General features: G+C 44.8%; 1 protein-coding gene across 1 annotated transcript; it reads right to left on the bottom strand.

Moving 5' to 3' along the window:
* Positions 1–1,126: 1,126 nt before the first annotated feature.
* Positions 1,127–37,688, bottom strand: CFAP53 (cilia and flagella associated protein 53). Its single transcript, XM_089681602.1, has 9 exons — positions 37,587–37,688; positions 27,886–27,983; positions 24,553–24,782; positions 21,321–21,494; positions 14,992–15,295; positions 10,441–10,659; positions 9,983–10,199; positions 6,097–6,199; positions 1,127–3,064 (listed from the first exon to the last, which is right to left on the bottom strand). Exons 2-9 carry the CDS (start codon positions 27,961–27,963, stop codon positions 2,824–2,826), a joined length of 1,566 nt encoding a protein of 521 aa, XP_089537728.1. The 5' UTR covers positions 27,964–27,983; positions 37,587–37,688; the 3' UTR covers positions 1,127–2,823.
* Positions 37,689–60,948: the final 23,260 nt, after the last annotated feature.

Raw genomic sequence — 60,948 nt, 5'->3', positions numbered from 1 at the left:
GTTCATCACCCATGGAGGCAAGTACAGCAGGGACTGGTGGGGTGTAGAGTGTTGATTCACCTTCTCATTTTTTCTGAAAAGGTAATCTTACACTTTAACCTCTTGGTGCCAGCCGAACGCAAATGTGCAGCCTCCTGGCGTCTGGGCCTAGACACTGAGCGGCCGTACATTTGTGTTGTATTAGAAAAAACGTATGTGCTGAGGGCACCCTGCACGCTCCCAGCACACACGTTCAGTACTCATGGAAAGGTCCCAATCTCCTCTTTTGATCAGGATCTTTTCCGATCATGTGACCGACGTGACAGCGAATCACGGCGGTCACGTGACCCTAAAACCCCGCCCCGGCTTTTGGAACCCTTAAAGGGCCGGGAGCTGCCGGCACCAAGGGGTTAAATCGGAGTTCCACTCACACTGTAAAAAAATAAAAGCAGCTACAAAAACTGTAGCTGCTGACTTTTAAAAAACAGCCACTTACCTGTCCCATGGTGTCCCCCCCGCAGCCCGTTTCACTGGCCGTCCTGTATTCCAGGAGGCCGGCATCTTCAGTGTGGGCACCCGGCTGTGATAGCTTGTGGCTTCACAGCTGGGTACCCACTGTGCATGCGCGAGTAGCGCTGCGCTTCATGAATGGTCCTGTAGTCTTCTGGGACCTGTCACCTGTCAAACAAAACTACAGGGAGGGAGGACACCTTCCACTTCCGATCGCCCAGACAATCGGACTGGAAGTGGTACCCATTCCCCCCGCTCCCCAAAGGTGTCAATCCTTAGTGGGGAGCGGGGGAGCAGTCCTTAAAGCGGAACTTCTCTTTTGGGTGGAGTTCCACTTTAAGCCCTGATAAAGCGGGGAATGTATTGGCCCTTGAAACTTTTTGACCGTTTTCAATGATCGTAAATAAAAAGCATCCATTTGGTTTGGCACTCTTTTCCGTTTCTCGATATGCTGAGCTGCTTGTGGGCACCCACCATGGGGAGCCTCGCTTTATACAAGTGGTCATGCCAGTTATGCGTCATAAAGTGCCTCTTGAATACATCTTTTTGGAATTTACTTAATAAATAGCAAGCATGGGAAATGTTTGGTGGGATAAAAAAACCTGTTTGTATTGTCAACAACAAGACTGCAATAAACTATAATTGAAGTTTTTATTTATGGCGTTTGATCCCAGACACACAATCCTATCCACAATGGTGTATGCGTTCCTTACATTATAAAGAGATCTCCTTTCACTCAGGGCAGGGCAGTGACACCACGGAAAACTTTCACCTTGTTCAATTAAGCTTTGACAATAAAACCTGGAAGCTGATTGGTTCCTATGCAGAGCTGCACCAGATTTTGCACTCTCCAGTTTTAGTAAATCTCCCCCATTGCGTCAATTCACTCAAAGCTCGACTCCAAGCAAAACTTTATTTTTATTCTCGAACAGCCTGCTCTAGCACTTTGCTAGTTACTAAAGACACAGACACAGCTTCATGCACAGCTCTTCTGTGACATCACAAGGACTGTGAGAACAGGAACTTGGATTTTGCAGGCATTAAAATATGACATCACTTCCCTGCTTTACAGTGTTTTGAATTTGGCGGAAAAGAAAAAAATGGAGAATTTTAAGTATAACTCCAGCCAAAACCTTTTGTTTTAGTTCTTGAAAGAATGGGAGCGGATACAACCTCTGTCAGCTTTAGGCTCCATGTACACTGCGGCTGATAAACGCACGTTTAGGAGCTGTTCAGCGTTTTTTTCAGCAGCCCCTGAACTCTCCCTAATGTTTCCTCTGTGTCCATGTACACATCTTCGTTTACAGTCGTTTACAGACAGTTGAGTTTACAGTCGTTTTTTTGAACGCACCAAACTGTATTATTATTATACAGGATTTATATAGCGCCAACAGTTTGCTCAGCGCTGTACAATATAACTTGCGTTCAGTAGATTTTATCAGCGTTTCAAACGCTTGTAAACGCGGCTAACCGCATTTATAAGCGTTTGTGTTTGAAATTTTTTTTTAACTCTTCCATTTCCAGATGCTGTCCGGAGCCTTTTTTCATCATGAAAAATGCATGCAAAGCGTTTTCCCGGTACTCAAATGGACCCGGTACACCATACTTTGAGGTTTCGCATGAAAGAAAATATGTTAGACACTGCTGCAATAATTTCTGCACAGAAATGAGCCGGAACATCCAAACACCACAAAAAAAACCCCCGCTAATCTCAACACATACTGCTCTCTCTGCTTCTGCTCTCTCTATTTCTCTCAAAAGGTCTGAAATAGTTAATTTTTTACTGTTTTTCAGTGCATTCTGGGCATTTGGGAAGGTCTCCTGAGCTTATCTTTAAAAAACGCTTCTAAACGCAAACATTCATAAACGCGGTATGCAAACACACCTAAACAGACGTTTTTTAACCTACGTTTTCCAGCAGTCAGTTTCCATCGTTCAGAAGTGTCCCGTGTACATGGAGCCTTACTGCTTTATATGTTGGGGAGATTTCTTCCCACTTCCTGTTTCAGTGACAAATGTCATTGGGGCAGGAAGTAAAAAATATCTTAATATGGACAGAGCAGCAAAAACACTTTTTTTTTTAGTAGTTTGGGGAAGGCTAGAACCTCTCTCAACTTTTAATAAAGTCTTTTCCCCCTTGGGAGACTTAACCCCACTACTTCTCCTGGTAACCATGCTATCACAGGACAGCAGTAGGGGTAAATCTCCCAAGTAAGTACACAGGGAGCAATAAAATTCTGACAAAGATACGAACAGTTCTCTACCCTATCCTAAAGGAAAAAAAAGCTGTGAGTGGAGTTGCACTTTAAATGCAGTATGATAGGGAGGGCGGGATTACTGGGGCAGCCAGTCTTTAGGGCTGGAGAGGCGTGTCCTTCTCAAGGGGTGGATGTGCTCCTGGCGGACGTACGGTCTGGACAGGATGTCTTGCAACTTCTGTTGGTATGATTTCTCCACCAGTAATCCAGATTCATACTCTCGACGCTCCTCCTCCTTTTCCGCCTCCCGCAACTGTTGCTGGTATGCCACCTGAGAGAGAAGCTGGTGCTGGTACTGCTGGGCTGTCTTCACCGTCCTATAGGTACAGTCATCAAAACAATATTACTTTAACCACTTCCAGTCCAGACACTTTCACCCCCTTCCTGTCCAGGGCAATTTCCAGCTTTCAGCGCTATCACACTTTGAATGACAATTGCGCGGTCATGCAACACTGTACCCATATGAATTTTTTAGCATTTGTTTTGAGACAGATAAAACTTTATTTTGGTGGTATTTATTCACCAATGGGATTTTAATTTGTTTGCTATATAAATGAAAAAGTCCAAAAATTTAAAATAAAAGTGTTTTTCTTTTGCAAATAAATAATATTTCTTCATAAATCTTGGTCAAAATGTATTCGTCTATCTTTTTAGTTAAAAAAAATAGTTTAAAACAAAAAATTTGAATTTTTCAAATTTTTTTTTCATTTTAATTTTATTTTTTATATTATTATTTATGCTTTTTTTTTTTTTTTACAAACTGTCACCCTAGCAGTACAGTGTCACCATAGTACTTGTGATTAAGATTGTTTTTTCTTTTTTTACACTGATTGCTCTTACACCCATAAAGGCTGTAAAAGCAATCATTTCTCCTCTCCGGCTGCATTCCTGCAGCCATTGAGAAATACTGTGTGAGCTGTGATTGGTCACAGCTTGTCACATGGTACAAGGCCAGGGGCGGACTGACAACTCATGGGGCCCCCGGGCAATAGGGGATCATGGGGCCCCTGTGTCCTCGCCCACACTCAAACAACACCCAAAAAAGCCTATGAAAAGGTACCAGGGGCATCTCATGGGGCCCCCTACTGACCCCGGGCCCTCGGGCAGTGCCCGAGTTCCCAAATGGTCAGTCCGCCCCTGTACAAGGCTGTTGTGAATTGCCTTGTACCATGTGATCTCTGTGATCATTCAAATTTCACTAGTAGTAAGTAATGATGTCAGGAAGTGAGATCTTGTTTACTACAATTCATGTGATCACTGATTGGCCAAACAGTGATCACATGAATCAGGACCTCACACAGAGGTCCCGTACAGCGATCTGTGTTCCGCTGTATCTGGTGGACACAGTGGCCACAGATTGCGGCGCTGCGCGCTCCCAGGAGTCGCGCACAGGCAATGGATGTGGGGGGGGGGGACATTTAGAAATGTCCTCCTGCATCGGCAGCACTCCCGTCCGTCCGTTTATAGACATGGTCCGGACGGGAAGAGGTTAAGCAAGATACATTGAGTTCCTGCTGCCAAAACTGACATGAATAATGATACCCATATAGGTTCCGCCTGTAGATTTTCACTTGTTTTTGAGGACACGCTCCTCCCAAGGGCAGAGTTCCTCCGAAGGGCAGAGCTCAAACCAATGTACTAAGGGGCATGGAGGACCTCAGCTATGAGGGATGGTTATCTTAACTGATTTTTTTCGTTCTTGAACAAAGGTGACTTGTGGAGGATCTGGTCACTGCTTTGCATTACGCTGTGTTTCTTTGGACTCCACAGGGTTGATTTACTAAAACCGGAGAGTGCAAAATCTGGTACAGCTGTGCATGGGAGCCAATCAGCTTCTAACTTCAGCTTGTTCAGTCAAACTTTGACAATAAAACCTGAAAGCTGATTGGTTTCTATGCAGAGCGGCACCAGATTTTGCACTCTCCAGTTTTAGTAAATCAACCCCAACGTTTCCTACTACGATGTGTTTAACCCCTTAACGCCAACGTAACACAACTATGCGGCCTCACAGAACTGGGCTTTTTTCCGTGGGTCCGTATATTTGCGTACCTGTCTTTCTGCTGGGGGCGAACCACACGGCGTGCTCTCAGCACAAAGACCGCGGTGTCACTGAGAGCTTCGGGTCCCATTGTAACGATCGGGACTCCCAATTCCGGGTCACGTGATCGCTGTGATAGGGTCACATAGGGTCCTCATAGGGTCACAGTGATCAGTCACTGTATAACCCGGCCCCCTTGTTTTTTTTTCTCTCTATGAACAGAGGAGAGCGATACATTGTATATTTCTAACTCTTAGCATAGAGGGAAAAAAATGCTTGTAAAAAAAAAAAGATAAATAAACATTAAAAAAAGAAAAGAAAAAATAAAGAAAAAATACCTAGATCAAGGTTTTATTTAGGTATTTTTGATCTAGGTTTGATCTAGTTCAGTACCAAGGTAAGTGTTTGGGTCAAGGTCAGGGTCACATGTCAAGGTCAAAAAGTCAGGGTCAAAGGTCAGCATTAAAAAAAAAATTGGTGTCAGTGTGTTTTAGGTAAAAAAAGACAAAAACAAAATGCACACGATTGTTTCTGGTCTGTACTCCGGGTACAAACAACAAATAACATACATATATGGTATCGCTGCGATTATCAAGAGCTGGAGAATTTATTTTGGGCTGTTCTTTGGTGGTAGGTTATGGTAGTAACAAGAAACACACAGCTAATTAAAAAAATTTTTTTTTTTTTTAAACTATTTTGGGTCAGATTTCCTTTGATAATAAAAAAAAAAATCAGGAGATATCCATTAACATTTACCACCAAATGAAAGCCCAATTTGTCCTGAAAAAAACGCGGTATAATCCACCTGGATGTAAAAAGTAGTTGTGATGATATGTGCGGTTTTACTAACACATATCAATGTTGCAAAATTGTGCTTAGGCATTTAGATTTGTTTTACCCTTAGGCATGAAGGGGTTAAGGAGGGGTAGTAAGATGTCCACGATGATGCAAGAATGGTCAAGCAACATTATAACTTGGAAGTTCTGAAAAGGTTACGAAAATCTGTTTAGAGGAAAAGATAAGAACTCTGACTTGACAAGTGGATTCACCACCACGACAATGCTCCTGCACATGATGCATTAAGTGCTCATGAATCCTTTACCCTTAGGCGTGAAGGGGTTAAACTGCAGGCAAAGTAGGACAAACACAGCCTATACTTGTCAAATGCTGCCTTTTGAATGCAAGCGTTTGAATGAAAAATGCTGCGATTGGCTAGGACATCTGTTGACATGACCCCTAAATAAATATACAAATATATCCACATCCATGCAATGATCTGCTTGAATTGGTTGGCAATGTTTGTGGCTCTACCTGGTATTCCTCTCCATCTCCAGCTGCCTGTGTTCTGCCACAGCTTTTTCCAAAAGTTCCTTATCCTGGGCCAGCTCTTCCTGTTCTCTGGCATTCCTTTCCACTAGAAAAACAAAAAGAGGAGAAGTGATGAGTGACCTGCACTGAGCTCCAGGAGCAGAACCAACGCTGGACTGTCATCAGCCAGAGAATGACCCAACCATCCCTGGGACTGAGGAAGGACTGGATCCCACAGCAGGCACTTCTGTCCCCTGAGGGCTCAGCTGTCACCACTCTTCATCTGCCCTGACACCCTTCGTGTGATTCCAGAGCAGGGGCGGACCATTTGGAAACTCGGCACTGCCCGAGGGCCCGGGGTCAGTAGGGGCCCCATGAGATGCCCCTGGTCCTTTTTTCATAGGCTTTTTTGAGTTTGGGCAAGGACACAGGGGCCCCATGATCCCCTATTGCCCGGGGGCCCCATGCGTTGTCAGTCCGCCCCTGTTCCAGATTGTTTACCTGAATGCATTCCCTGCACAGAGGTAACAAATGTCCGGGGCTGAGACTGCGAATCAACTCATCAATTATCATCGATCATAGAAATAGTTGTTAACTTTTTTCATAATCAATTAGTTGTCCTGAATACAGACTTCATTATTTGTTTACATATCAGAAAATACAGTGCAGCACACAGACAGCTCAGTACACCATCCATACATGTCAGTATACACAGTGCAGCACACAGACAGCTCAGTACACCATCCATACATGTCAGTATACACAGTGCAGCACACAGACAGCTCAGTACACCATCCATACATGTCAGTATACACAGTGCAGCACACAGACAGCTCAGTACACCATCCATACATGTCAGTATACACAGTGCAGCACACAGACAGCTCAGTACACCATCCATACATGTCTGTATACACAGTGCAGCACACAGACAGCTCAGTACACCATCCATACATGTCTGTATACACAGTGCAGCACACAGACAGCTCAGTACACCTTCCATACATGTCTGTATACACAGTGCAGCACACAGACAGCTCAGTACACCATCCACACATGTCTGTATACACAGTGCAGCACACAGACAGCTCAGTACACCATCCATACATGTCTGTATACACAGTGCAGCACACACGCAGCTCAGTACACCGTCCATACATGTCTGTATACACAGTGCAGCACACACGCAGCTCAGTACACCGTCCATACATGTCAGTATACACAGTGCAGCACACATGCAGCTCAGTACACCGTCCATACATGTCAGTATACACAGTGCAGCACACATGCAGCTCAGCACACCGTCCATACATGTCAGTATACACAGTGCAGCACACATGCAGCTCAGTACACCGTCCATACATGTCTGTATACACAGTGCAGCACACATGCAGCTCAGTACACCGTCCATACATGTCTATATACACAGTGCAGCACACAGACAGCTCAGTACACCGTCCATACATGTCAGTATACACAGTGCAGCACACATGCAGCTCAGTACACCGTCCATACATGACTGTATACACAGTGCAGCACACATGCAGCTCAGCACACTGTTCATACATGTCAGTATACACAGTGCAGCACACACGCAGCTCAGTACACCGTCCATACATGTCAGTATACACAGTGCAGCACACACGCAGCTCAGTACACCATCCATACATGTCTGTATACACAGTGCAGCACACACGCAGCTCAGTACACTGTCCATACATGTCTGTATACACAGTGCAGCACACAGACAGCTCAGTACACCGTCCATACATGTCTGTATACACAGTGCAGCACACACGCAGCTCAGTACATCATCCATACATGTCAGTATACACAGTGCAGCACACACACAGCTCAGTACACCGTCCATACAAGTCAGTAAGTGCCTGAGAGCTTGTGAATGTGAATGTGTGAGGAGCAATGCCTCATGGGACATATATCATTTTTTTTAACATTATATACATTAAGGTAAAACATTTTCTGTGCCCCCCACCCTCAGCCCCCCTCTATACTTACCCGATCCCGATCAAGCGCTGTACATGAGAGCAGCAGCACTGCTCTCTCTCTACCTCCTCACAAGACTCAGGGGCAGCAGTGGCAGCCATTGGCACCTGCCGATGACAACCACAGCCTGTGAGGAGGGGGCAGGGGACGGAGCCGAGAGGCACTGTGTGCATCAACAGAAGCACACAGTACGGCTAGGGATTGAGCCAGAGGCGCCAGCGGGGACCCCAGAAGTGGAGGATAGGGGCTGTTGTGCACAAAACCATTACACAGAGCAGGTAACAGGGGCATACCTACAGGGGTTGCAGGTGCCACAACTGTGACTTGGCCCCATGCTGCAGGGGGCCCTGTATGTCTGCAGGAGGGAGAGGTGGAGAAGCCGGCATTCAGTGGCTGCAGGAGGAATATGAAGAGATAGGTTTCTCTATATGCAGTCACCGCCGTTGCTCCTCCTATACAGCTTTTTTCCTGCTGTCCCCCTGAGCTCTCTGCCCCCCAGTGCTCTTTTCTGCTCCCCCCCCCCTTCCTGAGCTCTCTGCCCCCCAGTGCTCTTTTCTGCTCTCCCCTCCCTCCCTCCCTGAGCTCTCTGCCCCCCAGTGCTCTTTTCTGCTCTCCCCTCCCTGAGCTCTCTGCCCCCCAGTGCTCTTTTCTGCTCTCCCCTCCCTCCCTGAGCTCTCTGCCCTCCAGTGCTATTTTCTGCTCTCTCCCCTGAGCTCTCCGTCCCCAAGTGCTCTTTTCTGCTCTCCCCCCCCCCCTCCCTGAGCTCTCTGGCCCCCATGCTCTCTCCTGCCCCTCCCTCCCATGCTCTCTATCCCCCCCCCCCCCCCGAGCTCTCCGAACCCTGTGCTCTTTCCTGGAACCCGTCCCTCCCCATGTTCTTTCCTGCTCATACCCCCAAGCTCTCCAACCCCCTGAGCTCTCCGCCCCTCATGCCCTTTCCTGCTCCCCCCCCCCCCGTGCTATCCGGCCCTGTGCTCTTTTCTGCAAAATACGGGTAAAGACCAATGTGTGTGTGCTGGAGGAGGGATACGGGTAAAGACCAATGTGTGTGTGCTGGAGGAGGGATACGGGTAAAGACCAATGTGTGTGTGCTGGAGGAGGGATACGGGTAAAGCCCAATGTCTGTGTGCTGGAGGAGGGATACGGGTAAAGCCCAATGTCTGTGTGCTGGAGGAGGGATACGGGTAAAGACCAATGTGTGTGTGCTGGAGGAGGGATACGGGTAAAGACCAATGTGTGTGTGCTGGAGGAGGGATACGGGTAAAGACCAATGTCTGTGTGCTGGAGGAGGGATACGGGTAAAAACCAATGTCTGTGTGCTGGAGGAGGGATACGGGTAAAGACCAATGTGTGTGTGCTGGAGGAGGGATACGGGTAAAGACCAATGTCTGTGTGCTGGAGGAGGGATACGGGTAAAGACCAATGTCTGTGTGCTGGAGGAGGGATATGGATAAAGCCCAATGTCTGTGTGCTGGAGGAGGGATATGGATAAAGCCCAATGTCTGTGTGCTGGAGGAAGGATATGGATAAAGACCATTGTGTTGTGCTGGAGTGGAATTTCACTGGGGAAGTACCAATGTGTGTATACAAACGGAGGGTTACAGGGAAAAATCATCAATGTGTGTGTGAGGGGGATTTCACTGTGGGAAAAAACAGTCTGTGTGTTGGAGGTGTCATGTCACTGGAGAAGGACCAGGAAGAGGAAGAACATAGAAATGATATAGTACAGGATATATAAATTAGTCATAAAGTTATTGTCAAGTAAACCAAGACATACTGATATTGCTACATTTGGGCAACTTGGCTTTAATGACGTCCAATCGTGAAAAGGTTAAAAACAGGCAAGCACCTATAAAGACAGACTCTAATCAATGTATTTCCTTACACTTCTCTTGGATCTGGAGTCTTCGGGTGTCCATGACATCCTTCATCAGCCGATTCCTGGCCTCCTTCTCCAGCCGCAGCTGCTCTGCCCTCTTAGCCCAGGATTTCTCTAGCTCAGCCTCAATCAGCTTGTCCATCTCCCTCTCTTGTCTCTTCTCCTCCTCCAGCTGTTGGGCCAAGTACTGTCTGTAGATCTGCTGCTCTTTCTGCAGCTCCATCTAAATATGAAAAAAAAGTCACTTATTACAGTACTCTGGCAGGCAATGAGCAGGCAAAAAATATCAGGTAAGATTAAGCAGAAGGAAGTGTAGACATCTTCCTGGCTTTGCTGTCTGTGTAGTATAAATCACAGGACTGGCTAAACAGAATAAATGTTCAGATGAATCAGAAATGCATGCCTCACAGATTTTCAGATTTGGCCAGCGCTTCTTCAGTATAAGAGTGTAAAGCAATCCTCACCTTCCTCTGGCGCTTCTCTTCTGTATCATCATGAGTGTCTTGCATGATCTGCTCCATGATCTTCATGTCAAGCGCTAGCTCCTCCTGCTGGTCTCGAGCCAATCGCTTCATCTTCAGGCGGATGGAATGATCCAACATGTTCCTGACCTGAGACTGTTTTTGCTGCTTTTCCCGCAAAGCGCGTTCATCCTCCATCTTCATGAGCTTCCTCTGCTCCGCCTGTTACAGGGATATTAGTATAATTGTTAATGTATCTCTTACATTGCTGAGGGAGAACTCCACATAGCACATGTCCCCGGGTGGCCCCGCCCCTTACATATTTAAGATCTGTCAAGCCAGCTCAGAGGCAGAGGACTGGCAGTCATCGCTGGGAACTGAACCTTTTTTTTTTTTCTTGTTTCGGGTCGGCGGTGGACATCATGATTGACGTTGGATCTACTGCGGGGGACATCCTTTTAGTTTTTTCTTTTAATAAAGGACTTGTCAAAGACCGTGTCCTGTCTTTTTTCACATTACACTGTTTGTTTTTTGTGAATGAGTAGCGATACCATGTACCCTGCACTCATTCACATTGGGGGGGCCGGGAGCCCCCTTGTTAAAGGGGACTTCCAGATTCCGATAAGCCCCCTGTCCACAGACCCCCACAACCACCGGCCAGGGTTGTCGGGAAGAGGCCCTTGTCCCCATCAACATGGGGACAAGGTGCTTTGGGGGGGAGCCCCCCCTGCTCCAAAGCACCCCCCCCATTTTGAGGGCATGTGGCTTGGTATGGTTCAGGAGGAGAGGGGGCACTTGCTCGCCCCCCCTTTCCTGACCTGCCGGGCTGCATGCTCAGATAAGGATCTGGAATGGATTTGGGGGGACCCCACGCCATTTTTTTTAAATTTTGGTGTGGGAGTTCCTCTCAAAATTCATACCAGACCCGAAGTGCTTGGTATGGATGAGAGGGGGAACCCCACGCCGTTTGTGAAATTTTTTTTTTAATTGCCGGCAAATTCTTTTACATTCAGTTGTCAGTGGGGAACCCTGCTGACAGCTGAAACATTAACACATGGTTGTCACTACTAAAATACCGCATGACTTAATAAAATAACTCATGCTGTATTTTAGTAGCGTTTACTTATTTCTGACCTCAGGGACGGATTAATTGGTTTTCAATGCATCCTGTGGGAAACAGTGTTTTGGTTTACAAATTTTGCGCTATACGAAAAGTCTTGCAGAATGAATTAAATTCGTAAACAGAGGTATTACTGTACTTACCTATTTTCCATCTGCTCTGGTCTGGTCACATGATCTCTTATGTCAGCCAGTGGTGGCTGCATGGAAGAAGAGAGAGCTCAACAATGGCTGTAATTCCTGGGAACAGAGACATCACCCATAAGGTCTTAGGCCCGTCCGTTGCTGGACCTCCCTCTTCTCCCCTGCAGCCATCTCTGGCTGACACAGGGGAGCAGCATCACGTACTGGACTAGAATGACCTGAAAATAAGTACCGTATTTTTCGCCGTATAAGACGCACTTTTTCTTCCCCAAAACTGGAGGGGAAATGTCAGTGCGTCTTATAAGGCGAATATGGAGCGGCCGGTCCGGTATTTCCACCGCGGCCGTGTCAGAATACCGGGCCGGCCGCTCAGCTCTGCAGCGGGACCTTACCTGTCCCTCTATCCAGTGGCGTGCTGTCTTCCCGGCTTCTGTAGTGTGGGCACTGGGCATGACAGCCGGGTGCCCAGTGCGCATGCGCGAGAAGCGGTGCGCTTTGTGAATGGTAAGGCGGTACCTGGGACACATGACAGATCCCAGAAGCCGCCGGACCAATCACAAAGCGCAATGCGCACTGGGCACCCGGCTGTCATGCCGAGCGCCATTACAGAAGCCGGGAAGACAGCGCGCGGCTGGATCGAGGAACAGGTAAGATCAAAAACTCTGCGGAAGTAAGAGCGGGTACCTGTCAAATTCAGGTACCTGCTCCCCACCTCCCCAAAGGTCAGCAGTCATCTGTACTGTCCGCAGTCTCTGGTCATCCCTGTGCTGTCCGCAGTCTCTGGTCATCCCTGTGCTGTCCGCAGTCTCTGGTCATCCCTGTGCTGTCCGCAGTCTCTGGTCATCTCCTGTACTGTGTCCGCAGTCTCTGGTCATCCCTGTGCTGTCCGCAGTCTCTGGTCATCTCCTCTACTGTGTCTGCAGTCCATTAGTTCAGAATTTTTTTTTCCTGTTTTCTGCCTCTAAAACCTAGGTGCGTCTTATGGTCAGGTGCGTCTTATATGGCGAAAAATACGGTAAATATATGTATATCTCTCATATAAGTTAGTCAGCGTAGGTGTTAGGAAGGGGGAGGGAGCATTTCTAAGACTAATTGAGTTTAGTTAGTAGTCTACTTTAAATATTTTACCTATTAATTTTAAATCTATGGACTTTTTTTAACCACTTCAGCCCTCGCACCTGTACACCCCTTATGGCTGTGAACAATTTTTACATTTCCACTATAGGGCTGTTTATTCAGCAATAGATATGTCATTACTCAAGATAACCAAGTAATATTAATGGAAATAATGACTTGTAAAAAATGCATTTTTTTCTATTTTGACCAGTGTTAGGTTTTTTTTGTTTGTTTTTTTAAAGGGGTACTTTTACTATAAATAAAAAGTATAGATGTTATTTTATAAGTGGTCCCATTTAAAATGACACTAAAATGATGTTTCTGGTACACAGCCTAGCAACATTGTTTGCAAATGAAAAAAGGGCACTTTTTATTTTATATTTTTTAATTTTGCATATTTTATTATGCAACAAATGAAAAAAAACAAACAAAAGAATGAAAACTAAACAAGGTAAACACTTTATTAATGCCAAAAATTACAAGCTAAAAAAAATTATAGCTAAGAGGAGAAGGGAAGGAAGGGGTTAAACTAGACTGATTGAGTTTAACAAGGAATTAAATCAGAAAACATATTATTAAAAAAAAATTACTTCAAAGGTTTCTTAAACTGGTGTTATATGCAGATCAAAGGACATACCTTTCATCTACTGCATATAGGAATGAAATGGCAAATATGATGAAACAATACATTGATTGCATTTACTCAATGACACTTGCAGACTATCTGCCACTGTCATTTTACACAGGAGTGGCTGCATTGTAACAGCCACTATGAAATACTTAGCAATTCCTGCCTTTCATTTTGACAGCCAGTAGTTGCTGATAATAATGGCGGGGGGGAGCTGCAGTAGGGGGAGAGCTGCTGAAGGTAAGAGATAAAACTCTGTCCAAGTTTTTAGAGGCATGCCCCTTACACTTAAGGTCCTCAAATGGTTAAAAAATAGTATCACTTAAAGTGGTTCTAAAGCCTAATCATTTTTTTTACCTTAATGCACTTGTTTAGGTAGTAGTATCCCCCCCCCCCCTTATACTTACATGAGTCCTCACTTGATCCAGCGCTGTGCCTGTTTGTAGCAGCACTCTCCCTTCGACCTGCTCTGACATGCTTGGCCAAGGTCAATCAAAGCCTGTGATAAGGGAGTGGAGGGGGCAGGCCCTACTGTCTGTGTCTATAGACAGTAGGGCCTGCATGAGTGCCCCCATAAGAAGCGGCTTCCTATGGGGGACTTCGCCAGAGAGAAGGAGCCAGAAGTACCAGTGGGGACCCGAGAAGAGGAAGTCCAGGGCTGCTCTGTGCAATTCCATTACACAGAACAAGTAAGTATAAACCTAGTTTGTGATTAGAAAAAAGAAAATTGTATTTACAATCACTTTAAAGCCTAAGTATAGTATTACCAACAACTACATATCCTGCTTTGCAGCTAATATGCAGGAAAGAAAAACACATTAAAGTTCCACTCACCCTGTCAAAAAATAAAAGTCAGCAGCTACAAAAACTGTAGCTGCTGACTTTTAAAAAACAGCCACTTACCTGTCCCTCGGTGTGTCCCCTGCAGCCCGTTTCACCGGCCATCCTGTATTCTAGGAGGCCGGCATCTTCAGTGTGGGCACCTGGCTGTGACATCTTGTGGCTTCACAGCCGAGTACCCACTGCGCATGTGCAAGCAGCGCTGAGCTTCATGAATGGTCCTGTAGTCTTCTGGGACCTGTCACGTGTCCCAAAAGACTACAGGGAGGGAGGGAGAGAGGACACCTTCTGCTTCCAATTGCCTAGGCGATCGGACTGGAAGCGGGAGCGGGTACCTGTCAAATTCGGGTACCCGCCCCCCCGTCCCCCAAAGGTGCCAATCCTTAATGGGGAGCAGTCCTTAAAGCGAAACTTCCCCTTTTGGGTGGAGCTCTGCTTTAAGGGCTCATTAACACCAGCCTCCTTAGTGTGCACCACATTTTCACTGGGACCCCAAATCACTTACAGTGTTCCTAAAAATGGTGTAGGCCCAATGTTTGCCCATTGTGTTTGACAAACTGCTATGGTGCAAATGAGCCCTTATATTTCCCAAAATGTTTCTCCAACCACCCAGCCTACATTTGAAAATCCAGCGCAGTCTCCCTTTAAAACAAAACTCTCCTTCTAAATACACCTGACATCCCCTATCAGAATCTCTGTTTCCTTACCAGTAAGTGGGCCTCCTCCTCTTTGAGCCTTTTCTCCTCCATTTTCTGAGCGTCGGCGGCTGTTCTCTGGGCTTGGAGGACATCCAACATTTCCCGGTTCAGCTCCATTTGCTTTTGGGTTTTCTTCTCCTCGTTCTCCACTTTAGTCAATCGGTCTTTCTCCCAGAGCTCAGCAAACAGGTTCTCTTCTTCCTTCCTCTGCTTCTCCAACTCCTCTTTCAGTGCCAGCTGTGCCATCCTCTCTGTACACACCTCGTTCTGGTGTATCCGTGACCTCAGAGCCCGCAGCTCCTCACACTGCTCCCTGAAACATAGTTACAGTATATAGGAGCATAGTTTCAAAATCTAGTAGGGGCCGCAGTGTATTACTCTTTATTGTTTGATACATTTCCCATCCTTCATGAACCATACTCCCAGTTTGGTGCCCTGTCTCCAATGGGGGATTTTTTCTCACTTCCTGTCTCAAAGACACAACAGGAAATGAGTAGAAAACTCTCCAAAGTGAAATGACCTGAAAACTTCACCTCTATCCCAGAAGTGGCCACCCACCAGGTTACACATTCAGTCTTCTAATTACCACAGCACTCCCTCACCTTGTAGCTCAGTGACTCATTTCTTAGCCCAAATCATTCTATCTTCCATTGTAGTGGGCACGTAGGCTTCTTCCAATTATTTATTTTCATTTCCTCACTTCTTTCTTTTTTTGTCCTAAAGTTTCTACATACATTTTAACACCGAGCACAATACTATGTTTTAAATGTTATTGTGTACAGATTGGTGAATTATATTCATTGTGCACATATGAGTTATGAAGGTAAAATGCTGTGAGCAAAGAAAATTGTTTTTTTCAGGTTCATAGCAAATGTGGGATATTTAAAGGGTTATCTAACAACAACAAAAATGTAATATATTGCATCTTACTAGTCCTTAGATCAGTGGGGGTCAACTTTCTTGAGATGGGTGTCTCAAGTGTAGCCCTCAATCTCACCAAAGGGCCACATATAAAATTCAGTGAATTCTCAATGTGGACATGATGCAAGAGATGATCAAAGACTGCACACATGATTTAAGAGATGGTCAGAGCCTGCAGATATGACACAATAGATGGTCAGAGATTGTGGATACGATACAAGAGATGATCAGAGACTGTGGACATGATACAAGAGATGTTCGGAAATTGTGGATATGATACAAGAGATGGTCAGAGACTGCAGAAACGATACAAGAGATGGGCAGCGACTGCAGACATGATACAAGAGATGGTCAGAGACTGTGGACATGTTAAAATAGATGTTCAGAGATTCTGGATATGATGCAAGAGATGGTCAGAGATTGTGGACATGATACAAGAGAGGGTCAGAGACTGTGGACATGACACAATAGATGTTCAGAGATTGTGGATATGATGCAAGAGATGGTCAGAGATTGTGGACATGATACAAGAGATGGTCAGAGATTGTGGACATGATACAAGAGATGTCAGAGATTGTGGACATGATACAAGAGATGTCAGAGACTGTGGACATGATACAAGAGATGGTCAGAGACTGTGGACATGATAAAATAGATGTTCAGAGATTCTGGATATGATGCAAGAGATGGTCAGAGATTGTGGATATGATACAAGAGAGGGTCAGAGACTGTGGACATGACACAATAGATGTTCAGAGATTGCGGATATGATACAAGAGATGTCAGAGACTGTGGACATGATACAAGAGATGGTCAGAGACTGTGGACATGATAAAATAGATGTTCAGAGATTCTGGATATGATGCAAGAGATGGTCAGAGACTGCAGACATGATACAAGAGAGGGTCAGAGACTGTGGACATGATACAAGAGATGGTCAGAGACTGCAGACATGATACAAGAGATGGTCAGAGACTGTGGACATGACACAAGAGATGTTCAGAGATTGTGGATATGATGCAAGAGATGGTCAGAGATTGTGGACATGATACAAGAGATGTCAGAGACTGTGGACATGATACAAGAGATGGTCAGAGACTGTGGACATGATACAAGAGATGGTCAGAGACTGTGGACATGATACAAGAGATGGTCAGAGACTGTGGACATGATACAAGAGATGGTCAGAGACTGCGGACATGATACAAGAGATGGTCAGAGACTGTGGACATGATACAAGAGATGATCAGAGACTGCGGACATGATACAAGAGATGGTCAGAGACTGTGGACATGATACAAGAGATGGTCAGAGACTGTGGACATGATACAAGAGATGGTCAGAGACTGTGGACATGATACAAGAGATGGTCAGAGACTGCGGACATGATACAAGAGATGGTCAGAGACTGTGGACATGATACAAGAGATGGTCAGAGACTGTGGACATGATACAAGAGATGATCAGAGACTGCGGACATGATACAAGAGATGGTCAGAGACTGTGGACATGATACAAGAGATGGTCAGAGACTGTGGACATGATACAAGAGATGATCAGAGACTGCGGACATGATACAAGAGATGGTCAGAGACTGTGGACATGATACAAGAGATGGTCAGAGACTGTGGACATGATACAAGAGATGGTCAGAGACTGTGGATATAATACAAGACATAATAAATCTCTCCCACAGTGTTTTATGACAGTTCTCTAAACTATACTTTGACACATTTCAACAAACTAGATCCATGTTCGGATGTGAACATTTGTGTCAGTGCCTACTTTCTCTGAGGGTATGCTACAATGTTTAGGACCATCGCCAGTTTTAAAGTGTATAGGTAAGAAACAGTAAGGGCACTACATCAATGGTCACAAAGTACAGATTTCTTTTTTTGTTTAATTAAAGTGATTGTAACCCCTCACATATACCCAGTGAAGTGACTGGCCTCAGGTGATACACAGAGGTTAAACAAATCCTCCTACAAGTTGTACCTTTTCATCTGCAGTCTTCTCTACATCCACCCAAAGTCCTGAATTTCTAAAGGTTGTCTCTACTTTCAGAAAACAGGGGGTGGAGAGCTGAAATTATACACTCTGCAGTGCTCAGTGAGGAGAGCTCTGAGAGCTGATTGGAGGGAAGAAAAACACCCCCTTTAACCTCTTGCCGACCGCGCACAGCCGAATGACGGCTTCACCGCGGCCGGCCAGTTCTGGGTGGACGTCATATGACGTCCTCCCAGAACGCGCTCTCCTGCGCGCCCCAGGGGGCGCGCACCCGGCGATCTCCGTGATCACTGTGTCCTACGGACACAGCTGATCACGTGATGTGGTAAAAGGCCAATCACAGCGGCCTTTTACTACGTGATCAGCGGTGTCCAATGACACGCTGATCACAGGGAAATGCAAGTGCCGGTTCTCGGCTGCACTTTCCTCACGCTGTCAGATCGTGAGGAAAGTACTGCCGAGAACCGGCAGTTGTCAGAGCGGGGATCGGCACCGATCATCAGGGCACTGATGATCAGTGCCCTGATGATCGGTGCCCAGCAGTGACACCCGCAAGTTCCGCCCAGCAGTGCGCCCACTAGCTCCACCCACCCGTGCCCAGCAGTGCACCCACTTGTGCCCAGCAGTGCCACCCACCTGTGCCACTCTGCAGTGCCACCTACCTGTGCCCAGAAGTGCCACCTACATGTGCCCAGCAGTGCCACCCACCTGTGCCCACCAGTGCCACCCACCTGTGCCCACCCACCAGTGCTGCCCACCAGTGCCACCCACCAGTGCAGCCCAGCAGTGCTGCCAGTCAGTGCCACCAGTCAGTGCCCAGGGGTTGTGCCAGTCAGTGCCGCCAGTCAGTGCCCAGCAGTGATGCCAGTCAGTGCCATCTATCAATACCCATAATCAGTGTCACCTATCAGTGCCGCCTATCAGTGCCGCCTATCCGTGACCCCTAATTAGTGCTGTCTATCAGTGCTGCCTATCCGTGCCACCTCAGTACTGCCTATCAGTGCCCTTTAGTGCTGCCTATCAGTGCCCATCAGTGCCGCCTATCAGTGCCCATCAGTGCTGCCTCATCAACGCACATCAGTGAAGGAGAAAAAATACCTGTTTGAAAAATTTTATAAAAGAAACAAATAAACTTTTTTTTTTTTCAAATTTTTTGCACTTTTTTTATTTATAGCGCAAAAAGTAAAGCGCCCAGTGGCGATTAAATACCACCAACAGAAAGCTCTATTTGTGAGAAAAAAATGATCAAAATTTCATATGGGTACAATGTTGCATGACCGCGCAATTGTCAATCAAAGTGCGGCAGCGCTGAAAGCTGAAAATTGGCCTGGTAAGGAAGGGGGTATAAGTGCCTGGTAGGCAAGTGGTTAAACAGCACACAGCAACAGAGCTGAGGCTGCCAATGTCAGGTTCCTCCCCTGTCACCATTTTTCTCTTGGAGTCTGGAAAACTTGTCAGAAGTGATTCATGCTGATAGCAGAGGAACGAGGGAGCAGACAGAAATGACAATTATGCCTAGCACACACACTGAGAAAATCAGATGAAAAATACCACTTTTGAAGAGACCGTACGATAATCTGATCGTTAATACACAACTTTCAAGAGCCGATCATGACAGTTCATGCAATATTATTGAAAGGGACAAACACAAAAAAGTTTCGAGTACAATACCAGAACAAGCGATTTTCCTTTAATCAGTACAGTATTCATCCAAAAAAAATCAAGTGACAATGCATGCTCCGAAACGAGAGAATACATTACAATGCATTACATCACTTCCAAAGTTGTATTCTGTCATACTAAAATTTTCGTAACTTTAGTAACCTCTTCATTTTCGATATGAGACTAGCATGCAAAAAAAAAAAAAAAACAGATGACAATTCATCTGATATTCTCATCATGTGTATGAGGCTTTAGTGCTCTTAACTGAGACAAGTTCACACTATAGAGGGATATGCTTTGTTCATATTTCATGTCTGAGGTTTACAACCACTTTAACTATATAATGAAATAAGAGAACCACCATGTTTTGCGGGTTGCAAGGGTTCATCTTCTTCAGGCTGTAAAAAATTCAGAAAATGAACATCTGGAATGTGTGACTGTAGCCTGCAGGCTGCTGAATGTGCGCTGTAACAGACCTATTGCAAGTATCACAACCACCCAGTTTAGATCTCATTGTTTAGAATTTTTCAACCCTCAAAATGCGCTAGCTTTATTATATTATTGATTCAATCAAAAACATTTTGGACCTTAAGACCATTGGTGTAACGCCTTTATTACTTCTTACAAATGTATACTTGGCTCTCAGGACCCCCCTTTCCTGATGATGGTACATATGAAGTGAGTCAGTTTTATCAATCAGACACCGGATCAGAGGCGGACTGACAACTCATGGGGCCCCCGGGCAATAGGGGATCATGGGGCCCCTGTGTCCTTGCCCAAACTCAAAAAAGCCTATGAAAAAGGTACCAGGGGCATCTCATGGGGCCCCCTACTGACCCCGGGCCCTCGGGCAGTGCCCGAGTTTCCAAATGGTCAGTCCGCCCCTGCAACGGATATCAAAAATAGGAAATCCAGAGCCCATATGCATGTACACCTGTCAATTATAGTCACTGCATAATAGCACAGGCTTGAATCGGGGGAGATTTACTAAAACTGGAGCACTCAGAATCTGGAGCAGCTCTGCATGGTAGCCAATCAGCTTCTAACTTCAGCTCGTTCAGTTAAGCTTTGACAATTATTATTATTATACAGGATTTATATGGCGCCAAAAGTTTGCTCAGCGCTTTACAATATAACGGGAGACAATACAGTTCAATACAAGAGGGATAGGAGGGCCCTGATCCTTGGAGCTTACAGTCTAAGAGAGGCTAGTGGTACAAAAGGTAATAACTGTGGGGGATGGACTGGTAAAAGGAATAGAAGATTCCATTTTTAGCTGAAGGCAGGATAGGCTTCCCTGAAGAGATAGGTTTTCAGAGATCGACTAAAAGTGGGCAGAGTAGGCGACAGTCTAATATATTGGGATAGAGAGTTCCAGAGGATGGGGGAGGCTCTGGAGAAGTCCTGACAATAAAACATGGAAGCTAATTGGTTACTATGAAGAGCTGCACCAGATTTTGCACTCTCCGGTTTTAGTAAATCCCCTCCCCAATGAAGTATCCAGAACATCCCAAGCCACGAATGTGCATGTCACATGAACTGGCACTTCCATGCATGAATGCCACTGGGAGACATCAGCACACTACTGAAGGGATGATAAACACATTCTTATCACCTTCTATTTAGAATTTGCTCACCTACAACCACTCTTCCCATATTTTTCAAGCAGCCCTCTGACCAAAGTACTTCTACAAGTTATTGACTGCCAACTCATGCTGGGTCTCAATAGTGGCGTGTTCATGTTTTACCTGAACTGCTGGTCACGCTTTTCTACCACCAGTGCCAGCCTTTCCTTCTCCCGTCTTTCTCGGAGGCTCTTGGCTCTCTCCCTCATCTTGGCCTGTCTCTCCAGGGTGGTCTCCTCCATGGACTCCATCTCTTGGATGTACTTCAGCTCCTCTGTCTCCAGCAAGGCCTTCAGTCTGTCTCATAAAACAATAGTATGGGTCAAGCCTGTTTGTGAACCTGTATTCCTTGATGAAATGTTGAGGACCCATTTTCATTTTAAAGGGTAACTCCACTTTCGTTGGATAAAAAAAATAGCAAATGAAAAAAAATAATATAGCATATGCAATTGCAACTCAAGTCATATTATAATTGAATGCTATTAAAAATGACCTTTCCCTTTCATCCTGCAGCACTGTAATTTTCTGTAAAATGCAATGTAATATGGCAACCTGGAGGCATTCTGCACTCAGATGCTATACAGAACACCCCCTGAAAATGACATTACCTGCTTGTGAGATTAACTCGCTGATTTTCCCAGAAATCTGCACTAAGATGCAAGTCAGATTTTTGGGCATCCCCTGCAGCAAAAATGTAATTTTTGTGATGAGATGCTCCCAAATGTAAATCACATCTAAAAAGATGCAGACCCTGCTGATATCCTCATTAGAGGATATCTCATTAGGTACCTCATTACTACGGTAGCCGATTGATAATTATTAAACCAGTGCCATTAGATTCACTTTCCACATGGACATGAACGTGCAAACTCCAGGCAGGTGGTGCCATGGTTGGGATTCGAACCTGCCAGGAGGAAGTACTAAGCAATAGCCACTGTGCTGCCCACATAAGCTGTGATGTGAGGTGTACTGAACCGAAAGAAACAATTGAACTTAACACAGTCACTTGCAGCTTGTGATGATCTAGGTATGGAATCCTCCCACCTGATCTGTAGCCTCGGTAGCGTAACAGGTAGTCTCTCAGGAGGAGGGCCCGTGTTCTTTTTGTCCCTGTGTTAAGGAGCGATGCCGATGGTGACACCACAATCCGCCTGCCTGCAGGTGTGTCTCTCCTGCTTGTGAGTGATACCAGTGGTCTGCGATCCCTCTTCACTTCTCCGTCTGCAGCCTGGCCTGGATCTCCAGCGTCCCGCACAGCCTTCTCCACACACCCGTTCTCTGTCCCTCACCATCCATTTCCTTCCTCTAAGGTTCCTTGGCTTCTGAATATATATGCTCCTGCCCTTTTGCCAGCTCTTCTGGGAAATGTAGTCTGTTTACTCTTTGTCTGAGCACAAAGATCCTGCTACCAGCATACAAGATCAACAAGACTTTTCTTCAGCAGAGTCTGCATAGCTGAACCGCAGAACATTGCTATGTGGTGTTTACTCAACATCTTGCAACCAGTATTAATGTAGGGTGTTACACTAGGTTCACACTAGTGCGGGCTGTGCATCCTGTGCTTGTGGGCAAGGCAGCCCATTCAATTGAATGGCCTGCTGTGCCCCCTTTAAACGCAAAAAAAGGTGCATGCACCTTTTCCAAAACGCATCCGCAGGGAAACCTATTGGTCTTTTTGATCACAATCATGCTGCAGGCTGAGATGCTAGGGGGTGCCATTCGGAATAAATGGCAGCCCCGCATGTCAATCAACAGCAATGCGATTTGGCTGTGGGTGGTTGTGGGAACAAGTGTGATACCTGCACCCGCAACCAACCCGCAGCCTGCAGACCAGTGTGAATCAGGACTCAATCTGCGAGTGCATTTATCACTGCCCTCCCCCCAGTTTAAGAATGCTGCTGTCCACAGGTGTCTCTATTGCTCCTTCATCCAGAAGTGGGGAACCCTAATACAGGAGGTGTGCTATGGCTGGATCAGCAGGTGAAAACAGAGGGGAGGAATAAGCATTAAAAAAAGAAAACCAAAGCAGTCATCTAATGATTGGTAAGCTGAAAATAATACAGTTTTTGTTTAGGGTTTAATACTGCTTTAACAATGAAATGTAGTACATGCATTTATCACGCAGTAGGGGCTTGTTTACACTTGCATTTGGGGGGCAGTAAAATCCTGTGGTTGAACCACCTTTTTACTGCCCCTCAACCATGCTCCCTTTAGCTGGAGGGGAGTTACACATGCTGCAGCAGGAATTATGCGGCGGCCACTACCACCCGCCAAACGAGACCCATTCAAGTGAATGGGGTTGCTTTGTAATCTGTGAAATGATTCAAATTTCAAAGCCCCAACTACAAGATAATCAAATCATTATACATGCTGGTGCTGCATGAATAGACCGATATTAGACCCTTCTGTAATATTAGACCAAAGTGGCTATTTTGCGTCATACCAGTGGGAATACATGACAATCATTACATTTAGCTGACCTGGGCTTTCAATAAACAAGACAAATACAGTGTTGCCATTCACTTGACATTGCATAGTAAAGCGTATCTAAACCACAAAACCAAAACATAATATATTGCAATATATTGGTCCATAAAGCCCAACTTGAAAATGATCCCTTGCCGTGGGGTTGTGCCTACACTGCAGAGGGTAATTCCTTCTTTAGTCTAGGCCGGACAGTAAAAGAACTTTTACTTACCCTGTTCCCCCATGCTCCCGAGGTGGACTGTCCCTTGGTGTCATCACGTTCAAGGCAGTGCTATGGACCCTACATTGGTCCTGAGGACCTTAGACTGCTGGAGTAAAACGTACAAGACTCTGTGGGGACTGGTCTAGCAGCGAGGAGGAGCGAAAGATTGGGTGAGCAAATCTACTTTAAAAAGCCCCCCTAGACCTAAAGGAACAATTAACCCTTGCAGTGTGGGCACAGCTCCACTGCAAGGGATGATTTTCACATTTCCCAGTGTTAGTCTTTAAATTTGGTGGCTAAATTTGTTTTTCCTTTTTCAGGCTAAGAACATTTACAGCAAGCACAGAAAATATCTGTTGATCCTGTCAGAAATGCAGTGTCTTTGTTACTTCAACTGAGATGAAAAACAGCACAAACATTCTTCTTTTGTAAACTACAAATTCCATCAGTCCACCATATAATGGAGATAAACAAAGGAAGATATGAGTGTAGATATGAAGGGGATGTTTGTTATTTTCAGGATTACCAGGTGGAAATAAAGGGAAAAAAAGACTGAAAAAAAGAAAAATAATGGAGTCATCACACTCTGCTGGTAAGTTGCAATCGGCAATATATTACATTTTTGTTCTTGGGTTTAGATACGCTTCAATGACTAGTAATAATGACCTGTCTCTGCGTTCCTCAATCTGCATCTGGTACTCCTCCATTGTCTCATTCACCTTCCTCTGGACCGTGTTATGCAGTATCTTGTGATCGGTGAGCAGCTCCCATTTGCTCTTCAGATCTTTATAGTCATTCTCCTTAGTGAAAGCCAACATCTGATCACGCAGGTCATCCCGTTTCCTGCGCTCTAGTGTAATGTAGTCAAGTGGTCTGCTGGTTGGGAATTTGGCTTTCTGCATGGAAAGGGAAAGAAAAGTCCCTGAATCGTTTATATCCAGTTTCACATGTTAAATAGAAATGTTGCAAAACATAAAAAGGAGAAACTAGGCTCTGGCTACAATGGCAAATCTAGGCTATCTGATGTGGGGGTGCAGTTTAAAAAAGTCAGGATGCAAAATGTCAATTGTGTCACAGAGATGCATGGGACTAGTATTTCTTGCTCACTCGGCACACTTCTGTACCACAAGTCACAACCAGGAAGTAACGTCTGGCGGGTAGTGCAGAGGAGGTGCAGGAGTGAACAGGGAATGCTAGTATGTATTAGGCTATCTTTAGATTAGGATGATTAAGCAGAATCTCTGCATCCTTATATCAGGTGTCCCTGTCAGAGTCCCTTCTTATATCAGGAGCCCTCATCAGAGTTCTCCCTTACAGCAAGGTTCCTATAAGAGTTCCCCTTACATCAGGTGTTCCTATCAGAGTAACCCTTTACATCAACTGTCCTCATCAGAGTGTCCCCTTACATCAAATATCCCCATCAGAGTGTCCCCTTACATCAAATATCCCCATCAGAGTGTCCCCTTACATCAAATATCCCCATCAGAGTGACCCCTTACATCAAATGTCCCCATCAAAGTGCCCCCTTAGAGCATATGTCCGCATCAGAGTACCCCTTTACATCATAGTGCCCATGAGAGTACCCTTTTACATCAACTGTCCTCATCAGAGTGTCCCCTTACATCAAATGTCCCCATCAGAGTGCCCCCTTACATCATCTGTCCTCATCAGAGTGTCCCCTTACATCAAATATCCCCATCAGAGTGCCCCCTTACATCATCTGTCTTCATCAGAGTGCCCCCTTACATCAAATATCCCCATCAGAGTGCCCCCTTACATCATCTGTCCTCATCAGAGTGCCCCCTTACATCAAATGTCCCATTCAAAGTGCCCCCTTACATCATATGTCCACATCAGAGTGCCCTTTTACATCACAGTCCCCATGAGAGTACCCTTTTACATCAACTGTCCCCATTGGAGTGCTCCTTGACAGAATTGTTTTAATTCAGCCACACTGGAGGGCTTTCGAGCATGAATGGCCTGTTTAAGGTCATGCCACAACATCTCAATCAGATTTAAGTCCAGACTTTGACTAGGCCACTCCAAAACCTTTACTTAGTTTTTTTGGTTTTTTTTTGAGCCATTCAGAGGTGAACTTGCTGGTGTGTTTCATTGCCCCGCTGCATAACCCAAGTGCGCTTGAAATCCTTCAGGATTTTCTGGTAGAGGGCAGAATTCATAGTTCCCTCAATTATGGCAAGTCGCCCAGGTCCTCAAGCTGCAAAGCAACCCCAGACCATCACACTACCAGCACCATCTTTGACTGTTGGTATGATGCTTTTTTATGAAATGCTGTGTTAGTTTTACGCCAGATGTAACAGGACGAACGACTTCCAAAAAGTTCAAGTTTTGCCTCATCAGTCCACAGAACATTTGCCCAAAAGTCTTGGAGCTAATCAAGATGTTTTCTGTCAAATGTGAGATGATTCCTTGTGTTCTTTTCAGTCAGCAGTGGCTTTCACCTTGGAACTCTCCTATGAAGGCCATTTTTGCCCAGTCTCTTTCTTATTGTTGAATCATGAATACTGACCCTAGCTGAGGCAAGTGAGCCTGCAGTTCTGTAGATGTTGTTCTGAGTTCTTTTATAACCTCTTGGGTGAGTTGTTGTTGTGCTCTTGGAGTAATTTTGGTAGGTCGGCCACTTCTGGGAAGGTTCATCACTGTTCCAAGTTTTCTCTATTTGTGGATAATGGCTCTCACCGTGGTTTGCTGGAGTCTCAAAGCCTTAGAAATGGCTTTGTAACCCTTTCCAGACTGACACCTGTCATTTACTTTGTTTCTCATCTGTTCTTAAATTTTTGTGTTGCTTTTTGAAATCTTTTGGTGTGCTTCACTTTGTCAGACTGCTTCTATCTTGATTCACCAGGTCTGACAGTAATCAGGCCTGGGTGTGGCAAGTGAAATTTACTAAAAATGTGATTAATCGCAGTTCACTCATGATTTAGCAGGGGGGAGAGGCAATTACTTTTTCACATAGGGCCAGGCAAGTTTGGGCAGTTTTTCCCCTCAATACATTAAATCATCATTTAAAAACTGCATTTTGTATTTACTCTGGTTATTTTTGTATACAATTAAAATGTATTTGCTGGCATAAATCATTTAAGTGTGACATATATGCGAAAAAAAAAAATCAGGCAGGGGCATATACTTTTTCACAGTACTGTATCTAACCCTGTAAAGAAGCGATCTATATACGTACCTATTCTGAAGCCGCTCTGGTCCAGTCACATGATCAGCTGTCAGCGGCAGGATCTATGTAGAGGAGAGGCAGCCAACAATGGCTGTCCCATGGTAAGCCTATGGGTGACGTCATCTACCAGGCATTTGCAGCCGCTGTCAGTGATCTCTCCTCTACACAGATGCAGTAGCTGGAGAGATCATGTGACTGGACCACAGTGGCTTTAGAATAGGTAAACATACAAATCTTTTCTTTTCAGGGTTAGATGGAATAGGCTCTCCTGCCCCCCATAAGCCCCCCCCCCTCCCCCCGTGGTATTTTATGATTTATGAATTTTATGGAATTTTAAAAAAATATACTTTTTTTTAAGTCTTCTGGCTGGTCACTTGACTTTTCTTCCTCTACTGATATTCTCCAACGGCAGGCAGTCCTTGGAGCTGCAGACAGCAGCACTTACAAAGTTTTCTGCATTAATACATTACAAATGAAGGGCATCATGATGGAGCCCCCTTAAGGGGCAGCGTCATAACACATTGCATTCATAGTATGACCTCATGCTTCTAAATTGAATTATATTGGGGAGGGGGAATCATTTAACCTGATAGACTGAGGGCATCTTGTGATCAAAAACAAGTACTGCAGCAGACAGCTCGGGATTAAAAGGGAGGGTATTCACTGCCAATGGACCCATTTATTTCAATATGAATTCACCCTGAGCTGGACTTGCAATGATGTATTTAAGTTATGTGATAAGTTGTGGAACATCCAACCTCTTCATCTCCTAAGCCTTAGAAAACAGATGGCAGAAAGGTAAGACTTACCACGGCCACCGAATGAGGGGTGGGCCCAGTCACCTCCCTGCAGCGCAGTGGTCTGCTCCTCTGGCTTAGCATCATCATGGTTCCCTCTATTCAGATATCTAATGAAACAAAATAATTTTTCAAACAGAGTGATAAATTATAGGTAGGTTATATTGATCTGCACAAAGGCAGTCACACTCTTAGATGCTGATCAGGAATACATCTGCTTCACTGACAACAGAGCAAATAAAGCCCCGAACTCAGTACTGCCTCTCCCACTCACTAGATGTGTCATATTAACAAGCTACATATATATATATATTTTTTTTATTATTATTATTATTTTTTTTTGTATGTGTATTCCCTATAAATGGTATCCTAGTACAGGCAACCAACTGTCTGTACCTGCTAATGCAGGCCATAGATGGGTCGAAAACCGGACTTTTTTTAACAAAAAAATCGGTCATTCAATAGGCAGACGTTACCATTAACGGTAAAAAAAAAAATCAGCCGATTTTCGTCCTGTCTACGGCCGGCATTTAATTACTTCTGTCCCTGCAGAGCGCTCCGCTATTATATTTGACATGAAAAAGTATTGAGGTTGCAACATTGTATCTATTTGTATCCATTTCGGATACAGATGTTTTTATTCGGATACAAATAGATACAATGTTGCAACCGCTATACTTTTAAATGTCAAATATAATAGCAAACTGGAATTCTTTTTCTTCTTCTTTCTCTTCTTCTTTTTCTTCTTCTTGCAGGTCATCGCTCATGCGCAGATTTTTTATCGGTAAAAAGATCGGCTGATTTGCCCATCATTGCCGCGAAAATTGGCCGATTTTTTTCAAACTTTACCGATAAAAAAAATGTGCCAAAATCCCAAAAAACGGCTGACCTATTAACCCACTAACGATCCGAAAATCGGCCGATTTTCGACCCATCTATGGCCTGCATTATACTGGGCTTTAATTTCTGTAGGAGGTAGCAGCTGCAGGATGAGACCAGTGACCTGTGGCTGGAATGTTAGAGTTAGTACTCCCTAGTACCATGTGTACTGGCACCCCTCTCCCTGGACTGCAACCTAAAAAGGTTTAGTACATGATTTGTTATACTGATTGCAAAAACATGTGAAACTCTTCCTCAATAACCACAGGTTTGCACTTGCACACTTGGATAAAGGACATTATCAGTTTTCACTGCCTGCTGTATAATATTTGTGGTCGTCACGGACTCTCAGTGATTTATTTGATTGCACTATTCACACACTTGTTTTCACTTTATATATATGAGTTTACAGCGCTGCACGTTTATGATATACGTTTACATTGGGACAGTTACCAATACTTTAAGTGCTAACAGCTATTTCATTTTGCACTTTATATATTCGAGTATGATACAAGATATTTATGTTTCATGAGTTTACAGCGCTGCACGTTTATGATATACATATGAAACAGCTCTACCACCTTTGTGTGTTTGCTTAAATTTGGTAATTGTCACCTGCCGTGACAATGTGCACCTCCCATCCCAAGCTGAGACGGATGGAGTCGGCACGTCACAGGACAAAAGTCCCCCTTCATCAGGGCTACAATAACATGACATAATATTAATTATGGTGATCATTGATAAAAACAAAAGAAAGTACAAAAAAATATCCATATCCATATTAGAGGTATTCACTAATGTTTTCAGTAATAATTCCAATATGGATGATTTTTTCCTTTTGCCGTATTTATTATTCTGAGTTCATGCACTTTCTGTAAAGGATTTTTGGGACCCAAAAAGCATTCGGCTGCCTTTTGTTTTCCTGTTGTCACTTGTGATACCAATAAAGGATTTTGGACTCTTGAGATGAATGTTTGGTGCACTTTTTGGCATGTAATCATTATATGACTTGAAGGTAGATCAATAGATATACATAGCAGGCATTAGGCAGGTGAAAGTATATACTTGTACAATACAAGCAGGGAAATTTTGGGGGTTTTTTTGGTCTACTTGTCTTTGCGCAGGATTTTAAAGGCTCATTTAGGCCCTGTTCACGCTGGCATTAAAAGCAGGAGTTTAACACTTTCACTGCCAGATCCATACGGCGTTCGGACCTGACAACGGGGGGGGGGGGGAGGTTTACACAAATTCCCGGTGGCTGCCTACCAAATCCGCTCTCCTGTCCTTCTTGGGTCTTGCTGACCCAGAAGTGATGTGTAAAATGTCACTTGCGGGTCTTCATGTCAGTTTCCCTGGCTACTATGGCCGGGAAAGAATCTAATATAGCATGATCTGCACTGCATTTCATTCAGTGGAGCAAAACGGAGACATCTAGGATCTTCTAGACCCTGGATGTCTCCTTAAAGAGAACCTGTCTCCAAAAAAACACCAAAAAGTCCCCTATGGTATTAAAAAAAGGTAAATTAAAAAAAGAATGTACTGCTACAGGGTGGAACGGCTTCGCAAAATCACACACACACACGTGTGTGTGATTTGCATTCCTGGGTAGGGGATGTGTGCCCATGCTGCTATTAGCTGCTGGGGATGTCAATCATCGGGTCCCGGTCCACGATTCCCAGCCGGCACTCAGTGATCATCAGCAAAGTTGACGGGGAGAGAGCTGTGTGTAAACAACACAGGTCTCTCTCCTGTCAGCATGGACATGCTGCTTTCTCTCTTTCTACACAATAGAGAGATACAAAGCAGCATGTCTCCCTAGTAAAACAGCACACAATGTAAAACACACACACAGCACACAGTTAACCCTTTGATCATCCCAGATGTTAACCCCTTCCTGCCCAGTGTCATTAGTAGTCTCAGTGCTTTTTATTAGCATTGATCACTGTATTAGTGTCACTGGAGATGTCAGTGGCAATTAGTTCCCCCCCAGTGACAGAATGCCCACCGCAGTCCCATTATAAGTCGCTGATCGCCGCCTATACTAGTATAAAGAAAAGAAAAAAAATTCCAGTATATATACCGCCATTTATAGATGCAACAACTTTCACGTAAACCAATTAATTTACACTTATTGGGATTTTTTTTTAGCAAAGACATGTCGCAGAATACATTTTGGCCAAAATTTATGATTTTTTAAATTTTTTTTATTAGACATGTTTTATAGCAAAAAGTCAAATATAAGAAAAATTAATAATAGCGCCTATGGTCAAAATTATATAACTTACTAATAGTGTACCAGCTGCAAAAAATCACCATATATAAAGTGTACCAATAAATAAATAATTTGCGCTAGTAAATGTGTATAAATATATAAATGTATATAAAGAAATCATCAAATCATAAGTCCAGAAAAAAATATATATATGCCAATACCACAAAAAAATATAAAAAAACTTTAAAGTGCAAAAAACTTTTGTGCAAAAAAAAGTGTCTAAATATGAAAAATTCCACCAAAAAACCTTGATAATATAATGGCAGATCATCCATAAATATATCTTCAGAAACGGAAACTCTGCAACACACCGATCCTCATCGATCGAAATAACAGGATGAAAAACTTTGTAGTTATTCGAAAATCCACTTCTCCAATAGATAAAGGACCACCTTCAAACGTATCCATGGGGGGAAATGCCAAACACTCGAGAGAAACAGAAAGACTTCATGGTGCAATATTATAAAAACCAATTCCTATATTAGGTACTCCATTGCACTTACTCAAGAGGTGTCCCAGCCGACACCAGCATCAACAGCATAACAGCAATCACATAAACGAGCCTGGCTACTCAGCACATGCGCAGTAGCTGGCAGCCGAAAACGTAATGACGTCACATCAATCAAGCTCCGCCCTACGCGTTTCGTCATCGACGTCCTCACGGAGCGGTATTGGCATATATATATTTTTTCTGGACTTATGATTTGATGATTTCTTTATATACATTTATATATTTATACACATTTACTAGCGCAAATTATTTATTTAAAAAGTCAAATATATTGGAGTTTTTTTTCAAAATTGTCATTCTTTTTTTAAAGTGCAAAAAATAAAAAAACACAGAGGTGATCAAATACCACAGAAAGAAAACTCTATTTTTGGGAAAAAAATGACACAGTAGCACAGCGCCGCATCGCGAAAAATGGCCTGTCCTCTGGAGGGCGAGTGGTTAAATAGTAAAAAAAATGTAAGTTACACCCAAGCACATAAACCACCCCTCCCCAAAAAAAAACATTTTGAGGTCACCTACCCACAAACATATGCATGTCTGAACATAAACATAGGTGTCGGGAGTGCCTACGCCTGAAAACGTTGATTGCGATACACATGTTACATATCGCCACACACGTCAGAGCAATAGCAATATTTCTAGCACCAAACTGAATATATTTTCTGTAACGCCAAACTTATGACCTATAGGGGGCTCTTAAAGTGTCGCCTATAGAAAATATAGGGTAGTGACGTTTGCTGCCATTTCATAGGTGCATACAAACTTCACCTTTGACATGTTGGGTATCTATTTACTCGGTACAACCTCGTCTTTTATATTTTACCAAACGGGTCATTTATTGTGTTTGTTTTCCCTAAATTTAACTTTAGTGTATTTTTTACTGAAATTTTGCATTGCCTAGACCTTTGTGCTAATATTGTTACATAGTGAGTCTAGCTGAAAAAAGACAAAAGTCCATCCAGTTCAACCATTAAAAAAAAAAAAAGTTATAATCCTACACCCACAGTTTAGGAAGGCAAAAAAAACTCAGCAAAGCATCATCCAATTTGCTCCTGCATCTGAAAAAATTCCTTCCTGATCCCCCGAGAGGCATTCGGATATTCCCTGGATCAATTGTGTGACATAAAAAATTGCTACCACTATTTTATTCTCTAAGTTGTCTGCTTTCAGAAAATATATATTGTTTTGGGGGGGTGTGCAATCTTCAGGTAAAATGATTTTTACATGTGTGCAACAACCGCAAAAACGGCTCTGGCAGCAAAAAGGGTTAAAAATGTACGGCTCCGATCGCACTGCATACGAATCGCATGTGATTGGCACACGAATGTGGTGCGGTTCCTGGAGGAATCACATGTGATATACCGCACCGCATATATGTGAACCCGGGCTTAGGTCGTGGTGTGACATCCATGCTGATATGTCACTTAGTAGATTTGCGATACGTGAGGAGATTGAGGGGGTGAGCTGGGGAGTGGAGAGATAGATCTGGGTGTCATCAGCATGGAGGTGGTATTGGAAGCCATGGGAGGTTATCAGTTGGCCCAGGGAGGAGGTGTAGAGAGAGAAAAGGAGGGGCCCAAAGACAGAGCCTTGGGGTACCCCAACGGAAAGAGGAAGCGGAGGAGGAGGAGTTGTATGTGACGCAGAAAGTGCGCTGAGAATTATCATCCTAGCCAGTAACGCTTTCTAAGCGCATCTCAAACACACTGTAAACTCCATAGAGGCATTTGTGACGCATCTACAGCACATTTAGGCCTAGTTCACACTAGCATTGAAATCAGTCATTTGAGGGGCATTGTTAATGCTCCTCAAACTCCTATGCAAATGACACTATAGAGAGCACACAGTGCTGTTCACATTATCAAAACATGAAGCGTTAGTGTTACGTCACTTTGCTTCAAAATTGAAACCTCATGTCGAATTTGAAGCCTTTCGACTCCTTCCTTTGAAGTCTATGGTAAGGCGCTGCAAACGCGCTGGAATCTGTTTGCGGCACATTTTGCAACGTGGTTCTGGTGCGTTATTAACTCCTTGACGCCGACGTAACACAAATATTCGGCCTCACAGAACTGGGCTTTTCTCCGTGGGGCCGCATATTTGCATGTCTATTTGCTGGGAGCGCGCCGTACGGACTGCGGTGTCACTGAGAGCATCGGGTCCTGTTCTAACGATCGGGACCTGGGACTTCCGATTCCGGTTCACATGATCGCTGTGATATCCTCTGATTGGCTATCACAGTGATCAGTCACTGTACAGCCCGGCCCCCTTGGTTTTTTTCTCTCTCTATGAATGGAGGAGAGAGATACATTGTATCTCTCTAACTCCTGGCATAGAGGAGAAAAAAAAATGTTTTTTTTAAAAAAAAAAAGATAAATAAAGTAATAAATATTAAAAAATAAAATAATAGAAAAAAAATGTTTGTAAAAAAAAAAAAGAAAGAAGATAAATAAATATAAAAAAATAAAATAAAAAAATAAAGAAAAATACCTAGATCAAGGTTTGATCTAGTTCAGTGCCAGGGTAAGTGTTTGGGTCAAGGGCAGGGTCAAAGGTCAATGACAAAAGATCAGGGTCCAAGGTCAGGATTTAAAAAAAAAAAATTGGTATCAGTGTCAGTTGGTGTCAGTGTGTTTTAGGTAAAAAAAAGACAAGAACAAAATGCGCACTATTGTTTCTGGGCTGTACTCCGGGTACAAACAACAAATAACATACATATATGGTATCGCTGCGATTGACAAGAGCTGGAGAATTTATTTTGGGCTGTTCTTTGGTGGTAGGTTATGGTAGTAACAAGAAACACACAGCTACATAAAAAACATTTTTTTTTTTTTGTACTATTTTGGGCCAGTTTTCCTTTGATAATCTAAAAAAAATCTGGAAAAATCCATTACCATTTACCACCAAATGAAAGTCCAATTTGTCCTGAAAAAAAACGCGGTATAATCCACCTGGATGTACAAAGTAGTTGTGATGATATGTACGGTTTTACTAACACATATCAACGTTGCAAAATTGTGCTTAGGCATTTAGATTTCTCTTATCCTTAGGTGTGAAGGGGTTATCATTACAGTTTAAAAAAAAAAGGTGTTTGAGGTGAGGTTTTAATTCACATTCAGTGTGCGTCAAATGCGCCAAACACGTACATAGGGTGTTTGCGGGAGCATTCTTAACGCTCCTTAATTGTGAGTCAAACACACCTATTAATGAGCATCAATGCCATATGTGTGTTTGTTAAGAGTCAGCATTTTGAGTCAAATGTGAACAAGCCCTTACACTGACATCAATGGAATCGTTTGGGCAGCAGCAAAGCCCGATAATGACGCAAGTCAATTTTGACGCGACGCAAGGCAACCATGTGAACAACATTGGCCGATGCAATGCAAACAGTATTGACATGCGTTCATAAAGCTTCAAAATCGCTCATGAAATGCCTGCCTTTGAAGCTAGTGTAATTGTTGTCCAGGGGCGGACTGATCATTTGGAAACTCAGGCACTGCCCGAGGGCCCGGGGCCAGTAGGGGGCCCCATGAGATGCCCCTGGTACCTTTTTCATAGGCTTTTTTGAGTTTGGAAAAGGACACAGGGGCCCCATGATCCCCTATTGCCCGGGGGCCCCATGAGTTGTCAGTCCGCCCCTGATGTAGTCTAAGGGTAAAGGCACTGAGAAGGCAACAGAACCTCCCAGCCACCTGTTTCCACCCCTTGAAATATGATCCACTGCGGGATTGCTTTTCAGAGCCGGGCTGCAAGGACTGTCACAGATTAAAATTGCACATGACCCTACTTTGTAATGCAGTGCATTGTCATGCGTTATTATTATACAGGATTTATATGGCGCCAACAGTTTGCTCAGCACTTTACAGTATAACGGGAGACAATACCGTTCAATACAAGAGGGATAGGAGCGCCCTGATCCTGGGAGCTTACAATCTAAGAGGGATTTGTACATTGAGATGCCATTTAAAATGAATGGCGGAGTGTAAATCCAGCCTTAAAAAAGAAAATGTTTTGTAGCCGAGTTGTCTCCTTTCTGTATTTTCTGCAACCACGATGGCCCGGCTTGTCCTATAATGTGTAGCCCAATGCTTGGCCAGAGAGCTCTCCTACTCCTACAGATGCGGCACCAAGGCAGTGTGCCCACAGGAAATTCTGCAGGAAACAATGATTGCCCCGTGCCCATCTTCCAAAGCCATCTCATGTCATGCCGCTTGGCTGTGCGCAGTCATCCTGCCCGACACTCGTATGAGAGTCGCCTCCCTTCTTTACCAGGATTGAAGTGGTATTAAACCAAAAATTTCATATATTGCAGCTTACCATTCATTAGATGTGGTGGCTACTTTAGTTTTCTCTTTACATTTTTTTCCTCCTTTGTTTTCACCTAGTGATTCGGCCAGCAACACTCCTCCTGTATTAGAGTGCCCCTACTCTGGATGAAGGACCACAGGGAGCACCTTTGGACAGCAGCATCGTCAGTCTGGGGGGAAGGAAGTGTTAGGTGGACTAGCAGATTTAGATACACTAACAAATTGAAGCAAAACTCCACTTAACACTTTATAATCAGTTACAACAGTTTAATTTCTTTTGGGATAAAGATTTTAGATAAAAGTGATCGTTGTAAGCACCCCTGCCAGTGGTAAATCGTTTGTCTCTTCCCTGTAAACTGATAGACTCTGGTGGAGAGCTTGAGCTTTTGAAAAATATCAGACTTGCTGGCTGTGTCACCAGCTGAAAATAGAAGTCTAAAAATAGTAAAACGAATACAGCCATCACATCTAAGAATCGGTAAGCTGCAATACAATAAATGTTTGCTTTTGGGTTTATTACTGCTTTGAGGAGCGTACTCTGGATGGCAGTTCATCCACCATTGCAGAAGGCTTCTCCCCTCCGCCATCTGGAAGATATAAAAGCAAAAAAAAAACAAAAACCAGGCGGGAGGCACGATTGCCCCTCTCTGACAAAACGGATGTTTAATGGATGCAGACATTAACGGATGTAAACAGAGGATCATCCGTTTACATCCGCTAGTCCATAGAAATACATGGGTGTCGTTTTTCATCTGTAAACGGACAGATGAAAAACGGACATACGGAACGCCCGTGTGAAAGGAGCCTAAGTCTGCCATAATGTACTAGTATGTGGTGCATACTTAGTACATTATGACCTAAACCTGCAGAGGGCCCCATTACTGTTTTTTTTTTGGGGGGGGGGGGTCGTTTTACTACTCTCTTCTCATCGGCTCACTGGCTGTGATTGATAGCAGTGGGAGCCAATGGCTCCTACTTCTATCTCAGCCAATGAGGACAGAGAGTCCCGGGATAGCTAAGACTCCAGTGCACATCGCTGGATCTAGAGGGGGCTTAGGTGAATATTGATGTGTGTGTGGGGGGGGGGGTGCTGCACAGAAAAGGTTTTTAACATAGAATGCATGAATACCACGTGACATAAGAAATTGCAACGCCCGCCATTTTATTCTCTAGGGCCTCTGTTTAAAAAAAGAAATATATATATATATATATATATATATATATATATATATATATATATAGGGGTGGGCTAACCATTGGGGCACCACCCGAGGGACCGGGGTCAGTAGGGGGCCCCATGAGATGCCCCTGGTACCTTTCATAGGCTTTTTTGGGTGTGGTTTGAGTGTGGGCTAGCACACAGGGGCCCCATGACCTCTTACTGCCCGGGGGCCCCATGTGTTGTCAGTCCGCCCCTGTATATGTATATATATACAATGTTTGGGGGTTCTGAGTAACTTCCTAGCACACAAATGATGATTTGTACTCGTAGCAGAAAAATGCCAGAACTGGAAGAGGATAAAATGAAGCAGCATTCAGTAAAAGCCATTGTTATTGTCATTAATGAATGAGGAAAGCAATGCCAAGTGAGAACAATACTGTCTGTCCATGTCCTGCTGAACTACAAATCCCAGCTAGGTCATGCTGGCACTTGTAGTTCGCCACGTGTAGGCTGTGAGCCGTATACAGAGGGGGGAGGGTGCACACAGCCCCCAGGTAGCTCTATCATACACATTACCCGCCTTACCGGAGGGGAGAACGATCCTGAGAGTGAACCCCGTCCTGTTCCTGGCAGCAGCTCGCCTTCAGCATCCCGTCTCCCCAGCAACCGCCGACTCCGGAAGTGACCTCACCCTTCTCCTAGCGACAGGATGTAAACAGAGCTAGAACGAGGGGGCGCGTCGTTCTGCAAAGCGTCCAGCAGAGGGCGCCCGAGTACTGATCTAAACTGCTGACCTGCCTGAGCTTGTGACAGCGGAGACACCGGTCTGATCACAGGGCTGTACCCAGGGGCGGACTGACAACTCGTGGGGCCCCCGGGCAATAGGGGATCATGGGGCCCCTGTGTCCTTGCCCAAATTCAAAAAAGCCTATGAAAAAGGTACCAGGGGCATCTCATGGGGCCCCCTACTGACCCCGGGCCCTCGGGCAGTGCCTGAGTTTCCAAATGGTCAGTCCGCCCCTGCTTGTACCGTATAATAATGACTCTCCTGGAAAATAACTCCCCAGCAGGGGCGGACTGACAACTCATGGGGCCCCCGGGCAATAGGGGATCATGGGACCCCTGTGTCCTTGCCCAAATTCAAAAAAGCCTATGAAAAAGATACCAGGGGCATCTCATGGGGCCCCCTACTGACCTCGGGCCCTCAGGCAGTGCCCGAGTTTCCAAATGGTCAGTCCGCCCCTGCTCCCCAGTCATCATTATATATATATTATAATATTTTATCATAATTCTCCAGTTATTTTTATACATGTAATAATAACTCTATGTAATAATAACTCCCAAACAGAAAAAGGCGCAAGTTATCTAAAATAAATTCAATTTTTGAATTAAAAGTTTATTATTAAACAAATTAGACTAACGATGGTTTTTTTAAAGTTATTACATTGTGGATTTTTATTAAAGTAAACAAAAATTAGTGTATTTACTTGCCCTCCGGAGGATTTCCCCCCCTTCCTGACCAGGCCGTTTTTGCGTTACGGCGCTGCGTTACTTTAACTGACAATTGTGCGGTCATCACTGCTGCAGCCAAACGAAATGTACGTCTTTTTTTCCCCACGAATTGAGCTTTCTTTCGGTGGTATTTGATCGCCTCTGTGTTTTTTATTTTTTGCGCTATAAACAAAAAAAGACCGACAATTTTGAAAAAAAAAACTTTTGACTTTTTGCTATAAAACATGTCCAGTATAAAAAATTTTAAATAAAAATTTGTCATAAATTTAGGCCAAAATATATCCTGCTCCGTGTCCGTGCTAAAAAAATCCCAATATGTGTAAATTAATTGGTTTATGTGAAAGTTATAGCGTTTACAAATGGCAGTATAGATAATGGAATTTTTTTTTTTTGTACTAGTAATGGCGATCATCGACTTATAGCAGGACTGCAGTGGGCATTCTGACACTGGTGGGAACTGACTTGGTGTCACTGACATCCCCAGTGACACCAATACAGTGATCAGTGCCAGGGGCGTATTTACAAGGCAAACAAGGCACTTGTCTAGGGTGGCATTTTTCAAGGGGGCCGCCCCTCGCTCCAGAAAGAGGGATGCAAGAAGACATATGCACTGTGGGAACCAAGTGGGATCCGAGAGAGACTGCTTGATGGTGTAGAGCCTAACATTTGTTCCTGAGATGTCTGGAGTTATGAAGATCAGTGTCTCTCTACCTCCTTGGGGGCGGGGGGGTGTAGTGGAAGTCTCTTCTGGGTGGGGGGCAGTTCGTTCGTTGGTCGAAATCGTGGCCCACATTAACCAATCTAAAGGAATCGTTCATCGGGCAATACGTAGTGTTGACGTCTTCCGTACAAGTGGGAGTGATGCAGTGTGCGTGTGACCTTGTAGCCACGCCCTTCCGGCCAGAATGATCGATATACACAACAATCACCAGCAATGAGTATTATATCGTTTATTACATGACCTATATACATAAATAGTGATACATAAAATATAATCTGCACAATTCTGGTTTCATCATCTCATTCGGCCAATCTACTTTTAACATTTGGATTTTTCGTTCGTGTTTACGAAAAGATTCTTTGGATAGAAACATCCGGGTCATCATCTATTTCCGCTCATGCGTGATAGCGCTTCATAGATTTTTTTCGTACGACCGTCATATCACCGCATAGAAAATCAGTTGTTCTTATGCAAAACGACATTTTTCACTGTTGTTCAACCGGATTTTTTCGTTCACAATATTGTTATCTCTTAAAACATCCTGCTTATCAATGAAGAGAAAATCGTTCAATCAGTGGTTCCGCAAACTTTTTTGTACGATTTTCTTATCATGTGTACGGGGCATAAGCAGGGGCGGACTGACAACTCATGGGGCCCCCGGGCAATAGGGGGATCAAGGGGCCCCTGTGTCCTTGCTCAAACTCAAAAAAGCCTATGAAAAAGGTACCAGCGGCATCTCATGGGGCCCCCTATTGACCCCGGGCCCTCAGGCAGTGCCCGAGTTTCCAAATAGTCAGTCCGCCCCTGGGCATAAGTGTGGTCCAAATGCCGATGTCCGGCCAGGGAAGGGGAGTAAAGCTGGCCATACACGTGTAGATTTTCGGATGAGAATATTCGTACGAAAAGTCGTACGGAAATTCTTTGAACATTCGGTGAATGGATGAATGTCGTTTGAAAATTGTCTTTTGCTTTTAATATTCGACTTTAAAATGAATGTAATTTCTGCACGACTGCCACGTACACCAGCCGAAAATTCTTTGATCGAAGAAAGTTTTCTTTCCTTCCCCTTCTAATTTTACCGTCACTGGTGTCGGAAAACAAACATCGATTTGACCCCACTAACGATTATAAAATCAAGCGAATATTCTTGAAACGAAAATTCTCGAACGAAAATCTACATGTGTATGGCCAACTTAAGATAGGAATCAGGAACAATGAGAAAAAAAGGTGGGGAGGGGGATGGTAGGAAGAAGGTAAAAGAGAAAGGGTAAAGCTGGCCATACACATGTAGATTTTCGGATGAGAATATTCCTACGAAAAGTCCAACTTTCCGTTCTATAACTTTGATCTTTCTCCTCAATCCTTGCTTCCAACTCTTCCTTTTTCTTACTATTCTTTCTTTCCCTCCAACTTGCTTTTCCCTTCTCCTATTCCTGCTACAGCCTTACAAACATTCCTTTTATTCTCCTACCTCCAATCAGATCCCTGGGCCTCCCACGACTTCCATATATTTTCCTGATGCCTTGAAATCAGACCATCTTCTCCAATCCTTTCTGAACTTACCCATGTTACCTTCATCTGTGTGATATGTCTCCTCCATCCTGTGTATATATTCCACCCTATATAACCAGTCCCTCATTGTTGGAGGCTCCTGTAACTTCCAAAATGCTGGAAGAAGCCCCTTGGCCGCGCTCATTAGAAGGCATAATACACCATTTTTATACTGTATCACTGGTGCTTCCATCCTATAAAACAAACACACCCATGGATCCTTCTGTGTAGTTGCCCCCAAAATCTCTTGTATGAACTGGATGACATCTTGCCAAAACCCCTGTATTTTTGGACAATCCCACCATATAGGAGTGACTGCATTCTAGAGGTAGTCAGAGGAGATAGCAGGGAGTGGATAGAGGACAAGGGTGTAGGCAAGTCTTCCTCTATCAATAAACTTTCCAGAGGGTCAGTCTATATAGCAGAGGAAGATGGGAATTGAGCGGCAATCGCATGGCGCAATTGTAGAAACCGGAAAAACATCCGGCTAGGCAAAGCATAAGTGTGTTTGTCTTCGTCAAAAAAGAGAAAGACACCTCGAGGCACGATGGGTCACAATAATTTAATGTCAAATCAAGCCCACACAACAGGATCTGGTACTGTGTGCAGATGGGGAAGTGTAGGGTTGCCTCAGAGTGGCATGTAAAGGGAGTAGGTGGTATTTCTGCCATATTAACCACTTGAGCTCCAGAGGATTTACCCCCCTTAATGACCACGCCTCTTTTTGCTACTCGGCGCTGCACTAATTCAACTGATAATTGCGCGATCATGCAATGCTGCACCCAAACAAAATTTTCGTCCTTTTTTTCACACAAATAGAGCTTTCTTTTGGTGTAATTTGATCACCTGTGCGCTTTTTATTTTTCACGCTATAAACAAAAAAAGGCCAAAAATTTTGAAGAAAAACAATATTTTTTACTTTCAGCTATAAAAAATATATAGTAAACTCAAAGTTGGTTATAAATTTAGGCCAAAATGTATTCTGCTCCATGTTTTTGTTAAAAAAAAAATCCCAATAAGTGTATATTGATTGCTTTGTGTGGAAGTTATAGCGTCTACAAACTATGGTATAGATACTGCAATTTACGCCATTTTTCTGCTATACAACGGTGCGCTAGTTTAACAGACAATTGCGCGGTCATGCAATATGGTACATAAATGAAATTTACATCCTTTTTTTCCCCACAAATTGAGCTTTCTTTCGGTGGTATTTGATCGCCTGTGCGGTTTTTATTTTTTGCGCTATAAAAAAAAAAGGCTGACAATTTTGAGGAAATAAAAACAGTATTTTGGACTTTTTGCTATAAAACATGTCCAGTAAAAAAAAATGCAAAAATCAAATTTAGTCATAAATTTCTGCCAAAATGCATTGTCTTTGCTAAAAAAAAAACCCAATACGTGTAAATTAATTGGTTTACGTGAAAGTTATAGCGTTTAGAAATGGCGGGAAAGATACTAGGATTTTTAGTTTTTTTTTTATACTAATACTGGCGGCGATCAGCGAATTATGGCGGCAAACAGGGACTTATGGCAGCGACTTATGGCGGGACTGCGGCGGACATTCTGACATTGGGGGTACTGACTTGGGGTCACTGACGTCCCCAAAAACACTAATACAGTGATCAGTGCAAAAAAAAAAACACTGACACTGTACTAATGGCACTGGGGAGGAAGGGGTTAACTTTATTTTGCAGGGAAGGGTTATAGGAGTGAGGGGAGTGTTTTTCTAGGGGGCGGGGGTGTGTACTGGGCGGGACAAGGCTGATCGAGAAAGAGAAACTGTTCTTTCTCGATCAGCTCATCCTCGAGCTGACAGGGAAGTGACAGACAGCACAGCTACTGCAGCTGGGCTCTCTGTCACTGTTTGCCGCCGATCGCCAGGACATAGCCGCTAAGGAGCGGCTGTGACCCGGCAACTGACATCTGCGGCGGTGATCCACGGGACAGATAGGGCGGCGGCGCGCCTCGTGCACACCCCCTATTTGTTTACAAAACACACATTTCAAAACGTGGTTTTGCCTGCGAGTGCCGCACTGCCGCCGTATATGTACAGTGGCTGGGCGGCAAGTAGTTAAACCCTAGCCTGCCTCCATACCGTTAGGGTCATCTGCATAGGGGTAGTGATGGCTGGGTTGGCCCCAGAAACAAGGTTGCTGAGATATGTATGAGAATCCAGTATAGCCAGGATCCACAATCACTGCCGCATTATCCCTAGGCTGGGAGAACCACCAGCGCACCGTAACCAAGACGGCCGCCCAGTAGTACACTAGGAGCCTAGGCAATGCCAGGCCGCCATGATTAATTGGTAAATGTAAATCAGGAAAGTCTAGGAGCTCTCCCAGCCCAGAGAAACACAGAGACAACACCATCCACACGATGGAAAAAGGATAGTGGAATCTGCATAGGCGTTTGGAGAAAAAACAAGAGAAATTTAGGTTAAAAAAATCATTTTAAAGAGGTTTACTAATAGGAAGGGAAGACCAGGCACTACATTTAGTCTGCAGCTGTTGCAAAAGAGGAAGAAGTTTGTCCAAAGTATTTAAACTAGGATGGGGGGGGGGGAGAATCAGATTATAAAGGGGTAGTTGGATCAGACAGGGGTCAGTACTTATTGGTGGGTGGAATGGGGAAAGATGGGGGGAGGGCTATGGAAGATAAGGTGCCCATGTTACAAACAACCAGTGGAATTGGTACCATTTCTATGAAAATAAAAAATAAGCAAAATACGTGTGCACAAGGTGTCAAAGAATTAAAGTGTTTGTTCACCAATGCCAGAAGTCTGCCAAGCAAAATAGGTGAGTAGGAAGCTTTGGGGCATGAAGAGAACTATGATTTCATTGGTATTGCTGAATCTTGGCTTCATTCTTCGCATGACTGGGCCACTAATATTCCTGGCTATGTTCTCTTTCGGAGAGACCGAGTAAATAGGAAAGGTGGTGGTGTCTGTCTCTATGTGAGAAGTGATCTCAGAGCGAGTGTGAAAGAGGACCTAGTTGATAGAGAATGTGATGAGGCTGAAGTATTATGGGAGGAAATGCACATGGGGGTGCGGACAACAAAGGTAATCATTGGAGTTTTTTTATAGGCCTCCCAGTGTTAATGAGGTGGAGACTCAGCTCCTTGCACAGATGGAAAGGGCTGCAAGGCCTGGAACAGTGATAATAATGGGGGATTTTAACTACCTGGAAATTGACTGGAGTAATGGTTCTGCAGGAACAGTTAAAGGGCAAAAATGTTTAAACCTACTACAGGACAATTTTATGGTAAAATTCATAGAGGCCCCAACTAGGAATGATGCTCTGCTGGACCTGGTAATCTCAAACCATGCAGAGCTCAATTTGAATGTCCATATAAAACAACATCTGGGTAGCAGTGACCATAACATGATTTCATTTATTATTAGCTGTAAACAGCAAGCACGTACGGGAAAAATAAAAAGCTCAATTTTAAGAGAGCTAATTTTCCAAGGCTGAGAGCTGCTCTCCAAGACTTAGATTAGGAGGGAAAATTGGCATCAATGAACACAACACAGAAATGGGAGTTCTTCAATAAGACCGTATGTGAACACACTGCAAAATACATTCCCATGGGCAACAAGTTTAAAAAGCTAAAAATCAAACCTATGTGGCTTACGATCAAAGTTAAAAAAGTTATAGATAATAAGAAAAAAGCTTTTATTAGGTATAAAAATTAAGGAACACATTCTTTGTAATGTTTAAACATTACAAAGAATATAACAGAATATGCAAAAAAGGAAATAAAGGTCGCAAAAATTGAAAACGAACGACAGATTGCAAAAGATAGCAGGACCAACAGCAAAAAATTCTTCAAATATATTAATAGTAGAAAGGTTCGGTCCGAGCATGTAGGCCCTTTACAAAATAATCTAGAGGGGGTGACTGGGGACAAAAAGAAGGCAAATTTATTAAATCCCTTCTTCAGCTCTGTGTATACAAAGGAACATGGGGGGGGGGTTCTTGTCCATAATGGGCATGGTATTGACACAGCTCCAGATGATCCACATTGACTCACAACTGATATGATCCAGAAATATTTACACAGAATAAAGTGAATAAATCTTTACCAAGTGATTATAGACCTGTTAGTTTAATTTCTATAGTTGGGAAGATACTGGAGAGTTTATTAAAAGATCAAATAGGTGAGTTCTTGCTGGAAAAAAATATTTTAAGCAACAGACAGCATGGATTCATGAAAGACAGAAGTTGTCAAACAAATTTGATTTCTTTTTATGAGGAGGTGAGACAAACTTGGACAGAGGGGTGGCGGTGGACGTGGTATACCTGGATAGAGGGGTGGCAGTGGACATGGTATACCTGGATAGAGGGGTGGCAGTGGACGTGGTATACTTGGACAGAGGGGTGGCAGTGGACATGGTATATTTGGACAGAGGGGTGGCTGTAGACGTGGTATACTTGGACAGAGGGGTGGACGTGGTATACTTGGACAGAGAGGTGGCGGTGGACGTGGTATACATGGACAGAGGGCTGTCGGTGGACGTGGTATACTACTTGGACAGAGGGGTGGCGGTGGACGTGGTGTATTTGGACAGAGGGGTGGCGGTAGACGTGGTATACTTGGACAGAGGGGTGGACGTGGTATGCTTGGACAGAGAGGCGGCGGTAGACGTGGTATACTTGGACAGAGGGGTGGTGGTGGATGTGGTATACTTGGACAGAGGGGTGGCGGTGGACGTGGTATACTTGGACAGAGGGGTGGCGGTGGACGTGGTATACTTGGACAGAGGGGTGGTGGTGGACGTGGTATACTTGAACAGAGGGGTGGCTGTGGACGTGGTATACTTGGACAGAGGGATGGCTGTGGACGTGGTATACTTGGACAGAGGGATGGCTGTGGACGTGGTATACTTGGACAGAGGGATGGCGGTGGACGTGGTATACTTGGACAGAGGGGTGGCAGTGGACGTGGTATACTTGGACAGAGGGGTGGCGGTGGACGTGGTATACTTGGACAGAGGGGTGGCGGTGGACGTGGTATACTTGGACAGAGGGGTGGCAGTGGACGTGGTATACTTGGACAGAGGGGTGGCGGTGGACGTGGTATACTTGGACAGAGGGGTGGCGGTGGACGTGGTATACTTGGACAGACTGTGTTTGACACAGTTCCCCACACACGGCTAATGTGTAAGGTAAAGTCTACAGGCTTGGAAAAATCTGTATGTAAATGGATAGAAAACTGGCTAAAAGATCATATTCAGAGAGTAGTGGTTAATGATTCATACTCTGAATGGTCTAGGGGTGTCAGTGGTGTACCCCAAGGTTCAGTGTTGGGATGTTACTTTTTAATATATTTATAAACAATATAGGGTCTGGGATTATAAATCCCATTTCAGTCTTTGCAGATGACACCAAGCTGTGCCGTGGAATAATGTCCTTACAGGATGTCTCCAACTTACAAGCTGAGCTCAATGCTCTGTGTAATTGGGGGACTATGTGGCAAATGAGGTTTAACCTCTTCACACCAGCTGCACACAAATGTGCGGCCTCCTGGTGTCTGGGCCTAGACACCGAGCGGCCGCACATTTGCGCTCAATGATAAAAAAAATATGCTGAGAGCGCGCGCCCTGCGTGCTCCCGGCACATATGTCCAGTACTCACGGAAAGGTCCCGGTCGTTTCTTTCGATCGGGACCTTTTCCAATCATGTGACTGCCGTGACGACGTGTCACAGTGGTCACATGATCCCTAAACCCCGGCTTCTGAAACTCGTAAAGGGCCGGGAGGCGCCAGCGTGAAGGGGTTAATGTTGATAAATGTAAGGTTCTGCACTTGGAGACTAAGAATATGCATGCATTATACATACTAGGGGGGGTACAATTGGGGGAATCAACATAAGGGGGGATATGATCTCCATGTATAATACATAAGGGGGGGATATGATCACCATGTATAATACATAAGGGGGGATATGATCTCCATGTATAATACATAAGGGGGGGTATGATCTCCATGTATAATACATAAGGGGGGATATGATCTCCATGCATAATACATAAGGGGGATATGATCTCCATGTATAATACATAAGGGGAATATGATCTCCATGTATAATACATAAGGGGGGATATGATCTCCATGTATAATACATAAGGGGGGATATGATCTCCATGTATAATACATAAGGGGGATATGATCTCCATGTATAATACATAAGGGGGGATATGATCTCCATGTATAATACATAAGGGGGGATATGATCTCCATGTATAATTCATAAGGGGGCTATGATCTCCATGTATAATACATAAGGGGGGATATGATCTCCATGTATAATACATAAGGGGGGATATGATCTCCATGTATAATACATAAGGGGGGTATGATCTCCATGTATAATACATAAGGGGGCTATGATCTCCATGTATAATACATAAGGGGGGATATGATCTCCATGTATAATACATAAGGGGGGTATGATCTCCATGTATAATACATAAGGGGGGATATGATCTCCATGTATAATACATAAGGGGGGGGGGATATGATCACCATGTATAATACATAAGGGGGGATATGATCTCCATGTGTAATACATAAGGGGGGATATGATCTCCATGTATAATACATAAGGGGGAATATGATCTCCATGTATAATACATAAGGGGGGATATGATCACCATGTATAATACATAAGGGGGGGATATGATCTCCATGTATAATACATAAGGAGGGATATGATCTCCATGTATAATACATAAGGGGGGATATGATCACTATGTATAATACATAAGGGGGGGATATGATCTCCATGTATAATACATAAGGGGGGATATGATCTCCATGTATAATACATAAGGGGGGTATGATCACCATGTATAATACATAAGGGGGGATATGATCACCATGTATAATACATAAGGGGGATATGATAAACATGTATAATACATAAGGGGGGATATGATATCCATGTATAATACATAAGGGGGGGATATGATCTCCATGTATAATACATAAGGGGGGATATGATCTCCATGTATAATACATAAGGGGGGGGGGGATATGAGCTCCATGTATAATACATAAGGGGGGATATGATCTCCATGTATAATACATAAGGGGGGATATGATCTCCATGTATAATACATAAGGGGGGATATGATAAACATGTATAATACATAAGGGGGGATATGATAAACATGTATAATACATAATGGGGGGGATATGATAAACATGTATAATACATAAGGGGGGGATATGATCTCCGTGTATAATACATAAGGGGGGATATGATCTCCGTGTATATTACATAAGGGAGGGATATGATCTCCATGTATAATACATAAGGGGGGATATGATCTCCATGTATAATACATAAGGGGGGATATGATCACCATGTATAATACATAAGGGGGGATATGATCTCCATGTATAATACATAAGGGGAGGATATGATCTCCATGTATGATACATAAGGGGGGATATGATCTCCATGTATAATACATAAGGGGGGATATGATCTCCATGTATAAATACATAAGGGGGGGATATGATCTCCATGTATAAATACATCAGTGGTTCATATAGTGAACTCGGTGTAGTTATTCACCCTGAGGTCATCACAGAGGACAAGGGGGCACTCTTTACGTCTGGAGGAAAAGAAATGTAATCTCCAAACACGGAAAGGTTTCTTCACAGTAAGAGCTGTGAAATTGTGGAATAGACTCCCTCAAGAGTTGGTTCTGGCCAGCTCAGTGGATTGCTGTAGGAAAGTCCTGGATTGTTTCTTGGATACACAGAATATAACTGGATACTAACATTTATAGGTAAAGTAGATCCAGGGAATATCTGATTGCCTCTCAGGGGAACAGGAAGGAATTTTTTTCTCTGCAGGAGTAAATTGGATCATGCTTTGCTAGGTTTTTTGCCTTCCTCTGGATCAACTGTAGGTATAGGATTATAACTTTTTTTTTTTTAATGGTTGAACTGGATGGACTTTTGTCTTTTTTCAGCCAGACTAACTATGTAACTATGTAAGAATTTCAATTTAGAGACCAATTTAATAGGGGCAAATGGAATGACAGGTAAAGCTCCTGACGCAAGAGGAAATAATACTGATTTTTCCCAATTTATGCGTGCTCCAGAATGATGACCGAAGCAATCGATAATGTCAAGCGCCGGATTAACAGACAAATCGCAGTCCTTCAGGTATAACAGAGTGTCATCTGCATACAAGGAAACCCGATCTTCCCAGTCACCCACAGGAAGCAATCACAAGGTCTTAGAGGAGCAGATCAGACAAGCCAAGGGCTTGATTATCAGGGCAAACAGACCTGGCGAAATTGGGCAAATCTGTCGAGTGTCTCTATGGAGAGCAAAAAGGGAAGAGAAAGCATTGTTAGTACGGACTCGATGCATTGTAGAGGCATTTGACCCAAGAGATGAAATTGGGGCCAAAACCGAAATGCCCTAAAAGAGCACTGGTTGCCTGCTGGATCTCTTCCAAGGAAAGAGCCTCCAATTTTTCCCTCTGGCCCGGAGAAAGAGACAGTAGACCAGCAAGATCCAGATACTGGGACAACTCCTGTGAGGTATAGGTAACTTTGGAAGAATATAAGGTTACATAGTATTCAGCAAGACAGTGGTTAATTGAGACTGGGTCAAGGATCATAGAGCCATCCTCAGCTTGAATAAGAGCGTTAGTCATAGGAGTTTGTTACCTAGCCAACCAAGCCAATAGGCACCCAGAATTGTCCCCTTGTTTGAAAATGCGCTGCTTCTGGTGGAACAACGCATTTCTGGTGGCCTCCGTGTCCAAAAGTAGGGCTTCCCTAATGACCAGTTGCAAGTTATGAAGAATAATGGGGTCAGGGTTAGACACATACGTGGATTCAGATTCTTGCACCTGTCTATCCGCCATCTCCACCTCAGCCCTTCATTTGGCCTTCATTCCCCCAATCAGGGTACAATACTGGCCCCTAAGGGTAGCCTTACAAGCCTCCCAAGTCACCAGAAGCACAGTGGTACCAGTAGACATTTTAAAATGGTATTTTAAGACAACACATTAGAGGCGCAGTAATGTTCCAATTCCTCCTTTATGGGGGATTCAACCTCTGGGTCAGTAATCCAATAGTGGGAGAGTCTCCAAATTTTTTCAGGAAGGGGATCAAAAATGCTCAAACGGAGAAGTGGAGCGTGGTCTGATATCCCCCTAGGTAAGATTGCACCTCACTGAAAGTGGAGGTGCAACATAGCAATGGTCAATTCTAGATATTGTTCTATGTGAAGCCGAGTGGCAGGTGTAGGCCCTGGTCCCAACATTCTTCCACCGCCACACATCCGCGAACTGGTAAAGCCCCCGCCCATCTGGTCAGGTCCGACTCTTAGCTGGCTTCAGGATGTAGTTTATCGCCGCTAGGATCGGGAGTAAGATTAAAGTCTCCACCAAGGAGAATGAAGGACATGGAGTATGAAGCCAGGAGCGGGGGCCAGAGCAGCCAACAAGTGCATGGAGGCAGGAGGAGGAAGATAAAGGCCAACTATCACCAGTTCAAAACAATTAATCATTGCATGTAGCAGAACATATTTGCCCTCGGGATCCAGCCTGAGATGGAGGAGAATAAATGGCAGTGATTTATGAACAAGGACACTAACCCCTCGGGCGTATGAAGAATAAGTAGCATTGTAGTAGAGTCCAACCCAAGCTCTCTTTAAGAAAAGTACTCTACAGCCCATAAAATGGGTTTCTTGTAAGATGCATATGTGGGGACTATAGGATTTGAGAAATTGGAAGACCAAGGAATGCGTCACAGGAGAGTTGAGGTCCCACACATTCCATGAAATACGTTTTAGATCAGGGGACACCATTATATTATCGGTGTTCTAAAATAAATATATGGTCTTTCAGGCCGAATCCTGTGAAGAAAGCACAGAAATGTAAGTCATATATCAGAAAAGACAGTATACTAGCTCAATACATTACAGAAAATGGACCGCTTGAGATAGTAAATGTACCTTTCGGTTTAAGAAAAAAACTACAAACTCCCAGAAAGCATACATAAACCCCCCCCCCACCACCCCGACCCCCCAAAACCGAGAGAGTCACATTTCCCTGAACAAAACTAGGCAACAAGCCATAGGGAGGTCCATAGAGTGAGTACATAGAGCAAGTCTGTAGAGCTCACATACTTTAGAGATGCCACCTCGTATCTTTTGGGGCAGGTCACTTGGCAATTGCCGAGGGTGCTAGCTTGAATTACAAATGGATAATTGGAGAAACTAAGAACCAGAACTCAGAGGAGGGGCAGGGTTCAAACTGAGGCATCCAACAACCCTCCCACCCCAAGAATTAACAATAATACAATTTAGCTGGATCTCTCCAAGGGAGGTGGGGGGAAACCCAGTAATGTCCCCCCGACTCTGAGGGGGGTCCCTCTCACTTTGGCTACTTGTCAGGGGATACAGCCCGGCAAAAGTCAGTAGACAGAGTTATCAGGAGCAATCTCCGATGAGGAAATCGAGATCAGCGCACAGGTCGTAGGTTTCCACCCATGAAGCTGCCTCAGTAAAGAAGCGTGTGGTTTCTCCATCTTGAACCCTGAGCTTTGCAGGAAACAGCATGCCATAGGTAAAGCCTTTTGCTTGCAGTTGGGCCTTGACAGCATCAAAGGAGCATGCTGGGTATCCATTGAGTAGTCGGGAAACAGTATCAGCTTATGATTTTCGTACCGGAGTTCACCCTGGGACCTGGCTGCATGCAGTGCCACATCATGGTCCCGGTAAGTGAGCAGCTTAAAAATTAAGGTGCAGGGCGGTGAGCCAGGAGGGCCCTGGGCAGCCGTCATTTGATGGGCCCTCTCAACCACAAAGAAGCCAGAGAAAGTGGATCGAGGCAATAAAGATCGGAGAAGATTCTCAGTGAAACGTGGTGGATCTTCACCCTCTGCCCCTTCAGGAAGACCCACTATACGGAGGTTATTGCATCTACTTCGGTTCTCCGCGTCCTCTGCTCTGGTCTCGAGGTGTTAGCAACCGCCTGGCGGTACCTCTAGCAGCCCACAGGACAGGATTCCCAAGAGCGCGGAGTCTAAGATCCAGCCTGCTTGTTCACCAGAGCCCCTGATGGTGGGGATGGACTTGGAGCAGACTGGAACCAGGTCGCGGCCCCTGAGTACACCCGTCTGTGGTAGAGGAATCCGCCGGGGGTCTGTACAGGTGGAGAGCCTGACATGAAGAGGCAGAAGGCGGAAGTAGGAATGGCTGGATCCGTGCCGGATGGATGGACGGATGAGCGTGGTCAGACGGGCCAGGTCGGTAACAGAGAGGTCAGCGTAGTACAAGGCAGCAGGCAGAAGAATAGTCAGGTCACTCGCCGGGGTCGGTACCAGTAGTTCAGATCAGGTAGGGATATCCAAAGAGAGGTCAAACTTAGCCAGGGGTCAGAGCAGGAGAAGTCAGCAGAGGTCAAGTCCAGGCAGGTCAGCAACGAATCTTCAGCAACAGAATACAGGGACACAGGAATAAGACCATACGGTAATGTGTGTAGGTACAGGGCAGGTTTAAATAGTGCGCCCTACCCTGCCATTGGTGCCAGGCGAGCGGCTGCAATCGCGAGTGGACATGCGCAGCCGCCGCCGTCCAGGTCCTGGTGTCCGCCGGCTAGAGTGGATCGGCGCTCTGCACATGCGCGGAGCCACTCGTAGCCGCGATCCCTGACACGAGGTATTTGACCTTGACCCGCATTGTGTGCATCTCAACAGAGTGACTGTGAATGGTGTCTTCTGTGTCACTGACCCTTTGTTCGACCGCCGTTACACAGCCCCGAAATGCGTCAAGGTCTCGCTGGATCAGCCCAATGTCGATCTGCAGATGTTCAATTTTCGTGGCGAGTGCCACCTGACAATTGGTAATAGCTGTCATGAGAGAGTTGAAGTCTGCCGGCTGAGAGATTCTGATGGCATCTGATTGGTTAGCACCATCCATGTGACGGTTCTTACCAATCAAAAGTCCTGTAGCCCGAACTGTCATCGCTGCAAGGAGAGGAAAGTGATGGAGCTTTCAAATCCCTGCCACTTTCTGCCCTCTCCTACCACTGAGACTGAGTATGGGATGCCTGCAGGGAGGTTTCCAGCACCGCCCCTGTGTGAGCTCGGGCTATGACAAGTCTGGGTTCACACAGGAGCAGTGGGGAAACCGCATGCTATTTGGACAGGAATGCATTCCTATTCAAATCGGATGCTAATCTTTGCGGTGCAATTTGCGTCTATTAACACAAATCGCACCGTAAAGAATCTGTAATTGGTATCAGCGAGCACTTGACTGAAGGTATCAGTACTCGTATTCACCGATAAAAAAACGGTATCAGTGCATCCCTACTTATAATCAGGGGCGGACTGACCATTGGAGCACTCGGGCACTACCCAAGGGCCCGGGGTCAGTAGGGGGCCCCATGTAATGCCCCTGGTACCTATTTTATAGGCTTTTTTGGGTGTGCTTTGAGTGTGGGCAAGGACACAGGGGCCCCATGATCCCCTATTGCCCGGGGGCCCCATGATCCCCTATTGCCCGGGGACCCCATGAGTTGTCAGTCCGCCCCTGCTTATAATGTAAGGATCCCACATCTGAATACAGGATCTGTTTAGCCCCAACATTTCATATTCCTGATATGTGCCTGCTGTACTTTTATAAAAAAAATGTATCCTTTTCTCTTTGTATTGCTTCCTTTGTGTGAAATCCCTGGTGTTCCTGCCAGTCCCTCTGCTTTCCTATTAAAAACTGACCACACCAAACAGGAGAGCACACATGATCAGTTCTGTAGCTGTGCTGGGAACTCAGCCTGCACTCCTCCAATGATCAGACTTGTCGTGACACACCTCCCCTGCACATCCATTCACTGGGAAGATCAGTGTACTGCTGCTTCTCCTCCCCCAGCTCTTATGCAACTGAGAATGTAGGGTATTATTATTATTATTATACAGGATTTATATAGCGCCAACAGTTTGCTCAGCACTTTACAATACAGCAACAATACAGTTCAGTACAAGAGGGAAAGGAGGGCCCTGATCCTGGGAGCTTACAATCTAGGGTATGTGATCAATTATAAAAAAAAAAAAAAAGGGGGAAAAGTGTTTATAATGTTTTCTTTATATCTATATACAAATGTTTTGCCTTTCATTTCTGTTTTAACCACTTATCCGCCACTGTAAAGCAGACATACTGCTACACGGGTGCACAAAATCACACACATATATATATATACATATATATATACGTGATTTTGCATGTCCGGATAGGGGGCCCTACCCACGTCACCATTTGCAGCCACGGATGTCAATCACCGGGTCCCAGCCGGTGAATACCCGCCAGCGCCCAGTGATTACCGACAGTCACAGATGGGGAGGAAGACTGTTTTGTTTACAGTCTTCCTCTCTGTCAGCTCGGGCACACTGCTCGGGGTGACTGGGCACAGCACAGCCATTCCGATCAGCGTGCTTTCAGTGAAACACATCCCCCTGCCCCCTAGTAAAACACTCCCTACACACAGTTAACCCTTTGATCGCCCCTCACATTAACCCCTTTCTGTCCAGTGCCTTTAGTACATTGTCAGTGCTGTTTTTTAGCACTGATCACTGTATTGGTATCACTGGGGATGTCAGTGACACCAAGTAATTTCCCACCCAGTGTCAGAATGACCGTCGCAGTCCAAATGTAAGTCGCTGATCTCCGCCATTACTAGTAAAAAAAAAAAAAAAATCCCAGTATATATACCACCATTTGTAAACGCTATAACGTTCACGTAAACCACTTCATTTACATGTATTTGGATTTTTCTTTAGCAAAGATGTAGCAGAAAACATTTTGGCCTAAATTTATGACCAAATGTGATTTTTTTACTGGACATGTTTAATAGCAAAAAGTAAAAAAATATTGTTTTTTTTCTCAAAATTGTTGGTCTTTTTTTTTATAGCGCAAAAAGAAAAACGCACAGGCGATCAAATACCAAAAAGAAAGCTCTATTTGTGGGAAAAAAAGGACGTAAATTTAATTTGGGTGCAGCGTCGCATGACCGCACTGGGGATGTCAGTGACACCAAGTTAGTTCCCCCCCAGTGTCAGAATGCCCGCCGCAGTCCCGCAGTCCTGCTAAAAGTCGCTGATCGCCTCCATTACTAGTAGGGAAAAAAAATCCCAGTATTTATACCGCCATTTCTAAACGCTATCTAACTTTCACATAAACCAATTAATTTACACATTTTTGGGATTTTTCTTAGCAAAGACATGGAGCAGAATACATGTTGGCCTAAATTTATGACGAAATTTGATTTTTAAAATTTTTTTTACTGGACATGTTTAATAGCAATACGTCCAAAATATTGTTTTTTTTCCTAGAAATTGTAGGTCTTTTTTTACTTATAGCGCAAAAAAAAAAAACGCACAGGCGATCAAATACCACTGAAAGAAAGCTGAATTTGTGGGGAAAAAAGGAGGTAAATTTCATCTGGGTGCAGTGAGTGCTGCATTACGTTTTCTGCTTAACAGAGAGCTGCAGTTGGTAGTATTACTTGTTCAGTGTGTTCACACGCTGCTTGTCCTGCCTCTGACGTCCTTTGGATCCAAGTAACATAGGAAGGCTCTGGATGTAAAGGTGGATCTCATGCAGAACACAGTATAAATATTAATGTCACCCCAGCCAATCCCAGGGAATGCAGCCCTGAGGAATGCTGGGAGAGGGCATTTATTCTTTGGGCATACTGAGCCCTGGGTCCTTCCTGGAGAGGATTGCCCCAGCCTAGGGGGAAGGCACATTGCCTCCCCTGGCCCCTGCTACCATGCGGCCTCAGGTGGGCTACCTGAGGGCCTGGAGTAGGAGAGAGAGTGACCCTGGTTCTTCAGTAAGCTGACTGAGGGGAGCTGTCTGCCAAAGATCTGTCTATTATCACTGGAGGGTTTCACTTGGAAGATTGGAAGGAGGCAACCATTCTGTCCTTGGGCCTTGTGAGTACAGACACTGTGGGATCTTAGGGACTTTGTGTGCTTTGCTACACCTCTGGTGCTATATAGTCAGCGTGGGTCTGAAACAAGGGGATGCCAGCTAGTGACCTGAAGAACACTGTCCATATAACCCTTTCCTGGCGTTGGGACCTTGCTTAAGGCTGCTACTTAAAGTATTACTAAACCCATGATCCTGCATTCACTATATCCGCTCTCCCCGCACCCTGCATTCACTATATCTGCTCTCCCGGACCCTGCATTCACTATATCTGGTCTCCCCGGACCCTGCATTCACTATATCTGGTTTCCCCGGACCCTGCATTCACTATATCCGGTCTCCCCGCACCCTGCATTCACTATATCTGGTCTCCCCGGACCCTGCATTCACTATATCTGGTCTCCCCGGACCCTGCATTCACTATATCTGCTCTCCCCAGACCCTGCATTCACTATATCTGCTCTCCCCGGACCCTGCATTTACTATATCTGGTCTCCCCAGACCCTGCATTCACTATATCTGGTCTCCCCGGACCCTGCATTCACTATATCTGGTCTCCCCAGACCCTGCATTCACTATATCTGGTCTCCCCGGACCCTGCATTCACTATATCTGGTCTCCCCGGACCCTGCATTCACTATATCTGGTCTCCCCAGACCCTGCATTCACTATATCTGGTCTCCCCGGACCCTGCATTCACTATATCCGGTCTCCCCGGACCCTGCATTCACTATATCCAGTCTCCCATGGTACACACAGCATGGAAATGCAATTATTTTATTAAATATAAACTGCTAAATACCTTTTCTCATCAGCAATATCCTACAGTCTTGTGACTTCTATCAGTGTTCAATTGAGCACTGGTTAAAGCTTGTAGGAGGAGTTTTCATTCTCCTCTCACTGTCCTATGAGGCTGCATAACTCCTGACCCTCTGTGTAGACAGTGCTGATTGGCCCTGTGCTGATCACATGCACCCTCCCAAAGAAAGAATAAACTCTAGCAATACACACCAATCAGACCATGTGCATAGTGACTCCAAGAGCTCTGTGCTATCAGAAGATGGATTGGGGACAGTAGAAGAATGGGAGGATCAGAGAAGACAGGATCAAACAGCCTTTTCACACAATGCAGATGATTAACCCCTTAGGTTCCACAGTGAGTATAAGAAGCATGCTTTACTGCATATACAGACTGATTTTATTGTTGTGGGTTTTAGTAACACTTTAACCACTTCCCGTCCGGCCGTTGTATATAAACGGCTGGACGGTGGCAGTGGAGGATCGGGTGGCCGTTTATAAACGGCCTCCCCGCCCCCTGCTTGTGCACGCACCCTGTGAGCATCCAGCACCGCGATCCGGTGCCTGCTGTGTCCTCGGGACACAGTGGAACACCGATTGTTGGACGGGACCTCTGTGCGAGGTCCCGATCATGTGATCACTGATTGGCCAATCAGTGATCACATGAATAGTAGTAAGCAAGATGTCACTTCTGACATCATTGCTTACTATGTGTGAAATCTGTGAATGATCACAGAGGTCACATGGTACAGGGCTATTCACAACAGCCTTGTACCATGTGACAAGCTGTGACCAATGACAGCTCTCACAGTATTTCTCAATGGTTGCAAGAATGCAGCCAGAGAAAAGTAGAAATTATTGCTTTTACAGCCTTTATGGGTGTAAAAGCAATCAGTGTAAAAAAAAAAATTATAAATCTTCATCACCCCTGTACTGCTAGGGTGACAGTATGTAAAAAAAATAAATGATATAAAAAAATAAAAAAAAAATTAAAATTAAATGTTTAAAAATTATAATTTTTGGTTATAAACTAATTTGGGTTATTTTTTTTTTTTTACTAAAAAGATAACGGAATAAATTTTGGCCAAGATTTATGATGAAATACTATTTATTTGCAAAATTTTATAAGAAAAACACTTTTTTTTCACAATTTTTGGACTTTTTTTATTTACATAGCAAAAAAAATTAAAATCCCAGCGGTGAATAAATACCACCAAAATAAATCTTTATCTGTCTCAAAAAAATGCTAAAACATTCATATGGGTACAGTGTTGCATGACCGCGCAATTGTCATTCAAAGTGTGAATACGCTGAAAGCTGAAAATTGGCCTGGACAGGAAGGGGGGGAAAGTGTCCGGACTGGAAGTGGTTAAGGAAGTTCTATCCTCAACGGTAATTACTTCTATTTATAGAGTATTCTACAAAATTCCCATCACTATCCAAGTTTTCCAGTTATAAAACCAGAAAAACAACAACCCCTAGACTGATTATTGGAGATAACAGGAGAAAGTGTGTGTGCGCCTGGCTGTGAAACTACCTTGTGCCTGGCTGGAAGTTAGGGAAGACCTGGACATTACAGTGGCTCATACGGGGGTAAGCGCTACACATATACTCTGAGGGCCGCTTCACAGTAATGTAGTGAGCTGCATTTTTCGGCAGGGCAGGGCAGTGTGGAAAAATGCAACCTGTCTGCACACTTGTGGTTCAGCCCAGTCAGCAGGAGACCTCTGCTATCATACAGCCACCAAGCCACCCATCTGACAAACCCTGTCACTGGCCACCACCATCTCCTCTTCTGGATTGGCTGATTTTCCTTTTATATGCTTTTTCGCCATTATTCGGAAAAGTAACCCATAGGCATACACTGCATTCCCCGGCCCATACACTGCATTCCTCAGCCCACACACTGCATTCCCCCGGACCACACACTGCATTCCCCCGGCCCACACACTGCATTCCCCCGTCCCATACACTGCATTCCCCCGGCCCACACACTGCATTCCCCCGGCCCACACACTGCATTCCCCCTTCCCACACACTGCATTCCCCCGGCCCACACACTGCATTCCCCCGGCCCACACACTGCATTCCCCCGGCCCACACACTTCATTCCCCCGGCCCACACACTGCATTCCCCCGGCCCACACACTGCATTCCCCCGGCCCATACACTGCATTCTCCCGGCCCACACATTGCATTCTCCCGGCCCACACACTGCATTCCCCCGGCCCACACACTGCATTCCCCCGGGCCCACACACTGCATTCCCCCGGCCCACACACTGCATTCCCCCGTCCCATACACTTCATTCCCCCAGCCCATACACTGCATTCCCCCGGCCCACACACTGCATTCCCCCGGGCCCACACACTGCATTCCCCCGGCCCACACACTGCATTCCCCAGGCCCATACACTGCATTCTCCCAGCCCACACACTGCATTTCCCCGTCCCATACACTGCATTCCCCCGGCCCATACACTGCATTCCCCCGGGTCCACACACTGCAGGATTTCATTCACTTTATCTTTCCAATAACCGGATCAGATGATCAGCTTAACCAGCAATTCTGGTTTACAGTTGACTCAGGCATACAATTCCTCTTCAACAGTTTCCCTTTATTTAATTGGCAATACAAGTCTCAAAGCAATGGCGTTCCTCTTTAACCTCAGTAGGGTTTTGGGTTTGGCTGTGGTGTCTCATACCCAGGGGAGGACTGACAACTCAAGGGGCCCCCGGGCAATCGGGGATCATGGGGCCCCTGTGTCCTTGCCCACACTCAAAAAAGCCTATGAAAAAGCCAATGAAAGGTACCAGGGGCATCTCATGGGGCCCCCTACTGACCCCGGGCCCTCGGGCAGTGCCCCAGTGCTCAAATGGGCAGTCCGCCCCTACGCATACCTTTCAGTTCCCAAGGAATGTCAAATGGTTTACTAAGTCCTGCTTCATGGTCCCACCAAGGGATCCCACTTCAGTGTATCACTACATCTCTACATGAATGGGCCCTTTCCACCCATGACCAATCTCAGGAAGAAAAGTGAATTGAGAGCCCTAAGGACCCACCCCACCCACCTAACTACCCCAACTATGGGAACCTCAATTGGCCAAAAGGCAGACACACCACAGCAGAGCTCCCACACTGAGGCTATGGTGGCAGAGATGGGCATGACCTCTCCAGCCACCATAAAGTCCTTTTCCGTGGTAAACTGAAACTGGGCAAGCATGGGTTCCTCTACAGGAGGCTCCAGCAAAACTGGTGTTTCGGTGGATCCCACACGTACCAACTCAACCCCTTTTTTCTTGAAGGAATCAGCATGCAGCCTCGCTAGTCCATCCCAGTCAGGGCAGGGGAATCAGAGGCAGAGGTCCCTGAAATCTGTGTCGTAACATCTTCTGGGTTGCCTGTGAAGGTGGACAGCCTTGGCATCCCCTCCTTCATCCAGGTATCAAGGTACCTCCACAAGGTCCATCGCCTTGACTAAGAATGTCCTGCACCTGGTACACTGTGCCCAGGCATCATCTTCATACCTTCTGGCATTTTGGGCATATAAGGTGCAACACCTCCCCGTCTTCATACTGACACAAGCCTCGCCTGGCCCTGAAACAAAAGCTATTGTCAAATTCCTTACGCAACGGTCCAAGTTCCGGTTGAGATAGTTTCCATGGTAATTGTTGAAACATGGTGACGTAGCCTCCAGCCTGATCACATGGAGTCCATAACACTTCTGCATCACATTTATTTATCCCTCCATGTTGCCACAGCCAATCTCTAGTCATTACATCATCTGATCATACATTGGTTGTACTCCTGATGACTCTTCTGGCCACACCCCTCTTCATGTGCCAGTCACTACTTCTCTCTTTTCAGTACGTCCTTTAAGCCCTGCCCACTGCGACAAGTCCTTAGTGTCAGTATCATGGGGCTACTCCAGTTTATTAAATGTTAGTATTTGCATGATATGTGAGATAACATCCTCTCATGGCCGGAGGCAGGGGCGGACTGACCATTTGGAAACTCAGGCACTGCCCGAGGGCCCGGGGTCAGTAGGGGGCCCCATGAGATTCCCCTGGTACCTTTTTCATAGGCTTTTTTGAGTTTGGGCAAGGACACAGGGGCCCCATGATCCCCTATTGCCCGGGGGCCCCATGAGTTGTCAGTCCACCCCTGGCCGGAGGCCATCCTGTTCCACCAATGTCTTTTCCCCCACCAGGGCCAGCAGACTAAGGGGTGCCCATAGCGAAAGAAATGAAAGAGAAGAATAGCGCAGGACAGACATGACTAGTGAAGAGGGGAAGAAAGACAGGAAGGGGGTAAGTAAAAGTGGAGGGGTAAAGCAGGAAGGTTACCTGATTGATGATAGTAGCTCAGGGTGGGATCATTGATGACTTTGGGGGAGTGTTGGG

The sequence above is a fragment of the Staurois parvus genome, unplaced genomic scaffold, assembly GCF_062004578.1.
Source record: "Staurois parvus isolate SC_StPar_1 unplaced genomic scaffold, SC_StPar_1.0 ptg000272l, whole genome shotgun sequence".
Lineage (NCBI taxonomy): Eukaryota > Metazoa > Chordata > Amphibia > Anura > Ranidae > Staurois > Staurois parvus.
Note: the sequence above shows the minus strand (reverse complement) of the source record. Positions and strands in the feature narration are given on the sequence as shown.

What these genes read in the sequence shown, in the direction of transcription:
- CFAP53 (XM_089681602.1), bottom strand. Translation starts at nt 27,963, where the DNA reads ATGATGATGCTAAGCCAGAGGAGCAGACCACTGCGCTGCAGGGAGGTG. An exon ending in AGGAGGAGGCCCACTTACTG is followed by an intron (nt 10,660 to 14,991) that starts GTAAGGAAACAG and finishes TCCCTGTAACAG; the next exon opens with GCGGAGCAGAGGAAGCTCAT. An exon ending in AAGAGAAGCGCCAGAGGAAG is followed by an intron (nt 10,200 to 10,440) that starts GTGAGGATTGCT and finishes TTTCATATTTAG; the next exon opens with ATGGAGCTGCAGAAAGAGCA.